The 72,089-nt window shown below is 41.7% G+C and overlaps 1 protein-coding gene and 1 pseudogene across 9 annotated transcripts; one reads left to right on the forward strand and one right to left on the reverse strand.

The window, feature by feature from the left end:
* Positions 1 to 2,203: 2,203 nt before the first annotated feature.
* On the reverse strand, positions 2,204 to 45,385 carry Resf1 (retroelement silencing factor 1). Of its 9 annotated transcripts, none has more exons than XM_038320300.1 (6): positions 45,293 to 45,375; positions 44,454 to 44,487; positions 29,817 to 29,905; positions 7,557 to 12,008; positions 6,038 to 6,121; positions 2,204 to 3,085 (listed from the first exon to the last, which is right to left on the reverse strand). In XM_038320300.1, exons 4-6 carry the CDS (start codon positions 11,950 to 11,952, stop codon positions 2,928 to 2,930), a joined length of 4,638 nt encoding a protein of 1,545 aa, XP_038176228.1. In that variant the 5' UTR covers positions 11,953 to 12,008; positions 29,817 to 29,905; positions 44,454 to 44,487; positions 45,293 to 45,375; the 3' UTR covers positions 2,204 to 2,927. The 9 variants fall into 9 exon arrangements, with proteins under 9 accessions (XP_038176228.1, XP_038176224.1, XP_038176226.1 ...); XM_038320296.1 differs by having other exon boundaries at positions 44,436 to 44,487; positions 45,293 to 45,368; XM_038320298.1 differs by lacking the exon at positions 45,293 to 45,375 and adding an exon at positions 44,903 to 45,010 and having other exon boundaries at positions 44,436 to 44,487.
* A 9,151-nt stretch (positions 45,386 to 54,536) lies between these two features.
* LOC119806468 lies at positions 54,537 to 68,156 on the forward strand (annotated as a pseudogene).
* The last annotated feature ends 3,933 nt before the right edge of the window (positions 68,157 to 72,089 follow it).

Genomic DNA, 72,089 nt, shown 5'->3' on the forward strand with positions numbered 1-72,089 from the left:
ATTTCAGGACAATCTAGCTTAGACAGTGAAGGAAACCATCAAAAACAAAAAGCTGGTAACGATGTAATTGAACAAGGAAACATGTTCCAGCCCCAGCAACAACAGAACTTGGCAGTTTTAGCTACGTGGTTCTGGTTTTAGTCAAGGATAGAAGAAAGGAGTTATGGAATCTCCCTTCCACAACTAAAGAAAGCAGTTAGGTCTAGTTGTGTGTCAGAGGTGTCCCTGAATGGAGGCCTAGAGAGGTCATTGTGTAAAGCTATGAAGGTGAAGCCTGGATTGCCTTGGAGAATCCAAGATATTGGAGATGCCAGAGTCGTGGGATACCTGCTAATGAACTGCTAACAAGGAGTGGAACCAGCCCAAGAGGAAGAAGTATGTTGCAGTCAGCAAAGCTATAAGGACTCGGAGATCTGAGGGGCATTTTGATGTCAGACGTGGAGATGCGGAGTTTGGAATTTGCCCAGCAGTTTTTTGGTCTTACTTTGGTCCAGTATTTCCTCACTGTTCACTTTCCTCTATTTTGGAATGGTACTGTATATCATGTATCATGATATGTTGGAAGTATGTGACCTGTTTTTTTATTTTGATTTTATAGGGGATTACTGTTGTAGGCCACTTATTTGTTCTCAGCTGCTCGGCCCCAAAATAACCACACAGTAACTATATTAAATCACTGCTTGGCCCATTAGCTCTAGCTTCTTACTGGCTAACTCTTACATCTTAATTTAACCCATTTCTATGTCTGTGGCTTACTGGCAAGGTTCCAGCATATCAGTTCCTGGTGGGTGATATGGGATTCCCCTCTGTATGCTGTGAATACCATTGTTTAGTAAAGAAACTGTCTTAAACCTGGTCAGGGAAAAACAGAGGTGGGGGGGGGTGAAACTGAATGCTGGGAGAAAGAAGGTGGAGTTAGGGGAAGCCATGTGGTCACCACCAGGAACCAACATGCTGGAATTTTACCAGTAAGCCACAGCCACAGGGCGATACACAGATGAATAGAAATGGGTTAAAATAAGATGAGTTAGCCAGAAATACATTTAAGTTATTGGCTAAACAGTATTGCAAATAATATGGTGCCTGTGTGATTATTTTGGAGCAGCAGGCCTACTACAGATTATAGTTAAGAGACTGCATGAATCTCCGAAGAAACACTAAGCTTTAGACGTTTAAACGGTGTTGAGATAGTGATGGACTATAGGGCTTTTTGACGTTGGAATAAATACACTTTGCATTATGTTATAGCTACAAGCTTAAAGGGGCCAGGGAATGGAATGTGATGGCTTAAATAGATATGGCTGCCACAAACTTTGAATGCTTGGCCCAGCCCATAAGGAGTGGCACTATTAGGTGTGGCCCCTGTTGGGAGTAGGTGTCACTTTGTCAGAGGACGTTTGTCACTGTGGAGGCAGACAAGCCATGCTCAGTGACAGTTTACTCCTGCTGCCTGTGGAACAAGATGTAGAACTCTCAGCTCCTCCAACACCATGTCTGCTTACACACCACATGACCTGCCATGATAATTGACTGAACCCCTGAACTGTACGCCCCCACCTCAAATGTTTTCCTTACTAAGAGTTGCTATGGTCGTGGTCTCTTCACAGAAATAGATAACCCTAACTAAGCCAAGTATATTGTGAAAATCTGACTTCATATAAATATACCTTTTCTTTTGACAGGGGCAGGATCCTACTCCTTAGTCTATTTTTGAATTAGCAGTAATCTGCCTCAGTCTTCCATTCACGGTGCTTTTCTTCTTATGGAAAAAAAGTACAAAAGCATTTTCAAATAATCGTGTGTTCCTTGATACTGCATGTGTTTCCTACAAGTTTGGTAGCAATATGGAAGCCGAATCTACAAGTTGCTTTCTACATAATTTTCCTAAAACCCTGTCACTCTCCACTCTCATGTTTCAATGTTTATGTACACAACATCAGGGTTTTAAAAATAAACAGAACTAGGGGTATAGTTAAGTGGCAGAGCACTTAACATGCATGAGGTCTAGAATTCCATTTCAACCACTGGGTGAGGGAAAACTTCCTAAAAAAATAACCAATGCTCTCCTAGAAGTAAACATTCTCTGTCCCCTGTAGCAAAAGCCACCTTAGCCTCCCTGAGGTTGTGCCACCATGCCTAACTTATCAAAATGTGTCTACTGAGTGGGGGTAAGGAAATGGAACCATGAAGATTTCAACTGCCATTCTTTAAAAAATAAATGTTTATTTCAAGTATGAAAAGTAATGTCAAGACATCTTCCAAAAACTCCATTCAGTTTAACAAAAGTATAAAACAAAACTTCTAAAAAAACCTTTACAATAAGGTACAAAATACTTAGGAATATACTTTGACATTCACAGTGGGCATTTTCTGAAAAATAAGTTTTGCTAATGTGCTTAAAAACAAAAATGTATTTACAACCCCAGCCAAAGTCTCAGCTAATGAATAGTTACATCAGAATGACAGCATTTCAAAGTAAGACCTGTTGTAAGTCACCTTCATGGTTGTTTTTTGTTTGTTTGTTTTTGAGAGAGGGTCTCTCATGTAGCCTAAACTGGCTTAATGGACTATGCTGCTGAGGGTGACCACTTACTGATCCTTGTGTCTCCATCTGCCAAATAAAACATCGCAGGTGTGCACCACTGTGCCAATAAGACTTAAAACAGTAAACAAGGTTCAATAGCGTAGATCACACAGTTTGCAGTTCCTAGACAAATGCAATCTATTTCTTAGCCTGCTTAACCAGCAGCTAAACCAACATTTTAGTCACACAGTATCAATGAAAAACATACCAAAAGCTGTAACTGAACTCCTTGGCTGAGAAATCCAAATGTGAAAAGTCCTGAGTTATTTCCAGCAAGGGAGCCTGAAAAGAAAAAGTTAGAGATTTCCTGGTGATAGAAAAAAAAAACCACTACATCCTGTGACTACTTCACTGGACTGCTTCCAAGGCTTCTGCTTCTCTTCTCCAGGTACATCTTTTTGTAGGTACGGAACATGACATCTGAGTCTTTTACTGGGTTTTGTAGTGTTTCAAATTCATCGGCACTGAAGCTTCTCTTAGGGAGTCTTGAATCAGCACGATCTAAGAAAACAAAACTGATACTTAATGTTCAATATGACAAATATACAATGAAACATGAGACAGGAAATGTACAGTGTCTGTAGTGGCAGAAAACTGAGCTAGAAATGACAGTCAATACCTAAGATCACAGCATTTTCAAGGTTCAGCTCAAGGCTAGTCTGAGTTCCACAGCAAGAGCTTGCCTCAACAACCAAAGGAAGAGATGGAAGATGGTTCAGTGGTGGCTGCCTTTAGTTCCACCACCTGGGAGGCAGAGGCAGGTGGCTCTCTGAGAAGAGAGTTCCAGGCCAGCCAAACCAACATACGGGGACCTTGTCTCGGGGTGGGGATGGGGCTGTAAGTGGGTGTGGAAGGCAAAGCAAGACGTTTCATTCCCAGCACCTACAGGATGAAGGCTCACAACTGCCTATAACTCAGGAGATCCAATGTCCTCTTCTGGACTCTGAGGGCACTGCACCCATATACACATAACCCACTCCCCAACACATACATACATAATTCAAAATAAAAACAAACGAAATGGAGAAAATACAGGAAGTTATCCAGGTACATGATGTAATCCTACACTAAGGTAGAAACAGGATGATCAGAAATTCAAGGTCAGTATTAACTATAAACAAGGTTCATTTCAAGGTCAGCCTGGGTTACATAAGACACCATCTTTAAAAAAAAAAAAAAGCAATTAAGAGCCTGGCCAGTTCTAAACAGTGAGTGAAAAAGATGTAACAGTCTACCCTGGTCATGGTATATAGTGCGGTGCTCCATAGGTCTTGTTTCTCCTGCTTTCAAGCATTTACAGCTATTCTCTCTCACTTCAGGGGCCTCCCCCTCATCACTACACCTACACTCTTGATCCTGCCTTTAGTCATTCCTCTAACAGGTTGGTAATGACTGTCAAATCTAGAGCTTCAAGAATGCAGAGCAAGCCGGGCGGTGGTGGCGCACGCCTTTAATCCCAGCACTCGGGAGGCAGAGGCAGGCGGATCTCTGTGAGTTCGAGACCAGCCTGGTCTACAAGAGCTAGCTCCAGGACAGGCTCTAAAGCTGCAGAGAAACCCTGTCTCGAAAAACAAAAAACAAAAAACAAAAAACAAAAAACAAAAAAAAAAGAATGCAGAGCAAGCACTCAACTTTTTGAGCTATGACCTCTTTTTTTTGGGGGGGGGGGTTAAGACAGGGTTTCTCTGTAGCTTTAGAGCCCATCCTGGAACTAGCTCTTGTAGACCAGGCTGGCCTCAAACTCTTAAAGATCCACCTGCCTCTGCCTCCACAGTGCTGGGATTAAAGGTGTATGCCACTACCACCTGGCGCTATGCCCATTTTTTGATCTTTTTTTTTGAGATAGTACTTTGTTTTGTGGTCCAGGGTGGTATCCAGTTCTCTATAATCCTCCTGCATCATCCCCTAAAGTTCTGGGATTATGAGCATGAACTAGCTAAGGCTAGCTAAGTTTTTTCTTTTGTGCATTATCTCAATATTTCTGACTCAATTTGTATTTGTTTGCCTATACATTTGAATCTCTACTCTCATCTTGGTCAAATTCCTCTTTTAAAAAATACAATTTAAAAAAAAAGATGACTCAATGATTAAAAGAGCATGCCACTCTTGTAGTGGACCCAAGATCTATTCCTAGCACCCATGTTGGTGGCTCAAAACTGCTTATAACTCCAGTTCCAGAAGATCTCACACTGATGGCACCTATATGCACAGACCCAGAAACCTATACGTATACACTAATTAAAAATAATAAATCTTGCCAGGTGGTGGTGGTGCACACCTTTAATCCCAGCACTCAGAAAGCAGAGGCAGGTGGATCTCTGAGTTCGAGCAAGTCAAGCCTAGTCTACAAAGCAAGTTTCACAAAAGTCAGGGCTACACAGAGAAACCCTGTCTCAAAAATCTAACAATAATAGTAAGTAAAAAAAAAAATTTTTTAAAGATTCTATCATTGTGCTTAGTAAAACTGTTCCCAATTCCAAGACTGAAACTTTCACTGTCTTTTTGTTGTTGTTGTTGTTGTTGTTTAGGGCTTTTCTATGTAAGAACCCTAGCTGTTCTGGAACTCACTTTGTAGAACAGGCTGACCTTGAACTCAAAGTACTGGGATTAAAAGAGTATACCAATACTCAGCTATCTTTGCCTTTTAATCTAAGCAAAATTTAAGACATAACTCTTCAACTTGACTCTACAAAATACAGTCATTCACTATAAATTAAACAGATAGTGAGGATTCAGTAAATACAGTTCTTGCCTAGCATGCACAGAGCCCCGGATTCTGTTCTTAGCAGCACATAAACCTTCAGCATATGAGAGGATAGAAGAAAGAGGATCAGTAGTTCACGGTGAGTACAAGGTGAGCCTACCAGATAGCTGCTGAGCTGAATCGCCAAAGAAAAGTTACCAGGCAACTAGCCTTGTCCTCTAAAATACTCACTCACTATCCTCAATGAACTTTGAAGAGACGAACCAGGTTCAAGTACCTAATATCTAGCAATGACTAAGCCAGGCGACAAATGGGAATAATCTCCCTGCCTACCATGATAGGGAATTGAATGAATGAACCTACAAATCACCAAATGGAAACTGGCAGACATTACTGGAGGCCAATTCAGGGTGTCCCAGATCTTAGTGAAGAGTTGCACAATATTCTTATTTAAAAGTCACAGGATACAATGTCAAAATTGAGGTCAGTCCAGATCTAGAAAATTTAATACTTTGTCTGGCCCTACTCAGGGAAAAGATACAAAACTCCCATACCTAATTCAATGTGATAGTATTATTTTTCTGTTAAAAAAGACCATCCTGACAGAGAAAACAGAACTCTTTCTTACATTCAGAAACAAACACAAGTGAGAAAAAAAAATATAAATAAAATCATGCGTGGTGAAAGTACATGTTAATTATACCCAAGTTATAGACAAAACAAAACAAAGGAAACAGATGGTGTTTTACCTATTTCTTGACTTGATTCAGGTATCTTTGTCCTTGCAGGGATACATTTTAACCAGTCTTCTTTTGTAGATTTTATTCCTGAAACTGTTTAAATACTTGTTTTCAGATATATAATCTTTACTCCTCTATTTTAGCATAATGAAATAAAAAACCCCACCCCAGGTCTCAGATTCCAAAACCCTAAGAAAAATGCCTACGAAATGATCGTTTGGTTTTAGTCTTATTTGTTTTGAGAAAGGATCTTATTATGTAGTTCTGATTGGCTTGGAGCTTACTATGTAAACGAAGCTGGCCACAAATTCAGAAACCCACCTGCCTCTGCTTCCCAAGTCTTGAAATTAAAGGTGTGTGCCACCACGTCTTGTTTTGAAATCAGCCATTTTAGACATTAAACAAAATTATTTTGTATTCTATACCTATCACTTTACACACACAGAGAGAGAGAGAGAGACAGAGAGAGAGAGAGAAATTATGCTGTATAGCTTCATCACCCCAAAGATATAATCAGAAGTCAAAACTAAAATAAAACTTCAACTAAAATCCTACAGTTTTCCAATCTGAGTTTCACTGCATAGTGTATTAGCTGTACTATCTACAACTTCAAAACCTTCTCTTATGACCACAACTATTCATCCATTTTCTCCTTTAATTCTGCACTTCATGGAGATGCTACCTATGACTCATAATTGCTGTTCTGGCTTTTTCACTGTTTAAGGTTTTTGAAATGTCGTCTTATTGCCAGGGTTGGCCTAAAACTCCCTGGACTCTTCTGCCTCCAGCATTCTGCATGTACCGTTCTGTCAGATGTGACAAATTTGAGATTAATTTGTTCCAAGCAATTACAGCTTCTACAAGTCGTCTATTTCATAAGCAGATTAGATGTTGCCATTTTAACTTTGGGGATAACATCTTCATCCTCAATTTCAAAGACTGCAACATACTGACCCCTTACATTAAAACTGTACATTACCACCTGATATTTGGAACAAAGTTTCACATAGAGGCTGCTTTGAAATTCCCAACATAAAAAGAAACTAAAACCCAGACATTGGCTGTGACTGCGGTTCAGTGGGAGAGCGCTGGTGGTTTGACCACCAATACCACAAAATCAAAACTTCTTCAAACAAATGTACACTTGAAACTTTTCAAACTTTTACCACAAGAAATGCTTTTCACAGTGTAGTTTCTTAGGGACTTAATAAAATATCTGTGCTCAGGAAATGTTCGTTTGGACAATTTGCCAGTACTAATTTACTATAATTTAAAATAAAGGGCAACAAACAGGAGACAAATGCTGCCCACTGCCCCCGACCCTAACCCTAGCGACCGCTCCAAGGGCTACACCTCTATGGTGCCTCCCACAAACCACTGCTGGGCTCTTTTACAATTCTACCACTTAGAAGATGGAGACAAGAGGACTGGAGTTAAAGGGTCAACCTTGATGATAAAGTGATTTATCACCAGCCTGAACTGTTTGAAACTGTCTCCCCGCATCCCCCCAAAAACGATTATACTGAACCTTGCACAGGTGCTTGTTCCTTCCCAGGTCCAGGCCTTGGGTCATCTTGCATGTCAGCAGAGCCTGTATTCTTCAACAGCACATCTGGACACAATTTAAACTCCAACATACTAGGCTTGTCTGTGTCATCATTTGCCGTGGATGTAGATACCCTACTCTTCTCCTTATTAAGTTTCTTGGAGGCACTGTCCAATTTGGTGAGACAAATGCTTTCCCGTTCTGTGCATTTAAATGCAACTCGATTCAGATACTGTTTCCTTTGTTCCTTTACCTGGAGAGGTATCTCACTGGACTTATTACTCATACTGGTCAATCTTTCTAATTTGGTTTTATCAATATAGGCTTTGTCCAGCTGTTTCCTGTCAAGTTTTCCACTACTATTTCTTGACACATTGTACATCCTAGACTCCTCAGAATGGTGGAACTTGAGATTTTTGCCATGGCTGGTAGGATTATGTTCTGGTTCTTTTGAGGTCTCTGCACTGACATCCTGCCCCTCAATTAATTTTCCCCAGCTGGGTGATGCAGACTGCTTACTGGACTTCATGTGTTCAGAGTCACACGGCATATTTTCTCTGTTTTTGGAGGCGTTACTCCCCGAATGTTTGTCTTTCTGTCGCTGTAAATATTCTTGTACCGTTATGACTCTAGTACTCTTAGAGGAGCTGGCCTTTGAGTGTGACGACTCAGAATCTGGCACAGTCTTTTCTTTAACACTGGCTCTTTCATTTGGTTCTGTCAGAGTTCTGGCTCCACCATTTTTGTTCTCCTCTTGTTTTTCATATTTCTTCTTTTTTATTTCCATATCTGGGATAAGTACATGGTCTATTTTTCTTTTTTCAAAATACTTCAGTCTGGAGGAACCTGCTTTAAATTTTAATTTTTTCTTTTCTGGTGACACTGACTGCACCAAAAAGTTATTCCTCCTGCATGGATCTTTATTTGGCAGAAGTTCTACATGCGCTTTTACTGGACCAGAGTCTTGGGATAAGTGTTTTTTCTGTATGCTTTCCTGAAAAGCTTGTTTAGAAAATGTTGGCGTATTTTTATCAGAGTTGGAAGTTGTCACTTGATATATTTCTGTGGTTATTTTATTTCTTTTTAAGGGATTTAGTCTGTCACATTTAGATGAAACATTTTTTAATTTTTGCTCCATTTTCAGTGAGCTATCCTGCTTTGTTTTACATTTGTCCTTATCTTTTTTGTAACATTTCACTGAAACATGATCAGTTAATTCCTTTTCCACCTTTGGTAAGCTGCCATCTTTTGTTTGGGGTGTTTTTATCTTTTCACCGTGTATTTCAGAAAAGTTGCCTTTGTCGGCTGCTTGGATCAAAGGACTTTTTGGGTTATTAGAAATAGGATTGATTTCAAAAATAGTGATTCCACTATTGCAGGACTGCTCTCCTTGTTTGCAGCTGTCGTCCTCCAAAGAACATTGGTCTTTCTCTTTCTCATTTATGGATCTGCAATGACACTGTGGCACACCTTCATAAACCATTGAGAGCCAACCCAAAGCACAGCAATGGATTTTGTCTTTCTCCACGTCCAACATTTCAGGGTCATGACTTTCTTCTCTGGGGACCTGTGAGTCACAAGGGCTCTTTACTTCTGCAATGACTTTTCTATTCTCTTCTGCAATGACTTTTCTATTCTCAGGTACTGCCAATGTGTCTAAGTCACAGGGTTGATCTTCTTCAGGAAATAATTCTTTGATTTGGTCTGAGTTTAATACCGTAATTTTTATTTGGTCTGTGCTATCCACAGACATATTACCAGTTTTATGATCAGTTTGATTTTCTGAGACTTCATGTATCTTTCGTTGGCCCACAGAAACTTCATGTCTGCTAACAGTTTCAATGCCATAAGGAAACTCTTTTAGAAGTTCTGACAGTTGGTCATGTAGGTACGAGACAGGTTCATTTTCATCATTAACCTCATTTATTGCAGTTAGATTGTGGCTTGACTTAATGCTGACCGTATCAGTTTCCTGATGAGGATCCTGCTGAATAGCAGCTGGTGAACACACATCCTTAATTGTTCCTTTTACGCCAGTATTCTTATTGCTCTCCTCTAGAATTTCTTTGTTTGCTTCAAAATCCTCACTAGATGCTGGCTCTAAAGGCTGCAGCAGCACTGGCTGCGCAGAGACTTCATGAGGAACATCTGTACACTGCACACACTTATCTTTCTTAAAATCAAAGTTTTTATTTTCAGTGGTGTCATCTACTTGTTCTTCTTGCTGACTATTAATTATCTGCTGATTTGATGAAGGTTTCTGGGGCTCATTTTTTACAGAGTTGAATATCTCTGCTATCTGGGAATTGTAAGATACATCACCTTCTGCAAGAGAACAGATACTTTCGATCTGTAACATGGGCCCACTCACAACGGTGCTGTCCTTAGGGTTAGGCAAAGCTTCAGTGCACAGGGTAGAGTGTTTTCCCAGGCTGCTATCAGCTATGTCTAGATCAGCCTGTGTTGGATTGTGCTGCTTTTCCTTGAGCATAGGCAGGGAAAGCTCGGCTGATATAGTATTTGTTACTCCTCCCGTAGCATCAAAGGGCAAAGCAACAGCTACTGTTGTATTTTCTGCTTGCTGGTCTTGTAAGCTACAAACACTGCCTTCTTTAACAACTGGATACACAGTTTCAGCCACTTCAGGTGCTAACTCTTTCCCAGGTGCCGTTTTGATATTCGAAAGAATTAAGGGTGAAACTACAGCAATCTGAAGCTCTGTTCCTTTTCCAACAGTTACATCTGGAGACTCATAACTTTGTGTGAGAACTGACAAGACTGTTTGTGATGAACTGGACATTTTCTGAGAACTTCTAACATCTGAACAAAAATTCTTAACATGAACTTCATTCGTGGGATTTGAACTGCCAACTGCTGTTGTACTGGTTCTTGATACAATACGCTGTTTTTCTTCTAAAGGCTTTGGAACGCTTTCTTCTGTGGTTTTTGGAGGTTGATTTTTCCAAAGAGAAAGACATGTTGCTAGCAATTCCATTGAGTAGGGACTGCTACGTTTAGCAGACATTTCTTTTGTTGAAAATTCAGAATGCTGAGTTGGTTCAGTGTAATTAGTATTGGCTGTTTTACTACAACCAGCTGCCATCAAAAGATCTTTATTGATTTTAATTTTTCTTGCAAGTTCTGAAAACTTCTTTTTGATTTCTACTAGCGATTTAATATCCCTCACCAGCTTTTCTTTTGTAGCATTTGTGTCTAGAACTTGATTGGTACTTGGATTGCAGGGATACTTTCTTTCCTCTTGATTATTTTGAACAAGAGTCTGAACACCATCCCCAGAAGAGCTAGCAGAGTCATTATAAGATTGTCTTGTATTTATTTTCAACTCACAGAATTTTCCAATAGTGCTAGGATTTTCATTAATGTTCTGCCACTGCTGTTGAAAGCCTTTGTAAGTATCTTTCTTTTTTTCAGATGAGTGCATTTCTGAACTCTGAGGAATTTCCACAGACAAGTGTCTAGAAACAGGCTGAGAATTTTGCATGTTTTGGCCTCCATATCTACAGCTGTAAGGGGGGGGAAGAAGCCTTTTGCTGGTTTCTGCAGCATACTGAATTGACACAGGTACAGGATGCTTTGACTGTAAAGTCTGTGTAGAGGATGCAAGCTGATTGTTTCTAGCTTGCAATGACATAGATGACACAAAGTTTTGTTTCTGAACAGAAGGGTCTTGCACAAAGTTTTGTGGTAAACAAGGATATTGCTTTGGAGGAGGCCTGTAATCTGGGTAAGTAGGTTCACTGGGTGTGCACTGTGTCCAGCCAACAAGCTGATCTGGTATCGAGTGGTTTAGTCCCTGATTTCCTTGATAATTTCCTTGGCAATTTATAGGAACTCTTACAGAATTTGAAGGAGTCATTTGTAGTTGCACAGAGTAGTTATCTGATGTGACAATCTGACTCTGTGGTGCATGCATATAAGGCATATTAGACCCTCCGTCAGGTTTATGGGATATGGCTGCCTCTGTATGAGAAGGTATAAAATTCCTCATTGTTGAGTTCATCCAGACATTTTGTACAACTCCTGAAGACACTGTTTGCAAACTGTGGTTTGGTTGTTGGGCTCCTTTAACATTTGTACTTGTGACTCTTTCTACTGAAGTCTGTGAGGCCACAATTGTCCTATTATGCATATTAGAAATAGAGAGCTGAGGAGTTATGTAACTCCTGACGTTCAGAAGTGGCTGTGAAACTGAATTTGAATTAGTGGGATACATGCATGGTTCTTGGTTTTGTGGGAGGCAGCTGAAAGAACTTTGAGAAGTTGTGGAAGGCAGTAAGAACTGCTGCAAAAGAGACGACTGACTTTTAGAATATGGTGAGTTTTGGGCAGCATTCTCTGGTTTTGCATTCCAATTCATATTTGATCCGGCTTGGTAGTAGTGCTGTATAGTCTGTGGTTTTAAATGTCACAATTCTGCAAGAAAAACAAATAAAGATCTTTTATTAAAAACTTTTCTCCCCATCTCCTGACTTTTTTTGAGACAGACTTTCTGGCCTAAAACTCCCTTTGTAGACCAGATTGCCAGATTGGTTTCAAACTCAGCTTAGACCAAATTTCAAAAAACAATGGAAGCAAATTATGTCTATGGTAACTACAAAAGGACCTCATATTAATAAGTCATACACACATAGAGGAGTAATAATGGAAGCTGCAACAATAATTTAGCCAATTGTCAAGACAATGAAATGTGTAACAATTCACTCTACTCAAAGCAGCTGTCACCTATTAAATTAAAGTGGCATCTTATTGCTTTTACTTATTATTTTTTGAGGTGGGAATGATGGACTTACAGATACTCAAGGATGCTAAACATTCACTCTACTCCTAAACTATAGATAGATAGATTAGATAGACAGATAGATAGATAGATAGATGATAGACAGACAGACAGACAGACAGACAGACAGACAGATAGAGCCATAGCCTGTTCATACTTACCGATACTTACTTTATTCTAAGCTAGCTATGTTGGTTGTATCAAAGCTAACCAGGGAAAAAAGTTCTTACTGTATATTCCCAACACATAATTCTATTGAAGTACACAATAGCATCTTGTCTTTTCACAAAATTTCTAAGCATAAACATTCATTCATAAAGTTTCACACTCTACCCACAACTATTCAAGAGGCTAAATAAGATTGTAAGAATATCTAGACAATGTAGAGAGACCCTATCTGAAAAATAAAACAAAATCTAAAACATCTTTTAAGACAAAAGGAATTGTAACAAACACAATACTGTTACTTCACTAAAAATGTATCTACCTACATAGCATTCAACTTTATGGCTATGTCACTTGTGATGTACCAAGAAATTTACCTGGGCCAGGCCCAGTTGTACATGTCTATAGTTCCAGAACTCAAACAACAAGCAAGAAGACATCAAGTTCAAGTTCTAGCTAGACTAGAGAGCAAGTTCAAAGCCCACCTGGGCAGTTTCAGTGAACACTATCTCAAAACAAAAAGCTAAAACTTTGAGGATCCAGATGGTCTAGAGTTCCTTTCAAGCACAAATCTTAACTGAGGTGTAGCTACATGAGAAAACTACAGGCATGAGATAGTGTCTAAGTCTAAAGAAGAATGTCCTCTAGCACACATAAAATCACAAGAGCAGAGCAGTGTGAAAGAGGAACTCAGAGAATGGGACAAAGGCAACTTGCATTCAATTCTATCTTTAATAAGTAGACACTGCTCTCTATAGAAACAGCTGTGGAAAAACAAAACTTATTCATTCTTGAAGTGAAGCCAGAGTCTTAGTCCTATGTCTCTGTATATCACTACCTTCCTTTCTAGGACCCTGTGTTGCCTATGGCTTTTATGTCATAAAAAAAGAAAGAAAAGTATTATTTGACCTTTGTCCCTGATAGAGAACAACATTACATAATTTGCAGTTCCTTGAGTGACAGGAACATCTTTTACTTTCTTTTATTCACACTGAGTGCACACTACTGAGAACTCTGAGTGCATACTGAGGAAGAACTCAGTGCAGTCTCAGGAAGCACTCAGTACCAGCAGCACAGAACGTTCAACCACACCCACAGCTTTAGAAAGCAGGAAGAACCAGAGTTTAACACTGCAAATGAAGTCTTGAGTGAGACTTGGTACAAAGTAGTGCTCAGAGTATTCTGCCTAGAGATGGAAACTCCACCCATCCCTTAAAAAAAGCTGACCCTATCCATCACATCCTTAGGGTTTTATTGAGTATACCAAGAAGGGATTGCTACAAGCTACCCCTTGAATTTGTAATCGGTCACCAGAAGTACTGGGAGTCTTGTGAAACTGAGTCCTTTAACTAGAATTTGATGATATAGTACTGAATGGGAGAACAAGATATCCAGAAGGCATGTGCACAAAACTAGAGAATAAGTTGGCAGGGAGAAAAGTCCCTGCTGTCACAAGTGTTGTTTGAATATAGAAATACAGTGTTAAAATCAGGTGGGTTATGGGGAAGACACACTAGAGTTGCTGGCACACCGAAATACTTTGCAAGGAACAGATGGCCATGAAGATAAACTTGGAGAGTTTAATTCTAAACCTCCAAGCTGTAGAGATGAAACACTGGCTGAGCATGTCACTATGTCCTTCGGTACAGTAGAAAACGTACCAGTATTTTACTACAGTGCCAATTCTGGACAGAGGTCCCCAAATCCTTATTTAACCTTGAACTTGCAGTGATCCTCCTGCCTCTACACTTCAAGTGCTGTAATTACAAAGCATGTTCAACCATGACCAACTAAAAACATAGCTATACAAGTTGGTAACCTCATATTGGAGGTTGGAGGGTGAAGACCATTGGACCTGGGAATTCTATGGTCAGCTAACCTATCTGAAATGGCCATGCCTGGCTTTTACATGGGTGCTGGGGATTTAAACTCAGATTCTCTTGCTTATATCGCAAGCATCTAACACACTATATATTTAAGATATTCCATGAGAACTGTAACATGAAGGGGCCAGGCCTGCTTGTTTGGGTTTCTGTCCCACCCGGTACCCCACAACTGTTTAGCCCCAGAGAAAATCACACAAAGATCTCTGTAAGTTATAAAGCTGATTGGCCCATTAGCTCTAGTCTCTCACTGGCTAACTCTCACATCTTGATTAACCCATTTTTCTGATCTATGTTAGCCATGTGGCTTAGTACCTTTGTTCAGTGGGGCAGATCACATCCTGCTGCTTTGGTGATCTGGCCAGGAGTGGGAGGAATCAACTTCCTCCTTCCCAGAATTCTCCTGTTCTCATTACATCATTTTTACTTCCTGTCTGGTTTTCCCACCTTTACCTCCTGCCTGGCCAATCAGCATTTATTTAAAACATGATTGACAGATTACAGACAATTCTCCCACAGAGAACAAGTGGTGATTTGGATGAGAATGATCCACACATTCTCAATGGCTCACGTATTTGACTGCTTGGTCCCGACCTGGTAGAACTGTTTGAAAAGGATTATGAAATGTGGCTTGGCCTTGCAGGAGGAAGTTTGCCACTGGGAGTGTTAATGGAGGTGGGCTTTCAGGTTTCAGAAGCCCTCGCTCTTCCCAGTTAGCTCTCTGCCTCGTGTTTGTTGATCAAGATACAAGCAAGCTCTCAGCTACTGCTCCAGCACTAAGCCCACTGTCATGCTCTCTACCATAATGGTCATAGACTCATCCTACGAAATTGTAAGCTGTCAATAAACTGTTTCTTCTTTAAGCTGTCTTCGTCATGGTGTTTACAACAGCAACAGAAAAGTAAGTAAGACAGCACAATTGCAAACACTGGGTTTTCTTAAACTGTATCTACTGTATATTTTACATGTTCAGGGACTTCGTATAATCTGATATTCTCAATGTACAATAGGTAAAGGTCAAGTGAGGCAGTAGGCCCTTCTACCTGTTTAAATATTAATCACTATTTGAGGGAGACTTTGTTTTTGTAATTTTTTAAAATTTTCTTTAAAAATTCTAAAAGATTAAATTTATCAAGTATTATTTTTTTTAATTTTTTATTTATTTATTTTTATTTATTTATTATGTATACAATATTTTGTCTGTGTGTATGCCTGCAGGCCAGAAGAGGGCACCAGACCCCATTACAGATGGTTATGAGCCACCATGTGGTTGCTGTGAATTGAACTCAGGACCTTTGGAAGAGCAGGCAATGCTCTTAACCTCTGAGCCACCTCTCCAGCCCTCAAGTATTATTATACTTAATAATATATTATTATTATATCCACTATGCTCTGCCCAAATCAGAACTAAGCTAGGCACAGTGGAGCTGCCTGAATTCATAGCACCTAGAAGTAAGTCAGTCCACTGTGTGTAGCACCATTTCCTGGGTTTGGGTCCTGGACAATATAAAAGGAAGAAGCTGAATGTAGTAGACAAGCATGTTCCCTCTCTACTCACGACTGCTTCAAGTTCCTGCCTTGACTCCCTGCAAGGGGGACTATAATCTGGAATTGTTAATCAAGTAAACTTTTGCCCTTAAAGTTTCTTTTGTCAAAGTACCACAGCAACATGACAGAAATGAAGGCAGTGGACAGAGTGCTTGTCATGCCAAATGTGAGGACCACCTCCTATGTGAACACTAGAACAGCAGCATGCACCTGTGATCCCACCTCCCCTCCATCATGACAATTAACACAATCGAAACAATCTCCCATTAATATATTCACGGGCCATCCTAATTTAGACAATTCATCATTGAAGCAAGTTGACAAGTATAACGAACTCTAACACTCTCTAAGCCATCTCCCTAGCTCTTCTCTGTTTTTTGAGACAGGGCCTTCAAGCAATTGGGTTTATTTAGTAATGCCCCCACAAAAGCATGACAGTGGCAATGACGGCGATTCAAACCCCCCCCCCCACACACACACAAAAAAAAAAGCTGTGAACCACTTCTGTAATTAGGAAGGTAACTTTACTCTTCTGTATATGTAAGAAAAATCATGAGAGTGGTACTTAGCTCAGGGGCATGAAGGCTGCAGTTTGTAGCTCAACTGCATAAAGCCCTTGTTCTATCTCCAACACCATATAATTTAGGCATAATGGTACAAAGCAGTAATCCCAGCAGAAGGCTCAGAGAATCAAAAGCTCAAAGCTTTCCTTCCCTATTTAATCAAGCTTGAGGCCAGCCTTGGAAACATTAAGATTCTATCTCCAAAACAAAAATAACACACAAAACGCACACTTATAACCTGGTATACTACTTGGGAGTCGAAAGGCTGAAGTAAGAGCTCCACTTAAACCTCAGGGTTGAGACCAGCCTGGGCAATACAGTGTGACGCTACACAGATAAAACCAAACTTACGAGCAAGAAGTGGACAAAATCTACCATTTAGTTTTCCATGGAGACTGGATCTTAAATGGTTTCCTAGGAAGAAAGCTGAGACATGCTTACAACAGGGGGAGGGCACAGGAAGTTGTAACAGCAGAGGAGTTAAGAGAGGGTGGAGAATGAGTGACTAGGTGAAGACTTTTCACTTGAAAATTTTATGATGCTCTTACTAAAGTATTCTGATGGCTAGTTTTAACAATTAACTCGATACAGCCTAGAAGGCATCACCTGAATGAGTGAGATAAGGGATATCTAGTTGACCTATGGAGATGGCCCTGGGGGGACTATATTGATTATGCTGATCAGAGCTGGGTTTGAGTTCCCTACTGCCTAATAAAGCAAACTAAGCAGGGTGGTGGTGCTCACCTTTAATCCCAGCACTCAGGAGGCAGAGGCAGATGGATCTCTGCAACTATGAAGCCAGTCTAGCTACAGAACGAGTTCCAGGAATACACAGAGAAATCCTTTCTTGAAATATAAAAAAAAAATTAAAAATTTAAAAAAGGGAATGAAAGAAAGCAAACTGAGCACAGGCATGCATGTGCTCACTCTCTGCTCCTGGCTGTGCACAGGACCAGCTGCTTCACATTCCTGCTTCTTCCCCACAGTAACCTGGAATTGGGAGCCTTATAAGTTCTCTCCCCCTTAAAGTCCCTTTCAATGAGTTGTTTTATTGTGGAGATGTGACCACCAGCCCTAACCTGATGGTACTGTGTTTTCTGCCTGCCCAGAAATGAACTGCTCTATCCCAGTCATTAGAGTATCAGACTCAAATAATTTACACAGGTCCCCTAGGATGACTAAAGAAACCTAATATGGAGCCAGGCATCCCTAAGGCTGTTGACCTTTTGCTCTGGAATGTCTGGGAGATCCTAGTGGCCTGCAAGTGAGGTAAGAATAGGATAATGGCTCTGAGGTATCGACAGCCGCCTTTGCTTCTATAGAACTTCCTTATTGCTATGGGAAAGGGATAAAATAGCAGGGAAGTAAGAAACAACTCAGAGAAGTAAAACAGTTTTCCCGCCCCGCTGTGGCATTTGGGTAGGCAGCAGCAATAATACCTAATACCGTGTCTGCCTTTAAAAATCTCACTTCACGGCACCCAGAACCCCCTACCCCGCCTCATCCTCCCGTCTTTGGGGCCACAAAATCCCACAGCTCAGCCTGTTTGGGCTCCGGGGTCCTGGAATTGAGTGTACCCAGGCCGGTGGGAGGTCCCCTCCTTCATTAGCCTGCCTCCAGCAAGGCAGGCCCTTTGTTAGCTAGCTGCTTGGCCTGCAAGGAGACCTGACAGTCAGCCAGAGGATCCATCATTCATTGGGGTGAGTGAGGAGTGAGTGCCTGAACCGGGCAGCTGCCCGGAGAGGGACCACCGACATTCCCCAATTCTCCCCCCAACCCGCACACTCCCTGCTCTTCCTGCAGGGGTTATTCTCCCCGGATACTGCCTCTCTCTTCTTGTCCCTTCCCAGCTTGCACCCAGAACACCCTACCCCGCCTCATCCTCCCGTCTTTGGGGCCACAAAATCCCACAGCTCAGCCTGTTTGGGCTCCCGGGACCTGGAATTGAGTGCACCCAGGCCGGTGGGAGGTCCCCTCCTTCATTAGTCTGCCTGTAGCAAGGTAGGCCCTTTGTCAGCGAGCTGCTTGGCCTGCAAGGAGACCTGACAGTCTGCCAGAGGATCCATCATTCATTGGGGTGAGTTAATTGAATTCATTGGGGGGAATTGAACTTCTAAAAGAAGACCCAAAGGGGATTATTCAGAGGAAGAAATGGGCAGGCGCCAATGCAAGAATTCCTCCAACAATTTGAAAAACAACATGAAAGCACCAGAACCCAACAAAGTTATAACAGGAGGACTTGAACACACTAATCAAGAAGAAGTAGAAAAAATTGACTTTATGAGAGTAATAGAGTCCCTTAAACAGGAGGTGAAAAACTCCCTTAAGGAAATGGACGAGAGGAATAACAAAAAGTTTGAAGAATTGAGTAAATCCGTAAATGATATCCTAGGAAACCATGAAAAAACAATCAAACAGATAATGGAAACAGTGCAAGACTTGAAAACTGAAATGGAGGCAAAGAAGAAAACACAACCCGAGGGCCAGCCGGATATGGAAAATCTATATAAACGAACAGAGACCACAGAAACAAGCATAAGCAACAGAATACAAGAGATAGAAGAAAGAATCTCAGATTCTGAAGATACCATAGAGAAAATAAACGCACTGATCAAAGAAAACAGCAAATCCAACAAATTCTCATCACAAAACGTTCAGGAAATCTGGGACACAATAAAAAGACCAAACCTAAGAATAATAGGCATAGAAGAAGGAGAAGAATTACAGCTCAATGGCCCAGAAAATATATTTAATAAAATTATAGAAGAAAACTTCCCAAACCTAAAGAAAGATATTCCTATTAAGGTTCAAGAAGCTTACAGAACACCAAATAGACTGGATCAAAAAAAAACATCCCCCCGCCATATTATAATCAAAACACAAAACATACAGAATAAAGAAAGAATATTAAGAGCTGCAAAGGAAAAAGGTCAAGTAACATATAAAGGAAAACCTATCAGACTAACACCTGACTTCTCTATGGAAACCATGAAAGCCAGAAGGTCCTGGATAGATGTTTTGCAGAAACTAAGAGACCATGGATGCAAGCCCAGATTACTATACCCAGCCAAGCTTTCATTCACTATAAATGGAGAAAACAAAATATTCCAGGATAAAAACAAATATAAACAATACATAGCCACAAATCCAGCCTTACAGAAAGTAATAGAAGGAAATTCACAAACAAAGGAGTCCAGCATTGCCCAAAATAACTCAGACATCTAGTGACCCTTCACCAGCACATCTCAAAGAAAGGAAACACACAATCTCTACTACCAAATAAAAAATGACAACCGGAGTTAACATCCACTGGTCATTAATATCACTTAATATCAATGGACTCAATTCACCTATAAAAAGGCACAGGCTAAGAGATTGGATACAAAAACAAGATCCAACATTCTGCTGTTTACAAGAAAAACACCTCAACCACAAAGACAGACTACTCAGAGTAAAGGGTTGGGAAAAGGTCTATCAAACAAATGGACCTAAGAAACAAGCGGGTGTGGCCATACTAATTTCTAACAAAGTTGATTTCAAACTAAAATCAATCAGAAGAGATGGAAAGGGACACTTTATACTCATTACAGGAAAAATCTATCAGAATGAAGTCTCAATCCTGAATATCTATGCCCCTAATACAAAAGCACCCATTATATAAAGGAAACATTACTAGAACTCAAGGCAGCAATCAAACCAAACACACTGATAGTGGGAGACTTCAACACTCCTCTTTCACCAATGGACAGGTCAATCCGACAGAAACCTAACAGAGAATTAAGAGACTTAATAGAGGTAATGAACCAAATGGACTTAACAGACATCTATAGAACATTCCACCCAAACAGGAAAGAATATACCTTCTTCTCTGCGGCTCATGGAACCTTTTCGAAAATTGACCACATACTTGGTAACAAAGCAAACTTCCACAGTTACAAAAACGTATTAGTAACCACCTGCATCTTATCGGATCACCATGGATTAAAATTAGAATTCAACAACAATGCTACCCCCAGAAAGCCTACAAACTCATGGAAACTGAACAGTCAACTACTGAACCACACCTGGGTCAAGGAAGAAATAAAGAAAGAAATTAAAGTCTTTCTTGAATTTAACGAAAATAAAGACACAACATACTCAAACTTATGGGACACTATGAAAGCAGTGCTAAGAGGAAAATTCATAGCACTAAGTGCCCACTTAAAAAAAAACGGAGAAAGCACACATTGGAGACTTAACAGCACACCTGAAAACTTTAGAAAAGAAAGAAGCAGACTCACCTAGGAGGAGTAGAAGACTGGAAATTATCAAACTGAGGGCAGAAATCAACAAAATAGAAACACAGAAAACAATCCAAAGAATCAATGAAACAAAAAGCTGGTTCTTGGAGAAAATCAACAAGATTGACAAACCCCTAGCCAAACTAATCAAACGGCAGAGAACACACAAATTAATAAGATCAGAAATGAAAAAGGGGACATAACCACAGACACAGAGGAAATTCAGAGAATCATTAGATCTTACTACAAAAGCCTGTATGCCACAAAATTGGAAAATGTAAAAGAAATGGACACTTTTTTAGACAAGTACCATATACCAAAGTTAAACCAGGACCAGGTAAATGCTCTAAATAGTCCTGTTAGTCGCGAAGAATTAGAAACTGTTATCAGAAACCTCCCTACCAAAAAGAGCCCAGGACCTGATGGGTTCAATGCAGAAGTCTACCAGAACTTCCAAGAAGACCTAATACCTATACTCCTTAAGGTATTTCATAATATAGAAACAGAACAGTCATTGCCAAATTCCTTTTATGAAGCTACAATTACCCTGATACCTAAACCACACAAAGACTCAACCAAGAAAGAGAACTACAGGCCAATCTCACTTATGAACATCGATGCAAAAATTCTCAATAAAATACTGGCAAACAGAATCCAAGAACACATTAGAAAAATTATCCACTATGATCAAGTAGGCTTCATCCCAGAGATGCAGGGCTGGTTCAACATACGAAAATCTATCAATGTAATCCATCATATAAATAAACTGAAGGATAAAAACCATATGATCATCTCATTAGATGCAGAAAAAGCATTTGACAAAATTCAGCACCCCTTTATGATAAAGGTCTTGGAGAGATTAGAGATACAGGGGTCATTCCTAAATATAATAAAGGCTATTTACAGCAAGCCGACAGCTAACATCAAATTAAATGGAGAGAAACTCAAGGTCATCCCACTAAATTCAGGAACGCGACAAGGCTGTCCACTCTCTCCTTATCTCTTCAATATAGTACTTGAAGTTCTAGCAATAGCAATAAGACAAAACAAGGGGACCAAGGGGATTCGAATTGGAAAGGAAGAAGTTAAACTTTCATTATTTGCTGATGATATGATAGTGTACATAAGCGACCCGAAAAACTCCACCAAAGAACTCCTACAGCTGATAAACTCCTTTAGTAGCGTGGCAGGATACAAGATCAACTCCAAAAAATCAGTCGCCTTCCTATATACAAAGGATAAGGAAGCAGAGAAAGAAATCAGAGAAGCGTCACCATTCACGATAGCCACAAATAGCATAAAATATCTTGGGGTAACTCTAACCAAGGAAGTGAAAGACCTATTTGACAAGAACTTTAAGTCTTTGAAGAAAGAAATTGAAGAGGACACCAGAAAATGGAAGGATCTCCCTTGCTCTTAGATTGGGAGGATCAACATAGTAAAAATGGCAATACTACCAAAGTCAATCTATAGATTTAATGCAATCCCCTTAAAGATCCCATCAAAATTCTTCACAGATCTTGAGAGGACAATAATCACCTTTATATGGAAGAACAAGAAACCCATGATAGCCAAAACAATCTTAAACAATAAAGGAACTTCTGGAGGCATTACCATCCCTGACTTCAAACTCTATTACAGAGCTACAGTATTGAAAACAGCTTGGTATTGGCATAAAAATAGAGAAGTCAACCAATGGAATCGAATAGAAGACCCAGATCTTAACCCACAAATCTATGAACACCTGATTTTTGATAAAGGAGCTAAAAGCACACAATGGAAGAAAGAAAGCATCTTCAACAAATGGTGCTGGCATAACTGGATGTCAACCTGTAGAAGAATGAAAGTAGATCCGTGTCTATCACCATGCACAAAGCTCAAGTCCAGGTGGATTAAAGACCTCAATATCAATCTGAACACACTGAGCCTGTTAGAGGAGAAAGTGGGAAGTACTCTACAACATTTGGGCACAGGAGACCGCTTCCTACGTATAGCCCCAGCAGCACAGACATTAAGGGCAACATTGAATAAATGGGACCTCCTGAAGCTGAGCAGCTTCTGTAAAGCAAAGGACACTGTCACTAAGACAAAAAGGCAGCCTACTGACTGGGAAAAGATCTTCACCAACCCCGCAACAGACAAAGGCCTGATCTCCAAAATATATAAGGAACTCAAGAGACTAGAGTTTAAAATGCTAATTAACCCAATTAAAAAATGGGGCACTGAACTGAACAGAGAATTCTCAACAGAAGAAGTTCGAATGGCCAAAAGACACTTAAGGGCATGCTCAACCTCCTTAGCAATCAGGGAAATGCAAATCAAAACAACGCTGAGATACCATCTTACACCTGTCAGAATGGCTAAAATCAAAAACACCAATGATAGCCTTTGCTGGAGAGGATGTGGAGTAAGGGGTACACTCATCCATTGCTGGTGGGAATGCAAACTTGTGCAACCGCTTTGGAAAGCAGTGTGGAGGTTTCTCAGGAAATTTGGGATCAACCTACCCCAGGACCCAGCAATCCCACTATTGGGAATTTACCCAAGAGATGCCCAATCATATTTCAAAAGCATCTGTTCAACTATGTTTATAGCAGCATTATTTGTAATAGCCAGACCCTGGAAACAACCTAGATGCCCTTCAGTGGAAGAATGGATGAAGAAAGTGTGGAATATATACATATTAGAGTACTACTCGGCGGTAAAATCAATGACATCTTGAATTTTGCATGCAAATGGATGGAAATAGAAAACACCATCCTGAGCGAGGTAACCCAGGCCCAAAAAGAGGAACATGGGATGTACTCACTCATAATTGGTTTCTAGCCATAAATAAAGGACATCGAGCCTACAATTCGTAAAAATTCCTAGAGAAGCTATATAAGAAGGTGAACCCAAAGAAAAACATATAGTTATCCTCCTGGTTATTGGAAGTAGACAAGATTGCCGAACAAAAAATGGGAACATGGGGGTGGGGTGGGATGGGGGGATGGGGAGAGAAAAGGGTGAAGTGGAGGATGGGAAGAGCTTGGGGGAATAGGATGGTTGGGGTATAGGAAGGGTGGATAGGGGAATAAGGAATTATATATCTTAGTTAAGGGAGCCATTCTAGGGTTGGCAGAGACTTGACTCTAGAGGGGTTCCCAGGTGTCCAGGAAGACGACCCCAGCTAGTTCCTAGGGCAGCTGAGGAGAGGGTGCCAGAAATGTCCAGATCCTATTGTCATACTCATGAATATCTTGCATATCACCATAGAACCTTCACCTGGCATTGGATGGAGAAAATGACAGAGCCCCACATAGGAGCACCAGACTGAGCTCTCAAGGTCCTGATGAGGAGCAAAAGGAGGGAGATCATGAGCAAGGAAGCCAGGACCGCGAGGAGTGCTTTTACCCATTGAGACGGTGGAACAGATCTCAGGACCGCGAGGAGTGCTTTTACCCATTGAGACGGTGGAACAGATCTAACGGGAGACCACCAAGTCCAGTCGGAATGGGACTGATGGAACAGGGGACCAAACCGGACTCTCTGAATGTGGCTGACGGTGGAGGAGGACTGAGAAACCAAGGACAATGGCAATGAACATGAACTCTACAACATGGACGGGCTCACTGTGAGCCTTGTCAGTTTGGTTGCTCACCTTCCTGGACTTAGGGGGAGCTGGGAGGACCTTGGACTTAACATAGTGAAGGGAACCCTGATGGCTCTTTGTCTTTGGAGAGGGGTGGAGTGGGGGTATGGGTGGAAGGGAGGGGAGGGAAAGGGGAGGAGATGGAAATCTTGAATAAAAAAATGAGGAAAAAAAATAAAAAAAAAGACACACACACAAAAAAAAAAATCTCACTTCACTCCACCTCCAAATAGCATGCTTCCTTCTGCCAACAGTAAGAATAAATTCATTTAGCCTAAATTGGATTGCGTCTAGAAAGAATAAATTCCTTTAATCTAAATTTGGATTAAAGTCTAAGTATTTGGTCTTCCCAGTGGATCTGAATGCCACAACATTATCACAGCAACAGGAAGAAAACTAGGGAAAGTACTACTAACAGTCACACAAAAGGCATAAAAGTTCTAACTTTAAGACCCTCGTCCCTTATTCTCAAAGGAACGAGAAGGAATTTCCTAGCAGAGTGTTTTAAAAATCAAAAACCCCAGACTAGCTTCATGTTCCCAGAAATGATAGTGGCCCCCTCTTAAGTGACCTCTCTCTAAAGATAAAACAAGCTGACAAAACAGGTTGAGAAAGAGCAAAGACTCCACACCTGTGCTAAAACCCCCCTGACCGCCTTGAAGGGCTCGTGGGTTTTGCCTTTAAAAAGCTAACCCCACAGAGGGACTGGAGATCCTCCCTGAGGGTTGGAGATGAGTTCCGAGCTAGCTCAAATTACACTAACAATAAACCTTGCTATTACTGAAGTCTAGACTTCTCTGGTTTCTGGTGGTCTCCCTGGGGGTCGCAATCTGGGCACAACATTAACTTGGGGAGCCCAAACTATGTATGAGACACTGTCCAGCAGAGATCAATGTTTGCTGAGTGAATATTATCAGAAATCTCTGATATGATTATTTCTGATAATATTCTCTGACTGGAGATCGTTCAGCAGTTATGAGCACTAGATGCTCTTCCAGAGTCCCCAACTCACAACCATCTGTACCTCAGTCCCAAGAGATCTGATGCGCTCTTCCAGCCTCTGAGAGCACCAGGCACACACATGGTGCACAGACATACATGTGAAAAAAGCACTCAAATACATGAGTAAACTAACTTCATTTTTAAAATGATGAAATTAAAGAGGTAGTATCTAATGGACATATGGAAAAATTCAGCAAAGCCTGTCCAGCTAACTTCTACTTAGCCTCCTGTGGCATTATTTCCTCTTGGGTTTGGGGCAGAAAACCCTGTGTGAAGGCTGACGATCTACTGTCCTAATATATAGGTCAGAGCAACTCCTTATGGCCTGATCTTACAAAGAATGGTATTTCCAAGTTCTGTGGCTGGCTTCATGGAAGAGGGATTTAGAGACAGGAAGAAAGAAGAGTGGAGAGAGACATCTGAGGTCCTTTGTCGCTTTTTATCAATGGAGTCAGGAGGCAAAGAATATTGACAGTATAACACATCACAGGTGTTCAAATTGACAGTGATTTTGTCTTTACTACTTATATGGGTCCGTGTTGAAAGCCACATAATGTGGGTGACTTCTGTAGCAGTCCAACCATGAAGGCTTCGTACATTCCAGGGTAGGGGCATGTGGATTAGAAACATTAGGGAGGAGGAACAGAGATATGAAGGAAATACAGAGAGACAGGATAGCGCACCAGGAGGGCAACTGAGTGTACACTCAAAACTGAGTCCGCCAGTGTTTAATTTTTCATTTTTTTACACCAATACAAAGGGCGGGGGAGACCAAAGACTGCTTTAACATGACACAAAGGACAACCAGGACAGTCACCTGCTTTTATACTTGAGACACAGAGCCATTATTTTCTGAGTAAAGCATTTGATGTTTTGGGCATGATAAGCTGTAAATATACCCTAGACCAAGTTTCCTGTAGGCAGTCACTCCATTTGCCAAACCTTCTATTTTAACATGAAGGAGCAGAAATAGGCTTGAATTCTCTGACGTTTGGTCTGTGGGCCACCTCAATGTCCAAAACACCAACTAACCACACCCTAGGTCAGAGTTTCTTGTTCGTAGCCACACCTGTTGCCAACAATTTTGAAAGAGTAAAAGTAAGCTCAAACTCTCTGACCACCAGTCAAGGTAGGACAGGCTCTGTGGGCCATCACAGGCCCCCAGCACAAATCCTGAATTCCTAACAGTGGCACTCAGTGGCCCTTGCACATGCTCCCTTAACTCCTACCCCAGAACACCAACCTTTTCCTACACATACTACAATTTTTTGACTTGCCAGCCTCTGTTCCCTAACGAGCATACACATTACAAAAAGTAGTACAAAACAGTTCACTGATACGGTTAAAATGAAAGCTAGTATTTCTATTAACACTCTAATTTGCAATAAAAGCACCAGAAAAAAATATAGAATTTCCAATAAAAATCAACGAAATTACAAATGCCAACAATTCAGGGTAATGTTACTTTTCAGGAATTCCTAAAGTATTATGATTTAGTCAATCTATAGTATCTCTGGCCTTCTATGTCCTTAACCACAAAGTCAGTCTAAATATAAGCTTCCTCTTGATAGTTTTGCATAATCAATTTTCCTGAATGTTACATTATAACATAATTCTCATCTATAATAAAAAAGTTAACCTTTCAGAATTGTATATGTACTAACAACTATAGTGGACAGAGGCTGCAAAGGGTAGAAGCTGAGGTCAGCTTTGTCTGTGCATTAAGATCCTGTCAAGAAAAGTAATCGTACAAAGGAACAAGAGAGAATTATGCTGAGCACTTAGCTACATCACCTTATTTAAAATATTAACAGAGTAAGCAGTTTCCACTGGCAGTGGCACATGGTTAATGTGGCTGGATCATGTCTCTGCATTAACTTGGTCATAATCAGACAACAAAATACAATCATATACAAATTGCAAATTAAACCAAAGATTAAAAGCAAGAGAAAGTGTGTTGGTACTGACTCCGTCAGATTTCTAGTCCCTGAACACTACAGCACAACAGTCTACACTGCACTTACTTTGTATTAGGATTTTAAATAATTTAGAAATGACGAGAAGTACACAGGAGGATGTGCAGAACTTAATCACAAAATACAAATACAACCATATTCTGGTTTCAGTACCTCAAGGAGTCTTAGACCTAGAGCTGAGAATGTAGCAGCTCAATGGTAGAACACAAAAGACATGGTTCACAACAGTCCAGGAAAAAGGGGTAAGAACTGACCAGTCAAAACACAGGGTACTGAAAAGCCAACTTGGAAGTGGCCCGTTCTTACACCTGGGATGAAGGGGAGAAGTGTAGCGTCCTGTCAACAGGAAAAGAACAATCTGTGGCTGTCTCTCCAAGTCTTATTGTAGTGGTTCTAAGAGATTTCAGTGCCCTAACAATCCCCACAAGATAGACAAGAATTTGACCTAAGTTGGGATTATCATCAATAAGAGCAAATCATTACATATTATGGCAACTCTGTTACCACACACACACACACACACACACACACACACACAAAAATTTAATGACTCCAACTACAACACAAATTCCATTCAGAAGCATGGGCCACCCAATCACAGACCAGACGACATCACATGTGTACCAGGCTATGCAGTTTTACTTAATGTTGTACCCACTGTGGCTGCATTACTGCCCAGGTTATTGTCTTAGTATTTATCCCAAGGAATTCGATCCCCTAGAGAAGTGAAGATCTTTTTAAAAGACATTTGTATCTATGCAATATATGTCCAGGTACCATCAGTTCAGAGGAAGTTGTGAAATCCCATGCAATTAGAGTTGCAGTAGCTTGCAAAGCTGTCAAATATGGATGCTGGGAACTAAACTCAGATCTTTGGAAGAGCAACAACTCCCTTAATTGCTGAGCCATCTCTCTAGTCCTGGAAACTAGACTTTTTCTTCTGAGAAATGGTCTGAGAGACGGTCTCATCCTGTAGCTGAGTCTGCCTCAAACTCAAATCATGTTCAAGTGCTGGAATCCTCCTTAGAGTGCTGGGACTAAAGACATGCACCACCATGCCTAATAAGCTGGTGGTCTTTTTTTTTAAGACAGGGTTTCTCTGTAGCTTTGGAGCCTGTCCTGGAACTACCTCTTGGAGATCAGGCTAGACTTGAACTCCCAGAGATCCACCTGCCTCTGCCTCCCGAGTGCTGGGATTTGTGGACTGCTAGCTTTGAACGGCATAGAAACTCTGTGCGGAATGACCTGAGGTAGCATTCTCACTGACAGGCTTGGCAAACCAAGTCAGGAGGAGGCAAACCTCTCCCATCAGTAGTGTTGACAATAGTCAGTCACTAAGAACACAGATGTGCACTGTACTTCAAAGGCTCTGATTAGGCTGTTGTTTGTCTTCTGATGAGGTGTTTTTACATATTCTATAACAGCAAAAGTTATTCCCATAACACCAGGCTTTTCTGTTTAGATTAACAAGGTCACGAAGCTCTTAAAATTATTTGCAACAAAGTTATTAGTTTATGTAACTATTTTCAAGTATTATGGGAACCTAGTTTGAATTATGATTTGAGTATTATAAAAGAGCACTGGCTTTGCAATAAAGTATGCAGTTGTATCTCCTACTCTGCATCCCCTGTGTCCTGATTTCTGCGGCACTACCCAGGGTCATCCATAACCAAGGTGGTTGGGGAAGGGTCCCCAACAATTGGCACCCGAACAGGGACCCTGAAAGACCATTAGAAGTGCCGGATAATAATGGAAAGTAATTACAGAGTAATGGGACAAGCTAACTCTTCTCCATTTCTGTCTATGCTTAAGTGTTTATTGAAAACTCATGGCGCTCATGTATCTATGTCAGACTTAAGAGATGTGTCTTGAAATTACCTAAGAATATAATCCTTGGTTTCCCTCAGATGAGAATTTAATGGATATGGAAATTGGGATCGGGTTAGGATGAACGTTGAGAAGGCTGTGAAGCAAGGTGAAAAAAATACCAGCGCGCTTTTTCTCTGTACGGTCTCTTGTTTACGTAGTTTTGAAAGCTGTACAGACTGAGCCAGCAAAAGACTTAGCATCCGAGGTTTGTGCCCTGGTGAAAAAGTCACAGGTTAGTGAAGAGATGGAATCTGAGATTGAAAAAGATAATTCCCAGTTGGCTGAGAAGCCAGTTAAGGTTACTCAGAAGGATAATGAAGTTACTAAGGAGAGGATAAATAAATTAGAAAAACAGCGGGAAGAATTGTTAACTATCACCAAAGAAAAAGTGAAAGTAAAACTGTCAGCTCCTCTGCTGCCAAGGCAATCATTTAAGGCAGCTGCAGTCAGGGGATTCCTGATCTTGACTCTCAGAGAGAGACAGAGACAGAGACAGAGCGAGCATATTGCTCAATTACTGTTTTTACCTTATTTGCCTATTGGTCAGTCTTCTGCTATAAGGACAGAAGGATCCCGGGAGCATCAACAGTGGCGCGGTATAAATATACGAGGTTAGCTGCACAGCATGAAAAACAAGTAAAAAGTAACTCAAGTGCAACTGTAAAATAAGAAGTAACTTGCATAGGAGTGTAAAAAAAAGGTAAATATGGGCCAAGAAAACATAAGACAGCTGTTTGTACATTTACTTATAGATACTGTAAAGGTTGGGGTACTAAGGAGAGACAACAGCAATTGCTTTAGTTTTTGAAATGAATAAAGGATGTGTGCCCCTGATTCCCTGCAGAAGGGAGTATGAATCTAGAGATTTAAAAAGGTGTGTGTGAATGAATGAGCACGCTTGGTCTGTGTTTTAACTGTTACTATGTTGCTGTTTTATGTGTTTATGTCTTTGAAAAGCTTAAGTGGTACCGGTACCTGTCTGTCTGTCATTACTGTCCGTTGTTGTCTATTGATCTTTGTTATCCTGGAAGAGAGGAGGCAGGCAGCCTCTATCTCTAGACTCCTGTGCATTTTTATTGGATCAGTTCCAAGACTTTGGGTGCCCGAATGAGAAACTTCTCTAAGGAGAGGCATGACACTGGCCACCTCCCTTCGTTGTTCTCTGGTCCACAGCCAGCCAGCAGCTCCTGCAGAGGGCAGAGGGTGCAGGCGCATGCTCAGGTGGGCAGAGACACTACAGAGAGACATGCGCTTGTGTACGGGTCATCAGAGAACTGACTGCTTGCAGTTGAAAAACTGCACGGATGTTTAACAGAGAAGCTTTGATGGTTGCCGGAGAAGCTAACAAAAAAATATTTTTTCAGGAATCCTGGCACTCAAGGACACTGCCCAAGAGCGCTGCTCCCCCTCTTTTCTTTCCTAAGTCAAGTTCTTCTTCACTGTGATAACACTCAAGGTCTCTTCTGCTGGCCATCAGTTTCTCATTTTAACCCTTCTCTATCTTGATACTGCTTTTAAAAAAATGTTGAGTTATACCAACCTGTGTACTTTGGAAAGTGTTGATTTAAAGTAATAGTTAAAGATGCATTATGTTTGGGGAAAATAATGCTTCTGTTTTCGCAGGAAAAGAAAAAATAGGAGTTTTAATCACTTAGATCCAATGGGTTACAAATATTTATCATCTTTAAAGGAAATTGGGTACAAATTATTATTCATTAAGAAAAAAACTGCTGCTAGTTTCAAAAGTTTCACATTGGTACAGGTTTTTTATATGCAAATTTAAATATTCTTACTGTGATACATACATGTGTATTATATATTTTGGCTCTTGTTTGAAATGTATCTATGCAATGTTCTGGACTGCTGGATAAACTCACAAGAGGAGACATTCATGGAAATTTACATGTTATCTAAAGGACAAGGGGACAGACAAGACTAAAATTACATATATGTGTATGTATGTGTATATATACATATGCATGTACATATACATACATATACATATATATAACTCATCTATGGACAATGAGTTTTAAGAAAAACTATAAGCCTTCTAAATATTTAATTATGTTGTGCTAATTCTGATTGACTTATCCATTAATAAGGCTGGTGTTCACTGAAGAATAGTTATGTTAATTATGCGATCATGTTCTTTAAAGGTAAAAGGAGGACTGAGGTTCTAAATACAAGTTAATAATTAATCATCATAGTACAAGCAACCCTCTGAGTTACAGGGTTCTATATGATTGGCCTCCTATAAAATAACAAAGCTAAAGGTCTTAGCTATTCAAACTTACATAGAAAAGTCCAAACATGTTCTTAAAAACTTCAATATCACATCTATGGTCGGTAAAGGAAAACTGCAGTCTAACTGCTCCTACGACGGCTAATCATAGGACAAAATGCTTGTTGTAAGTCTATATTAATTCTGAGGGTCAAAAAAATAAAAACTGGGAACATCAATACAGGTTGTAATGATTTGAAGGCATAAAAGCTTGGAGATTATATGGGTCTGAGAAGATAGTCTAAAAATAATAGATAAAATTTATAAGAAATAATGGCTTTAGATGTATATAAAAATTTACAAGATTTCTTTCCCCTTTTATAATATTATTATACTAAGATTTCAAAAGTTTAGATTTAACATTAACAGAGTTCTGACAAGCTAATAGAGCAATCATTGCTTACTATTTGGGTCACAAACTCAAGATTTTAAATTTTTTTTGGTTGTCTTCTGAATATAGGCTTATATGCTGTTTAATCCAAATCATAGTTTTTGTTACGACTCAAGGATATGAGTCTACTTCTGTTGTTTCACAGGTACCTCTTACCTCCTTTTTCTACAATATGGATTTCAGTATAGACTAATAATGCTAATATATCTGAAACTTTTATGTCCTTTTATAAAATGGAGATTCATACAAAAAAATTTAACAAATTATATACCTTAAATCCACTTCTCACAAGTCAAAATGATTACAGTATTTTTCTCTCTCCTGGTCTTGGGACTCTTCCCCTTTCTTAATTATTGAGAATATGAGTAAACAAGTTTCAAATGAGTCCATAAATTTAATTTATGTTTCCAGTTTGTATCTGTTTTACCAGGTTTCCACTTGGCTGACAAACACATCCAAGCATCAATTGCTGGTAGCAACCTCATCCAAATGACTGAGTTCTGAACTTGCTGAAACCTGATGTAGACCAATCCAGCCAATGTGACTGCTATCTTTTCAGCTTGTCAATGAACCAGATCCTCCTAAGTTCCCTCATTGCTTTTGACCAACATTCTAGCCTTCCAGGGCCCTGAGAACATCCTAAGGTCAACAGGAAGTAATGACAGAAATGAATACATCATCCCTGTCTTCCGCCCCCCGCCCAGAATGTTAGATAGAAAGCAAATTTCTCTGTTAGTCATCACAGGGATTTTGGTCATTAATCCCTTCAATAAATAATTCCTATCTGGGTGCCATTAAACTAATGTTACTAAAATCTCAATATCAGCCTCTGGAATAAATTCATCTCAAGGATTTGAGATGAGGTACCAAAGAGGGGCAAGGAATTGTTTAAAGAACAGCATTTTGTCATTAATAACCTTATAGCTGAACAACCCATTTCACAATTCGAACTGTCTTTACTGATGATTCTAGAACTCGTGCCACTTACTGGACTGAATCAAAGTTTTGGTCACAATTATCTCCTTATTCCTCAGCACAACAAAATGAGTTATGGGCAGTCATTCAGGCATTGCAGGATTTTCCTACTGAAGCCCTTAATGTAGCGGCTGATTCCATATATATAGTTGGGGTTGTAAAAACCATTTACACTGCTTCAATTCATTTTAATAATTCTATTATAGGGGGCTGGAGAGATGGCTCAGAGGTTAAGAGCACTGGCTGCTCTTCCAGAAGTCCTGAGTTCAATTCCCAGCCCCCACATGGTGGCTCACAACCATCTGTACTGAGATCTGGCGCCCTCCTCTGGCGTGCGGGAATACATCGAGGCAGAATGTTGTATACATAATAAATAAATCTTTAAAAATAATAATAGTTCTATTATACAAGGTTTATTCTTAACATTACAAAAGCTGTTGCAAAACAAAATTATGTAGTATTTATTGTGCATATAAGAACACATTCCAAATTACCTAGATATCTAACAAAGGGGAATAATCTAGCTGTTCTTGTAAACTGTGCTTCAGCTGAGGATGAGCTTAATCCAATGTTCCTCATTTACATGTTCAATACAAAATTCCTTACAGACAAGCTAACTGTATTATTCTTAATTGTGCTATCTGTCATCCCCTGCATTTAAGACAAAATATCCCTGGTACCAATCCTCGGGTGTTGGATTCCAAACCATATATGACAGATGGATGTAACTCATATTCCATAATTTGGCCGGTTATCTTATGATCATGTGACCACAGATACATCCTTCTCCATGATATGGACTACGCCATTATCTGGGGAGACAACTAATCCTGTCATCACCCATTTATTTGAAGCTTTTGCAGTATTAGGGATGTCAACCATAATAAAGACAATAGGCCTGCATACTCCTCTACAAAATTTCGCAATTTTGTGATCAATACGATATTAAACATGTGACTATCATAGAATATAACCCCCAAGGTCAAGCCATTGTAGAAAGAGCACACACTACCTTAAAGCAACAAATTAAAAAACTTAAAAGGACCGATTAAAACGGCTGTGCAGAGAAAAATGGCACAGGGAGAATGAGGACAATCTTGAGGTGGCAGCAATGGCCCAGTTATCACTGGCCAGAAAACATCCTGTAGGCATGTTAAAGCTCCTGTGCCTACCTGGGGGCAAATTAGGTCTCTCACTGATAATGGTCAGGCTGTTTGGCAGAGGTGTGATAAACCTGCTACAGCTGAGATTACTGCCAGTAACTTCTGCAGAAGCCGTAAGTTATTCATACTGGGCACACATTCCAAACCCCCACTACTGAAGCCTGTGATGTGGAGAGCATTATCTCTCCTAGTGTACACCACCCCAGTTATCTCCTCCTTGGGATAACTTAACAGCTAACAATTTTGCAGGTGGGTCTAAACCTAATTTTACATATTCTGGCTCGGGACACCCTATATGCTTAGGGCCTCCTCCCTGCTTATCTATGGCTTGTCAACATGGGCTTCTGCATGGTATTAATGTCACCAGATCACGAATGCAGTTACAGAAGTTGTCTGTCTCCTCTTTTAACCAGACATGGCAGAATGTTACCTATGAATCATATATTAATTTCCCAGTATGCGCAGATTTCACTTACATTTCTTTGCAATATAAACCCTTTATTTGGAATGATGGTTTAGGTAAATTTGGGAAAATTATTAATAACACTTGGATAAATTGGGGCCCGCATGGGATGTTTATAATACATGTTCTGAATGGAATAGTACTGCCTGTGATCTGTTTAATGTCACTAGAATGGCTCCAGCTACAAGGAACGAGACAGTTAATGGTCCTAGGCTTATGGCCTGGGGAAATGGAGAGATAAGTGGACCTCGGATGGATACGCTACAATTTCCCAATGCCGTTCAGATGCATATTTGGAAGCTGGCTGATGTCTTAAAGACTGTGTACTGCTATCATGGATCATTTTCCGGAACTGTTCCCAGTGCTTCTGTGTATGATTTCACTATGTATAAAAAAATGTTACAGCTTGTGTTCCTTTGCCTTATTTACTGTTAATTGGGAATTTTTTTTTTCTGAAAATATTTCTTGTGTCAAATTGTACCTTAGGGGCTGGAGAGATGGCTCAGAGGTTAAGAGCATTGCCTGCTCTTCCAAAGGTCCTGAGTTCAATTCCCAGAAACCACAAGGTGGCTCACAACCATCTGTAATGAGGTCTGGTGCCCTCTTCTGGCCTTCAGGCATACACGCAGAAAGAATATTGTATACATAATAAATAAATAAATGAATGAATGAATGAATGAATGAATAAATAAATAAATAAATAAAATTGTACCTTATACACTTGCTTAAATAATTCTATTCTTTTAAATGGTCAGTCCATAAGACTGAAATAACAACCCTACATCTGGTTACCTGTAAAGTTAAACAGTAGAATTTTTTTAAGAAATTGCTTGCTCATAGTAAACGATTTATTGGAACAGTTGTTGCTATATTATTAAGTCTAATTTCAGTTGTGACACTAGCCACGGTATCTGGAATAGCCTTGCACAATCCGTTGCAGACTAAACATTATGTTGAGGCTTGAAATAAAGATTCTCATGAACTTTGGTCCCAGCAAGCTGGAATTGATGCCAGATTACAGAATGAAGTTGATGATTTAGCAGACGGTACCCTGGTTGGGAGAAAAGGTGATGATGTTAGAAAATGAACAAAGATTACGTTGTGATTGGAATTCCACTACTTTTTAGCTTTTAATGAATCTGTATTAGCCTAGGAGAAAATGCAAAATTATTTTTTGGGCAACAAATCTGTAAGACAGGAAATTGAAAAACTGCATTTTAAATACAGAATCTACATTTATTTGCACAGAGGTTTCTAGAGATGACAGATGCTGACACTGCTCAATAGATTGCTGAGAAATTAGAGGGGTTAGAGCCTAAGGCTTGGATAGAAAGTTTGTCCCACACCACTGGCAGTATAGGGATAGTAGGGTTTGTTTATGCTGTTTTATTTACTGCTCATTAAGCCTCATCAGTTGAGCATGAAAGAATTGCTGTTAAATATGTGGATTAACAAACTAACTCACTATAAAAAAGAAAAAGGAGGAAGATGTGGAGGGCTGGCTTTGAACGGCATAGAAACTCTGTGCGGAATGACCTGAGGTAGCATTCTCACTGACAGGCTTGGCAAACCAAGTCAGGAGGAGGCAAACCTCTCCCATCAGTAGTGTTGACAATAGTCAGTCACTGAGAACACAGATGTGCACTGTACTTCAAAGGCTCTGATTAGGCTGTGGTTTGTCTTCTGATGAGGTGTTTTTACATATTCTGTAACAGCAAAAGTTATTCCCATAACACCAGGCTTTTCTGTTTAGATTAACAAGGTCACGAAGCTCTTAAAATTATTTGCAACAAAGTTATTAGTTTATGTAACTATTTTCAAGTATTATGGGAACCTAGTTTGAATTGTGATTTGAGTATTATAAAAGAGCACTGGCTTTGCAATAAAGTATGCAGTTGTATCTCCTACTCTGCATCCCCTGTGTCCTGATTTCTGCGGCACTACCCAGGGTCATCCATAACCAAGGTGGTTGGGGAAGGGTCCCCAACAGGGAATAAAGGTATGTACCACCACCGCCCAGCCAAGCTGGTGGTCTTAACTATCTATACAGTCTTAACTACCTCTAAGTATACAGAGTAGGTTACTGTATGGTGAGGAAGTATAAGCCTTCAGAGACAACACTCCTGTCAGACCTATCACATATAATCCTAGCACTTGGGAAACAAGAAGCAAGAGAATTACTTCAAGTCTGTCCTGAATTACCATTTGTCAAAAATAGAGACAAATACAGGCATAGAGACATAGCTGACCGACTCTGTTGGAATACAAACTAAGTTAAAACATACATAAATGTCAAGTATCACTCCTTACAAGGAACAAGCTGATTGTGCCTCTTGGTAGACAGAACTCCTTATGCAGAACTGAATAATTCCTATTCAATAGGCCCAAATGGCTTCAAAGAGACATCTGACGAATTGCTCTTCCTGTTTTTTATAGGTCACTACAGCCCACACTCCAGGGTCTACCCTGGTTATTCAGATCCTGTTCAGTTACAAGAACTTCAGTGTTAAAAAAAAAAAAAAAGAAAATTGTGAGCCTGGAAGCCTAGATCTTACCAAATGAAGGCTGGAGTTAATGATGGAAAGGGATTTAAAGTATCTTTAGTGGTTCCATCAGCCAGAGTCCACCTTGTGAGCACAGTAACAGGGTACGACAGGCTCAGTCATCTGTCCGAGTCACGGCTGTAACTCAGAAGTCATATGACAGGGTACTTCTGCTTTCTTGGCATGAGGAGACCATGGGAACCCATGACTAATAAAGCAAGGTCGATTATTTCTATTCACTCATTACTAGGTTACCAAGGGTTTGGCAATCATCAAGAACTTGGATCAGCTAATGAATGACAGGATTTCCATTTTTCACTCCTTAAGATTTGTAGAACTGAGCCAGCAAAATGTCTCAGGAGGCAAAGGAGCTTGCTGTCCACCAAGCAGGATGACACCGAGTTCAATTCCAAGGACTCACATGGTAGGAGATTCAAAAAAAAAAAAAAAAATAACAAGTTGTACTCAGGTGTACACCTCACCCCTACATAAACAATATAAATACAGATTAAAGAAGATGCTTTAAGATGATTTGCGGAACTATGCGAGGGACAGCAGTACTGCCCATCTGTAATCCCAGTACTTGAAAGACTGAGGCAGGAGCTTCACAAGTTCGAGATCAGCCTCAGCTGTGTAGTAACTTCCAGGCCAGTTAAGACTACACAGTGAGAAAGAGACAGAGGAGCATAGGAAGGTAGGTGGCTGGCATTGGAGAATAGGGAAAGAAAAGATAAATAAAAACCTAAGTTACCCCATGACTAGGTAATAAGCATCAGATGGGTACCCACACCTGTATGTGAAGATACCCAGTGAGGGAGCACCCACTACCTCATACAAACTGCCCTAAACCAGCTTCTCAGCAAGACAAATTTTATGACTGTCTTACTATGACCACAGAAATTTACAAAAGAACGTGTTTGAGGCTTGATTAGTTTCATAAGATCTGTATATATCGTCATGGCAGGGAATATGGTGGCAAGCATGGCGCTAAGACAGAAACTGAGAGCTACACCCTGATTCTCAAGAAGGGGAAGTGGGGAGGAAAGGGGAAAAACAGAGCACAGGACACTGGCTGAGCCTGGCCTGGGCTTTTGAAACCTCAAAGCCCCTCCCCTCCAGAGACACACCTCCTTCCAACAGTACCACTCCCTGGTGACTAAGCATTCAAACATGAGCCTGCGGGTGCCATTCTTATTTAAAACACTGCTGAGACAGAGTTGTCCACCTCACTGGACAGGCTTTCTGAGTAGTCATATTTTGCCAAAATACCTTACCTCTTAATTTACCTGGCCTGTCCTGGGATAGAGAAACAACAGAAAAAAATACCAGTTACTCAAGGGCATCTTCTCACAGCTGGCACCCAGTGGGAGTTCTGGGAGTCCTGCTGGCCTAGAAGGGATGGAAACCACTCAACTGCCAACTAATTCTAAAATATAAGTCACCCTCGTCACATTATTTGTCCACTGTTAGAGGCACATGTTATGGGTTTTCCCAGAAGCCCTGCTGAAAGGACAAAGGGAACTAGTTCTGTGTCCTTGCCCAGGGGTAGACTTGACAGAGGGCCAAGGGCCTCAAAGGACTTTAGGTTTCAGTTCCTAAGAACTTAGCTTGTCCCCCTGAAGAAGACTGGAATTATCAGTCTCAAGGATGCTGAGTGTCCAGTCCATGATGCATTTGAGATATCCTGTGTCTCTGTACATCACTGCTTGATTTTTGTCCAGTTGACTTTGTCCTATTATATGATAGCTTTCTCCTGATTCTCTCCCATTTCTCCCTGCAAATCATATATAAGATGCTGTTCTTAATAAACGTGCTTGGTGCAGCCAGATAATTTCATGAGGAATGTGGTGGTAGCAAAAGAAGAAAGATGGCACCACCTAAACCTTCACATTAAAGAAACTATTGGAGAGATCTCCCAGCACCAAAAGTACATACAAGGGATGGCTGCTGATCCAAAACACACAGAGGATGATTAACAACATAGAGAAGATGCCTCCCTTACAGAGAGATTACATAAGAAGTCAATCACCGTTCAAGGTATTCTTCATACACTTTTCTCAATAAACAAAAGGCAAAACTCACAATATCTAAGACTTCAAATTGCAGTGTACTGTACTAAGAATAATTGTTTTGTATTAGTATTTATTTATTTACAAATTTATTACTGACAGTATAAAGGTTTTTAAGATTGATATTTTATTTAAAAAATTTTAGGTCTAGAAAAAAAATAAATAAATGTGCTTGGCATAAAACATAACTTGTGCAAGACCCCCAGACCTCAGCTTTCCCGCCTTCTTTATTTTTCTTCCCCTCATCCTCCTTCTCAGGAACCTGTTACTGAAGAATGACCTATTGGACCAGGTCAAATAGAATTTAAATACACAGACTTGTCAAGATTTATAGCAGTTAGTCTTTAGTGCCACAGCGAACAATAAATTTCAGTCATGATGCCTAGCCCAAGCTGCCAATAACTCATTACATAGCAGAGGCTAGTCTCGTATTTGTGATCCATAGGCCTCAGTCTGAGAGTCCTGGTATACTAGCCTATGCCAAAATGGTAAGAAAAGAAAGGAAAGGAAAAAAAAGAACAAACTAGTGGTGTGTGTGTGTGTGTGTGTGTGTGTGTGTGTGTGTGTGTGTGTGTTTTGAGACAGGGTCTTATTACATAGCTCTGGATAGCTTAGAACTGACATTATATCCCCAGCTAGACTCAAACTCAGAGCTCTACCTGACTCTGCCTCCCAGGTGTTGAAATTAGATGCAGCATCATGCCTTGTTCAACTATTTTGTAATAATAAGCCAACTATTAGCAGGATTTACAAAAAAAAAATTAGAAAAGCTACTATCTTATTGGGGAGGGTTGAAAAATATTAATGCTAATATGTAAGGCCATACTGTCATTTCTACATGAGCTGTTATTAACATATATAAAAATATTCTCTCAAACCTTTAATTTTTAAGGGTTTATTTTTATTATGTGTATGAGTTTTTTTACCTTCATGTAAGTGTGTGGACTGCTCACAGAGTTGAGAAGGTCATTAGATACCCTGTAACTGAAGATACCCTATCACAGCCAGCCAGTTGTTAGCCATTGTCTGGATGCTAGGAAACTAGCACAGGCCTCTCCAACATTAGCAGGTACTATTCACCTCTGAGCCATCATCACTCTGGCCCTGACTTAAGCTATTTTTTAAAGGTCACAAATGGTTTTTGAGACTATGTGTCTCTGTTGTCTTCAGAAAGCACAACCATCCTGCTTTTCTTTTTCTTCTTCTTCTTCTTCTTCTTCTTCTTCTTCTTCTTCTTCTTCTTCTTCTTCTTCCTCTTCCTCTTCCTCTTCCTCCTCTTCCTCTTCCAGACAGGGTTTCTAGGTGGCTTTGGAGCCTGTTCTGGAAGTAGCTCTTGTAGACCAGGCTAGCCTTGAATTCACAGAGATCCACCTGCCTCTGCCACCCAAGTGATGGATTAAAGGCAGGCACCACCACACCAGGTCCTATTTTATTACCTTCTGCTATCCAAGTCTCTAAGTAAGAATACAGAAATAGAAAAGGCAACAGAACCATAAGCTAGTTCTTAGAGAAGTTCAAGACCAATGCCTTTACTGGACTGACCATGAAAATATTTGAATGGTGAAATCAAGAACAAAATAGAAACATCATCAACCTTACAACCAAGGGTTGTATGGGAATATAAACAAGTGACTACCAACAGTGAAGAGACAGTATAACCAAAATTGATTCAACCATAAAGACATTAATTAATCCAGCACTGAGGAAGCTGAAGCAAGTAGAATTCTGAGTTGAAGGTCAACCTGTTCTACATACCAAGTTCAAAGTCAGAAAAGGCTATACAAAAAAAATGTTCATCATGGCTCATGGTTTCGAAGAGTTGCAGCTCATGGCTGGCAGGCTCTGCTTATTTGGGCTCATAGTGAAGTCTATCACAATAGCTCAAACTCATAAAGTACAAAATCATAGGAAGCAGAAAGGAAAGGGGTCAAGACAAGACAGTTCCTAAAGACACACCCCCAATGACTTACTGTCTCTAGTATGTCCCACCTCCTAAAGATTCCAGCATCTCAGACTGGTAGTTGGTTTCTGCCTTTAATCCCAGCATCAAGGAGGTAGAGGCAAGTGGAGCTCTCGGAGTTCAAGGTCAATATGGTCTACAGAGTAAGTTCCAGGACAATACAGAGAAACAGTGTCGAAAAAAGAAAGAAGGAAGGAAGGAAGGAAGGAAGGAAGGAAGGAAGGAGGGAGGGAGGGAGGGAGGGAGGGAGGGAGGGAGGACGGGCAGGCAGAAAGGCAGGCAGGCAGGCAGGCAAAAGAGATTCCAGCACATCCCAATATAACAGCTCCAGTGCTATTTTAAACAAAGGTTTAAAGTCAGTTTTACACAGTAGACAGGAAAATCCACCTAGCTGAATTATGTGAAGCCAATATTACCCTGAAACAAATGAAGACAGCCTTACACAAATACAGTCATAAAACCCCTCAAGAAAAAATAATGCAATCAAGTAAATAAGTGTATTAAATTATATTAATAAGTATATTAAATATGTAATGACTCTGGAATGTACCCCAGTAATCCTAAATTGGCTACACAACACAAATTAATGCAGAATCAATGAAAGAGTCAAAAAGGATGAAATTAAGATGATCTCAAAAAGTATAGAGAAAGCTTAAAAATATCCCCAACTTAAAAAAATATTAGTAATAATAATAATAATAAGGTCGGGCAGTGGTGGTGCACACCTTTAATCCCAGCACTCGGGAGGCAGAGGCAGGCGGATCTCTGTGAGTTCGAAACCAGCCTGGTCTACAAGAGCTAGTTTCAAGACAGCCTCCAAAGCTACAGAGAGAAACTCTGTCTTGAAAAATGAATAAATTAAAAAAAAACTAAGTTTGGAAAAAAAGCATGACAGTTCATGTCTGTAATTCTACCACTTGGAAGGTAGAGATAAGAAGGAGAATCATCCTTAACTATATAGTGAGTTTAAGACAAGCCCTGGGTACATGACACCTTGTCTCAAAAATGAACTTCTAGCTTGACTAGGTCACATATACAAGATCAATCATAAAACCAGCCAATATACTATTACTAAAGTAGTGTTCCTACCACTCTAGGAGAGAATCAGGAAGTTCATGAACTTGAGGGCAATCTGGGCTACACAAGGAATTGTGTCAATAAAAAGAAATGCATTTCCACATATTTAAGCCAGAAATTAAGAAAGTTATTCTATTTACAGTAACATTAAAGACAACTTTAAGGAACCGGGAATGGTGGTACACACCTTTAATCCCAGTACTCAGTAAATGAGATCCAGGACAGCCAGAGACTATTTTAAATAACCAAAATCGGAAAGAAAAACAAGAAGGAAATTAGAAAACAACCACCAGCCAACAAAATCTTACAGAAGACCCAACTTCCTAGCACCTATTTCAAGCAGTTCCATAATCATTTTTAACTCCATCTCCTGGAGGTCTTAACTCCATCTCCTGGAGGTCTGACACCCTCTTCTGGACTCCAAGTGCACATACCCCCTTACACACTTACACACTTTCAGTAATCCAGGCATTCAGTAATCCAGGCATTCCTGGATTACTGAAAGTTGAAACAACCAGTCACACTGACCTAAGTAGTATGAACAGACTGCCTGCATCAATTTAAATTCATTCTAAATAACTAGCAAGACCAATCAAAATTGCTCAAAACTAGGTATTTCACCTCATTTTTCCTCTTTAAAAAAATACTTCTTTGAAGCAACATTTGTTTGACTTCTAATTGATCCTGTTTCTCTCAATTTATACATTTTACTTTATATGAAAATAAACTGATTTTGTGATTTCTTAGTCTAAGACTGGAGGTAGAGAATAGCAGGGCTCAAAGAGAGTAATCAAGATAGTTCTAATCTCACTTGAGACTGTATCTCACTAGGTCCACTCTACCTACCTCTTTCATTTACAACTTCCAACTTCATTTAGCAAACAGCTGCCTCAGGAAAAAAAATCAGAATTCTTCAAGGTCTTAAGGTTTCTTAGTTTGCATTTAATTTGCATTTCTATAGCCAGGGTTGGTAAAAATTCTTGCTTTACCTCAAACTGAAAGCTTCCCACTTGTTTTACAGGTATTTGTTTCCAAAGAAAAGGGAAGAGAAGCCTGCTAAAAACAATGATGCTTGAAGTTTACCCTTACTAAACTTTCACAAGATTACAACTCTCTAAACAGCTGACTGAGTTCCTAAAATCATGGCACTGATAATGTAAGAGAAGGAACTAATCAAATAGGTAAAAGGAAAAAACAAAACTAGGGCCAAGATTACTGTAGCCAAGGAATTCACTGAGCAATTCTGACTTCAAAAAAATGTGATTAGGGAATGCAAATCGAAGACCGGAAGGATCCAGAGGCATCACCCCCAGCAAGACAACAAGTTCAAGGCCAGCCTAGGCTACAAGAGATGGGTTTAATATCCAAAGTTCATCAATTATTATTAATTTAAATAAAAAAGTTTAACTGCCTATAAGACAGAATAGCTTTAAAATGTCTAACGCCATTAAAATATATACTTCCTCTAGCAGAATAAAAGCTAAACTCTATTAAGCAAGTTACTAAATAACAGGAGCTATTTTAAGACCGTTCTAGCACTGCCTTTAATCCCAGCACTTGGGAGGCAGAGGTACTACTACTGTTATCCCATTTTAAATATGAGGAAATTAAAGCAGGGAAGTAAAATTCTTCTGAGATTTTAGTGAGGGGTGGATCCAAGTGGAGGCACCAACACCAGAACACAAGTAACATGTACTCTTACATGTGGGCAGAACACACTCATAAAACAAATGTGAAAAAACATTTAAATAAGAAAAACCTCTGGTACTACATTCCCACCAAAATTAAGAGCTAGCCTCTGCCTAGGTAGCTTTAACTCACCACCTAAGACAACCTCTCCCAGAGTAGCAATCATTCCCAGAGAAGCACCATGCCAACAATATTATTTCTTAAGTTTTCTCACCAAGTCCACTGTGTCTCACTGGTTCTGGGAGGGTTTTGTTGGGGGAATTTTGTTTTCTTGATTTTCAGAGACAGGGGTTCTCTATGTACTTCTGGCTGTCCTGCCTCGATCTGCAGACCAGGCAGGCCTCGAACTCAGAGATCTGCATGCTTTGGCCTCCCAAATGCTGGAATTAAAGGCATGCAAACCACGACAGGCCAAGTTTTGTAGGTTTAACTAGTATTGATTCAACATTTTATTTCAAAACAAATTACTCCATGGTAAAATGTGACTAGTTATCAGACAGAACCAGGCAGATTTTTTAAAACGCAGACTTACCTGTAAATACAATTTTACCTTTTAGTCTCTTTCACAAGGAGTGTTTTTGACCCTAGGAAAAACAAGAAACATCTTTAAGAACAAAGGCCAAATCTACCTTCCTCTAAACGGTATTGAGAGCATACTAGTTTACTGAATTGGTACTAGTTACGCTTAAAAAAAAAAAAAAAAACCCACTAAACAAGGGTAGTCTCAAAATATTTCCTGCCACCAGAATTCAAGTGCACTTCTCCAACTCCACGATTGTCCTATAATTCCAAAGCAAAAATACTTGGTTTGCATTTTTTTATTGGGTTGGTAAAAGAGAATCCGACTGGGGCTAGGGAAGCAGTTACTAAGACCTTAGCATGTACAAGAAACAAACTTAAGGTTCCCCTTAAATGTAACGTATTTAGCAGACTGTTTAAATGCCCACGCAAGTTCTGCTGCTGGCCTATTGGAATGCACGCCAAGCTCACACACTTCACCTGCTTTTTCATTTTTCTAGGAAAGCACTCAAAGTAGCACAAATGCAAACTGCTTCCGAGATGCTGCGGGCCGCGGAGCTCGCCCAGGCCTGGGCGGAGCGCAAGGTAACGCCGCTGGGTCGCAGGGGCGGAGGCGCTGTGGGGGCGCGGAAGACGAACCAGAAAGAAACCGAAAAGCAAAACAAAGCTCTGCTTCTCCTTCCGAGACAGGAAGGAACGTGAAGCTGCAACGAGCCCGCCCGCTACGTCAGGCCGACAACCGCAGACCGCACACCCGCACCGCGACCCCAAAGGGCTGCTGGAATGCTGGCGGCGCCCCCGGCAGAGACGGAGGTGACCGAGACCCAACCCCGAGCCCCGAGCAAAGAACAAAAGCCCCTCGCAGCAGACCTGCCGCTTCTGCGGGTGCTCACTCGCCTGTAGCGCGGACCGAGGCCTCCGCGAGCGCGGAACGCGCCGAGCTCCGGTGGCGGCCTCCGTCTGGGCGGGTTCAGCAGGCTCTGCGCTCCGCCCCGGCGTCTGCGCCCGGGCCACGGTCCTAGTGCCAGACAGATACGGCTTCTGCAGTCTGCAGTCTGAGGGGAAGAGTGCAGAAGCCTCGCCCTGCACCTGAAATTTGTACCAGAATCAACTGGAGGAATTCTGAAGGAAAAAAAAACAATAGCGGGAGGAAATATAACCGATTCAATCAGTTGGGATGGGGCTGAGACTTGCAGCTCAGACAAGTTGTAATTCTGTGAAGATAAGCTGATGATCATCTCATAAGCAATGATCTTGAGATGGGATGGCAACATCTTCTATGAAGTAAGCGAAAGAAATGCACCCTCTCTGGGACTTAGCGGAGCATTCCTTCTGAAAGACCCTCAGGACCCCCTCAGAACCTGCAGCTGTCCTGTTCCCATGAGAACATCCCGTTTGCTTAGGAGAACAGGATATCTGTGGCAGGCACATGTGCCAAACTTAGAATGTCAGCAGCTCACAAAAGGAACAGTCTTTCCCCTTGAGTAATCTAACAAAAGCCAGATGGGGAAGGTCAGGGCTAGAATGGAACATCTGGGAAATGGAATGAACAAACAACTTTGTTCTTACCATGAACCTTGTCACTGTCTGATCTGTTTAAAATAACCAATGATCCTTATGCTCTGAAAACTGCCGATTACGTAATCAACTTTGCCTATAAAAACTTGTTGGAATTTTGCTCAGGGTTCTAAGTCTCCCTGGAGTCTTGAGTCACCCAATGGTGCTATCGAAATAAACCTCTTGCTGTTGCATCTGCTGGCCTGGAATATTGAGTCTGGGAACTTCCCTCGTGGCCTTAGAAATCCTAAGATCTTTCACTTTAAACCCAGCGTTTGGGAGGGAGAAGAAGGAAGATCTCTGTGAGTGAATGAATCCAGCCTGGCCTACCTAGTTTCAGGACAGCCAGAGATACCCCCCCCCCCCCCCCCGCGCTCTCTCTCTCTCTCCCTCCCTCCCTCCCTCCCTCCCTCCCTCCCTCCCTCCCTCCCTCCTCTCTCTCTCTCTCTCTCTCTCTCTCTCTCTCTCTTCCTCTCTCTCCCTCCCTCCCTCCCTCTCGCTCTCGCTCTCACTCTTGCTTTCTCTCACTCTCTTTAAAAATAGGGTTTCTCTGTAGCTTTGGAGACTGTAAACCAGTCTCTGGAAATTGCTCTGTAAACCAGGCTGGCCTCGAACTCACAAAGAACCACCTGTCTCTGCTTCCCAAGTGCTGGGATTAAAGGTGTGTACCATCAACGCCAAGAAAAGAAAAGATTTATCTCAACAAGAGATTTATCTCAACCCCAAGAAAAGAAAAATATGTAGATGATGATGAAGATAGATAGACAGACAGACAGATGATAGATGATAGATAGATAGTAGATAGATGATAGATAGATAGATAGATGATAAATAGATAGATGATTGATAGATAGATAGATAGATTGATTGATAGATGATAGATAGATAGATGGTAGATAGATGATAGATAGATAGATAGATAGATAGATAGATAGATAGATAGATAGATAGATAGATAGATAGATGCTGAAGGGCTCTAACAGACACACATGTGGCAAACATGGCAAGGGTCTTGATCTGTCGTTCCCCTTTTGCTAAACCACTAGCCTCCACACTAGACTCATTTGGCCACTTCCTCATGCCTGACTCATTCCTGAAGCTGACCACCCAGGTCCAGCTATCGAAAATTTTATTTGGCTAAACATAACCAATCAGGACTTATCAACTCATCATATCATGGACTTTCCCATTTTTCTCCTTAAAAACCAATCCTACTGAGCTACCTGCTGCTGTTTTGGCCCAATTAAGATTCAATTTAAAGAATGAAAGGGGCAGAGGTCATAGTTCTTGTTGATGGAGGAGGGTCTTCTATCAATCTGTTGATTTCATTGGTTAATTAATAAGAAACTGCTTGGCCTGATAGGTTACATAGGTGGGTGGAGTAGACAGAACAGAATGCTGGGAAGAAGGGAAGTGAGTCAGATGCAATGAAGCTCCGACCCAAGATGGATGTAAGCCACCCCTCGTGGTGCTACACACATTACTAAATATGGGTTAATCAAAATGTGAGAGTTAGCCAGTAAGAGGCTGAAGCTAATGGGCCAAGCGGTGTTTAAATGAATACTATTTGTGTTGTTATTTGGGGGCATAAGCTAGCCAGGCGGCCGGGAGCCGGGTGGGACGAAAAGCAGGCCTGCCACAGCGCATCACTGCATCTTGTCATCTGCAGTTCCTGCGCCTTTGAACCTTGGGTCTCGATGCTGCTGCTCATTAGTCATACAACCTGGGGGAAATCACTGTACAAGATTGTGAGTTAAATGCATGTACCTCTTTTGTACCAACTGCTGCAATGCAGTGTAGCCCTCTAACTGGAGACATAACTGTAGTGAAAAAGAGAAACCCTGTCTCGAAAAAAAAAAAAACCAAAAAAAAAAAAAGAGCCAGGAAAAAAACACCTTGACTCTGACTTGATCTCAAGACCAAGGCAAAGGCCAAAGGAAAAACACGCTGTCCTGGGTTTGACCTAGAGCTCAGAGATTTGGAAATCTCCATCCCACCACCCACCACCATGACTCAGCATAGAAGGCCAACCAATGTTCCTTTCTTTCTTTTTTTTCCTTTTTTTTTTTTTTTTTTTTTTTTTTTTTTTTTTTTTTTGGTTTTTGGTTTCCCTGTGTAACAGGAAGCTGTCCTGGAACTAACTCTTGTAGACCAGGCTGGCCTTGAACTCACAGGGATTCACCAAATGCTGGGATTAAAGGTGTGCACCACCACCGCCTGGCCCAACCAATGTTTCTATCTTTTACTTCCCCACTAAATTCACAGCACGTGCTCCAAGAGCCATAGAAAAGCGTTCCCCTCCCTCCAGCCCTCTGCCATCTCTCTTTCTGTTCAGAGGCAGAAACCATTCTGTTCTCCCCAATAAATCTGTTGTGTGAGATTACATGGCTTGATTACATGATATTCCTTGGCTCCTAACTGCCAAGATGCCCTTGTGCTGGAAACCCCTTACATTGCTGTGATGATGCCGGTCGGCTCTCCTGGTGCCTGTGTTCCTTCTTGGGATCTGAGCCACCCTGGGACGCTCTCTCTCGTTTCCAGTATGCCCACAACAGACTCACCTTCCAACTCAACATCTCATGGCACCTCATCCACCAAGGGTAATTCACTAAATTTCCCCTTTGGTCAGTGTGAACTCTTGCCTGAGTCAGAAGTGTCCAGTGAGCATGTGGCACCCCTCTGGTACTCGTGGAGATGGATGTACCCCCAGCCACAGTCTTTGCAGCTATGACCCCATTTCTCCTACTCTCAGAGGTATAATCCTGAGGTTTCCTTAGACCAGACTGGGCTTTTGTGACCCTTTACTATCCTGTTCCCCTTTCTGCCTCCCCCTCAGAGCTTCCTGTAATCCCACAGCTTCTCTATGCCCTTATGGCTTTTATGATAGTCGTATCCTTAGAGTCAGGGTTCCCTAGAGTCACAGAGCTTAACAGAATGAACTTCTCTCTTTCTCCACACACATATGGAAATTTATTGGTTGACTTACAGGCTGTAGTCAACAATGGCAAGTTGTGAGTGGAAAGTCCAAGAATCTAGTAGCTGCTCTACTACAAGGTTGGGTGTCTCAGCTGGTCTGCTGGGATGGAGGTGAGGACAAGCAGGGAAGGAAGGGACCTCCTTCCTCCTTTCATGGTCCTTATGTTACACCCAAAGTCCAGATCCCCAAACATCACCATGAGACCATCTCCTGATGCAAAAGCAAAGAATCCTTATTGCAAGTTAACTCGGGTCCTTTTGTCCAGCTGGCAGCAGGGACAACAGGAACAGCTCAGGAGAAACCCCTTCCCCAGCAGTGAAAAGTGGGAGTTTATATAGGGGAAGAGACTTGGGGAATTCCAAGCCTCTGGGCTTGTGATTGGCTGTCCCTGAGTGGGGTGAGGGGAATTCCAGACTTCCAGGCTTGGGATTGGCTTCTCCCTGTGATGGAAGGGGATTTCCAGGCCTGAGGGGAATTCTCAACTGCCAGTAACTGTCGGAGGGGAATTCAAAGCCTCCAGGGACTCAGTGATTGGTCTGTTTTCCCTGCTCAGGGATTGGCTGGTTTTGTGTCAGGGGCAGAGATGGATCCAGTTCTGGAGCCAAACTGTGTTTCTTTCTTTGGTTCTTTTTTATCTTTTTGACTCTTAATTTTGGGACCAAGGTGAAAAACTTTGGTATGCTGGGGGCTTAGTGCGTTCTTTTGATGCGGTTTCAGGGTCTGGGGACTTTTCTCCAGCTCTAGGTTGGGGAGTGGGGTAGAGTGTCTCTTCCCCTGGCTCTGGTCCCGTTTTCAGGGTGTGCTTCTTTCCCCGGCTCTGAACCCAGAAAGCTACTGGGGGCTGTGCTAGGGCTACGGACTCACTGAATCTGTGGGGCCTGTACCTCTCACTTACATTGTTACACCCAAAGTCTGGATCCCCAACATATGACCATGAACCCAAATCTGATGCAAAAGCAGAGTCTTTATTGCAAGTTAACTTGTGTCTCCCTGTCCATCCAGAGCAGCAGAAGAGACCCCAAGCGGTGCGGGGAGGGGGTTTTTATAGAGGGGAAGGCTTGGAATTGGCTGCCCCCTATGGGGTGAATGTCGGGGGTCAGGGAAAGGCCACGCCTCTACACTAGAGGTTACTACTTCCCTGGGCTAAGATCTGTGAGGAGTGCCATCTGTAGACTAGAGGATCCTACTTTCCTACTCAGGGATTGGTCGGTTTTTCCTGCTCAGAGATTGGTTGGTTTCGTGTCAGGGGCAGAGATGTGATGTGGGGGACACACACCCCTATGCTGTGAATATGGGTTTTTTTTTTTGTTTTTTTTTTTATCATTGGTTAATAAAGACGCTGTTTTGAGCTTGGTTTACAGACATGACTCTGATTTCAGGGCCAAAATTCTTTCTCTGACCCTTTTTATCCTTTAAGCTCTCATTTTAAGACCAGGGCAAATTTCAACAGGCTCCTTTGACTCTGATTTCAGGGTCAGGGTGTTTTTCTCTGGCTCAGGACCAGGCCCCAGATCTAGGGTGTGTTTCTTTCACTGGCTCTAGATTCAGTGCCAGGTGCCCCAGGATTGTGCTAGGACTCTGGATCTGCTGGGACCTGGGTCTATCAAGGTCTGCTTCCAACAGAAGGTGTGGCCCAGATTAAAGTAATGAAATTTGGCCTCAATATCCCTTAGATAACCAAGCAAAATGACCACTTAACCACAGCCTAGATCCAAATAGTACTCAGATCATTCAGAGAGTGGAAATGGAGAGTCCCCATTCCCTACATTCTAGTTTTCTCTTACCTCTGCTCCAAGCCCTCTCTCTGTTCTTACTGTTTCCCCACCTAACTCCTCCTAGCTATGAAGCACAAACCAGTTTTGATCCACCTGTCAAGCCTCCCACTTATTGGCCTCAACCCTCAGCTCCTTTTCTTCTTCCAGCCCCCCAGTCTCCCCGTCTCCCTCTCCAGCAGCAGGCCACCCTAATAATTCCTCTCTGGTACCCACTTTTAGCCCACTGGTAGCCTTCAGTACTCCTGCTACCATGGGAACCCCCCCAGTCCCAGTTCTCCCTGTTGGACCCTAAAGTCCAATCACCGAGGAGGAGTTACCCCAAGAGACCATCCTCACACTGCAGTTGATGCAAAAGCAAGAGGAATTTTTATTTCTGCCACGACAGAGGTTCCCCAGCCTTGGAAGGAGAAGAACATCAAAAAGCTGTTACAGGCTTCTTTTTTTATATATTATTTATTTATTATATCCAATATTCTGTTTGCATGTATGCCTGCAGGCCAGAAGAGGGCACCAGACCTCATTACAGATAACCATCTGTGAGCTACCATGTGGTTGCTGGGATTTGAATTCAGGACCTTTGGAAAAGCAAGCAATGCTCTTAACCACTGAGCCGTCTCTCCAGCCCCTACAGGCTTCTTTTAAAGAGAAAAACCACAGAACCAAAAGGGGGAGTCCAGGAGTCGTTTGTCAACCTTTGTGACTAGCTCTTTTATTGTCAGCTAACTATGATGGGTCGTTGCTATGGCAATTGCTGGGTTGGTTGAACAAGGAGAAACATTTGCAGGTCATCTGCAGGTCATTTTCCCCAGTTTCAGGGCCTGGGTCTATTGAAGAAAAACTACAAAGGGAATGGAGAGTTCCAGGGGGAAATACCCGAAGCTCCAGTGGAGGCATGGGTGATTATCAGGTTCCTGGTTCTCAGAGAAGGGGGGCAGTTTAGCTGAGGTGATCTTTTCATCCCTGTACGGGTGGTTGCTGCATAGAAACTCTCTCTCTCTCCCTCTCTCCCTCTCTCTCTCATATAGAAAAGACGTTAGGAGCTTATACAGCTAATCCCTCCATCATCATTACCATCATTAAACAGTTACAATATATCACCCAACCTTACAACCTCACCTTCAATGACATTTACAGGATTCTCACCAACAACCTTCTCCCAGAGGAGGGCAGGTAAGTCTGGAACCAGGCTAGGGCACATGCAGATGAAATTCACCAAACGAATACTGCCCACTCTGTCAGGAATGAGGTAGTCTCCAGCCAGAACCCCAGATGGAACTACAACACCCTGGGGAACATTCTTGCTAGAGATCGATGTATAAATTGTCTCCTGACTGGTCTCTGTAAAGTTGTCCTTAAAGAAACCCTAACTAATACAATGGGCATGAGTCAAATCATGTACTCATCCTGGGAAAGAGGAATAAATTGTCCTCTTAGGACTAGTAGTTTTATCAAATTGATTCTTTTTCTAAAACTGCTAGCCATACTATTAAGGATACAAAAGCAAACTGTTGGGGCTAAGAGGAGGAGGATTAAGAGACCAAGGTGGTCAGCCAGGGTGACCAGGAAAATATGGATTGATACCAATTATTAGAATCAATGTTATTCTGGAATAATCTTTTTGTACACTGTGAAGATGTGTCATCCTGACTGGTTTAATAGAAAGCTGAACAGTCAATAACTAGGTAGGATTTCCAGGCACAGAGGATTCTGGGAAGAAGGGTGGGGAGACACTAGGAGATGTGGAGGAAGCCGAAAAGTTGAATGGATCGTATGTAAATGAGGTAAACAAGCCTCAGGACAGCATATAGATTAATAGAAATTGGTTAATGTAAGTAATAAGAGCTAGCTAAAAACAAGTCTAAGCTATCAGCCAAGCTTTCGTAATCAATAATAAGTCTCCATGTCTTGATTTGGGAGCTTCTAGTGGACAGAGAAAGACTCACTATACAATTCTTTTCTTTTCCCTCTCCTTTAGATTATCTCTAACTACTGCTATGCTTTTCCTTGGTGTTTCCAGACTGATTAACAGAGAAACAAGTTTCTCTAGGGCCATTCAAAGACCTCTTCATTTCATAAAAAGGTCTAGCTCCCTTTTGTTTTTAAAGACTACCTCTGTGTGGCCAGGCGTGGTGGCACATGCCTTTAATCCCTGCACATGGGAGGCAGAGGCAGGAGGATCTCTGTGAGTTTGAAGCCAGCCTGGTCTACAAAGTGAGTTCCAGAGCTGCTACACAGAGAAACCCTCTCTTGAAAAACAAAAACAAAACAAAACAAAAAATCAAACAAACAAACAAAAAGACTACCTCTGTGAAGGAGTCAACTTGACTCTCTAACCTAGAAATACAACTCTCCAAATGGCTTAGGGTTAAGTCTACCTGGGAAATTAGTTCACTAAGGTTTTGGTTCAAACAATCAATACTGAGGTTCCTATGGCCGTTGTGCTAACTATTCCTGCCCATTCTTGGATCAGGACAAGAATTGGGGCTTATTTAACCCTTGTTAACATTGAGTGAGGGTCAATGTGAGCTCTTCCCTCTTCACTATAGATATATAATGTCTTTAATGTAGGATGGCATATCTTGGGAATAATATAGACCAGTATACATAGAATGGAGGTATGACTTTCCAGTGAGTTGGAAAAGGCACATTTAATCAAACCATTAGTGTAAGCAGGCCAGGTAGATTCAGGGGCATTAAAGAATATGCAGTCCCCTAAGAAGCATTTGTTTGCTCATATATGAGAAAACCTTTTTATAAGGTGAGAAAGCAAGATTATAATCTGAAGACATGATATAGGTAACTTCTTTCAGGCATTCTAATGAAATTTTAGCCTGTTTCCATTCAAAACTGGTAGAGTGCTCAGTTGGAGAGAGTTTGGTTTGGATCCTACTCCTATATAGAAAGGCGGCCGTGGATCCAGACATAGTCAGAAGTCTTGCCCTAATTCTGGATCAGAAGTGTTTAAAAAGCAATAGACCTTTCATAACATGACTAGCATGGAAGGAAAGACTTTGACTGAAACGGATGCGAGTCTAGGCTCTCTGGTAGTCAAGACAAGCATGGGAAATGGGGTAGGATCTCTAGAGCTTTGGTTCTCGTTTAGGATTGGGATTAGGAGGAACATACCAGAATTGGGCCCTGTGGGAGTCACCCTCTTGGGTGTGTATTTTTTTTCTGGGTAAATGAATCCCCTGGGTACTTTCCAGTGGCATAAAGCCAAATTGCCCATTTTATCCCTGTGACCCAATAGTGGGTACCTATACAAATACAGGCCTTTACCTTAATGATCATGGGGATACATATTTCAATATTAAAGGTTGAAGGGGCTTCTCCCTTTCTATCTGTCCCCAGGAGTATTCTATTTTACAACCCTAGTCAACACAGTGATAATTACCATTTCTTTGACAGGAGAATGGACCATTTGTAGGACCATACAAGAACTGGAGGTTTTGAATTTCCCTCTCCAGAGCAATAGAGCTATAGTCCATCCTTAGACCCACCTTTTCATCCTAGCTCCCTAATAGGCAGGGTCATGAGGGTATAAAGATCTACCTGGAGAGAGGGTTAGCCATCCAAAGTCAAGTTAAAGAGAATCTTTCCATTTTCTGTTTATCTCAGTTCAAATACCCAATTTTCTAGACTATAGGGTTATAGGTCCTTCTCGCAGGGAGGAGGAAGAAAAATATGACACTCACACTTACAGGACCCAGGTCGACCTTATCTTTAGAGGTCAGAGGTTCTGGTGGTGGTCAATCAGCCATTGTTCTCCATGGCCTCCTTCAACTGAGAGTAATGTATCCAAGGGATGGCCAGCTACTTTGACAGTGGTTGGGATGGTGACAATGACTGGGTAGAATCCCTTCCAGATAGGTTCTGAGGTCTGGGAAGGGATTCTCTTTATCCAAACCAAGTCTCCTGGTTGGAATTGTATCCCAGGGTTTGGAAAATCTCTAATAGCCCTTTTGTTGTCTGAGTGGTGGAAGCTATGAGGAGGTCATCTACATATTGTACCAGGATTCTTTTTGGATACTGTCTAAATCCCAATAGATTTGCCCTCTGAGCTTCCTCAAACAATGCTGCTGATTTTTTAAACACTTGTAGCAACTAAGTTCATGTTAATTGTTAATAGTAACAGTAATTCCATTGGTGTGGACTTAAGTCATCTTGGGGACAGCCCTGTTTGTCTGTTCCCAGGTTCCCGCAAGGCATGCTTCATCAATTTGACAGTTGTACCCTAGGGGGCTCAGTCCGGTCAGCTAGCCTCTTGACCAGATGTAACCCATAAAATATCCTGCTGTGGCGCCAGTTGTCCATAACAGAGACAGTATTTGACCCAAAGGTCACCTATCTCTGTCTCCTAAAGGTTAGCTCAGTTCACATCTGTCGTTTGTCAGGAATGGCCAGGACACCTTTCTCAATCTGTAGGGGGAAGCTCTGGTCTTGTAAATAAATCAGCCAGTTGTAAAATGGCCTAAGCTTCCCAAACATCTGAGGAAACAGTTCCCTGTGAATAAATGATCCTTGATCTGCTGGGAAAGCTGCTGATGGTCTGTTCTCATTCTCCTAGACTTGTAAATATATATATTTTCATTTTTGGAATCTACATATTTATTTTCTGTTTACTCTTGGAGGTGGAGGTACCCCCCCAACCACAGTCTTTAAGGCTACAGCTGACCCTCTTCACCTGACCCCATCCCCCACCGTTGTAGCTGCAATCTTGTAGTTTCCTTAGGCAAAACCAGGCTATTGCTCCCCTTCCTGCCCTCTTCTCCCACCTCCCTATGGAACTTCCCATAATCCCATAGCTCCTTTAGACCCGTATGACTTTTGTGACCTCATTTCTGTGTATGAGACCCTCTCCCTAGAGTGTGGGTTTTTTCTTACCTTCTCACCTCTACAGAAGCACTAGTACCAGGCAACTGAGTCTCTGCTGGCTCAGCCAGGCTAAGTCCCTGACCCCTGATGAGTGTGGTGATGACCCACTGAACAGCTTGGTCCTCACTTGGTCTTCCCTAAGTCCTGGGGATGTCCAGGACTACAAGCTGCAGTAACACTTTCCTTTTCTCTCATCCATGGAAATGTGTTTTCCATACTCTGTCATTCCCCTTGGGATGCTTCTTAGAAAAGCTCTGGCCTCTCCACCTGATACCCGACCTGAAGGGCACTATATTTATTCACTTTTACAACCAAATATGGCTTCAATACCCCTTAGATAATCAATACAAAGGGCCACTTAATGGCACCTTAGATCCTACTATTATTTGGGACCTTTACAAATACCGTGAGCAAGTGGGGAAATGGAAGATTTCCCCATTCCCTATTTCTCTGCTCCAAGCCCTGTTTTTGTCTAGTCTCTTCTCCCCACACACCCTGTGTAAATGTCCTGTCTTTTAAGTTGCCATAGATGGGTCTGTAAATTTGTTGCAACGTGGGAGCCAGGCCTAGAGAGAGCAAAGTAACAGGTCACCAGCAATATGCATATTCTGTGCACACATTCTTCATCAGTTGGTGCTTCTCTTGGCTCCCTCCCTCAGCATCCTTTGTTTATAGCCAGGACTCAAAATTTTCATACCTCTAAGCCTTCTTTGTTTTCAGCTTACTAGATTCAGCTTTATAGGGATTCAGGTGTCTTTTAGGTATGAGTGGCATTAGACTGTTATTTTTTGCTGTACCAGTTGAATTAAAAATCTGACTCTAGGGCTGGAGAGATGGCTCAGAGGTTAAGAGAACTGACTACTGTTCCGGAGGTCCTGAGTTCAATTCCCAGCAAACACATGATGGCTCACACCTATCTATGACGATATATATTTATAATAAATAAAAATAAAAAATAAAAAAAATCTGGCTCTAGAGTTAGGATTTGGCCCACTCCTCCCACTCCTCTAGAACCAAGCATGCTTATTTAAAGGCTTCTTCCAAAATTTCTGACCCATATCAGGTGAGCCACCTGCTCGGTGGCAGAGAAAGAGGAGCAAAACAAAAGGGGACTATTGCCACTCATCTCACACTCTTGGTTTTTGGCTTAACTCTCTAAAACTTTTGTTAAGTCTTATCTCAAGATCTGTAAAACTATTGTGTAAACTTTCTGTACCTCAAGATTTGTAAGCATACTGGACCTGTAAAATCTGCAACAGAATGGTTAATTTAAAACTCATAACAGCAGAGTTGGTAGTTTAAAATCTATACACGGGTAATCTAAAGGAAACATGTGGCTTGCCGCCACCTTAGCTGCTTTCTCCCACACCGGGATGGACGTAGCCACATGACTGAAGGCCATCTTTTGCTAGGGTTGGAAGGGATGGACTTTGCCATGTGACCTCACTCCCGTCTTGATAAAAGGGACCATATAAGCCATTCAAGGAAAAACAACTCCTCCTAGTTGTGAGGCCCAAATCAGATGATGTTTGCACTATTTTATATGTCACACTAACAAGCCTCAGACCATGGTCCCTTCTCTTCCTCTCCAGCTTCTCTGGTTTCTCTTTCTCCTTTCTCAGTGATAGGCTGCCCCCACCCCAGTCAGGACTGAGGCTGCCTCTGACCAGGACTCTGAATAAAATTATAATACCCTACAGGGCATCCTTGCTAGGGATCAATTTGTAATTTGCCTTCTGGCTGGCTACCCTTGTTTTGTTTGCTTGTTTCGTTTTGTTTTGTTTTTTCGAGACAGGATTTCTCTGTAGCTTTGGAGTCTGTCCTGAACTACTAGCTCTTGTAGACCAGGCTGGCAAACTCACAAAGATCTGCCTGGGATTAAAGGCATGTGCCACCACCGCCAGGCCTGGCTGGCTACCCTTAAAGAGGTAAATTATGGAAAAAAAAATCCAAGAGGTGATCCAGGACAAACATGATACCCAACTCGGCTCCTAGACTGCCCCACAAAGGCCCTCTTACAATCAATACACCAATCTGGATCCTGAGACCCTAGATGGGAAACAACTTTGTATGACTTACTTCTCCCAAAGTTTCCCTGATATTAGAGCCAAGTTTAAACGTCTAGAGAAAGAACCACTGACTCCACAGGCAAAAGTCTTAGCAACGGCCTTTAAGGTATTAATTTTTGACCTTTTAAGAATCTTCTACACCCTTTGGGCTGCCCACCACATGATACTCCCTGCAACACCCTTCAGGGTCCCACAACATATGTAATTCTACTTACTAAGACACTTGTGCTTCTCCAACTATTTTCTTCTCTATCTGTTCTAACCACTTGTTTCTGGGTATGTGTCACTCAGAGCTCTTTGTTTTGTTTACTTTTGCTATACTACATAGGTGTACCAAGATAGTCTGGCTTCTGACACTCAGGATACCTTTCCCTACACAGCTATAGCTATCTAGGATACCTTCCCTTCACAGCTATAAGAATAGACTGGCTTCTGATGTCCAAGATACCTTTCCCTTCAGAGCTTAACACCCACAGGTATAGCCTGACTTCCAACATACGGAATTAGATAATACCTTTCTTAACCCCCCTTTCCCTGCTTTTAGATTTTTTTTCAACAACACATAAAAGAGATTTCTTTTTTTTTTTTTTTTTTTTTTTTTTTTGGTTTTTCGAGACAGGGTTTCTCTGTGGCTTTGGAGCCTGTCCTGGAACTAGTTCTTGTAGACCAGGCTGGTCTCGAACTCACAGAGATCCGCCTGCCTCTGCCTCCCGAGTGCTGGGATTAAAGGCGTGCGCCACCACCGCCCGGCATAAAAGAAATTTCTAACCAGACTTTTAACCAGTTACTATTACAGGATTACCAGCCCCTAGCTACAGAGCCAGAGACCTGCAGTATCTGGTTACATTCTGATGATAAAGATCAAGATTGCCCAAAGAACCTCAATACCCTGATTCAACAGGAAGTAACCTAATGATAACATCTCCCTCTTTCCTGTGACCTGATTGTTTATCAATAATAAACAAAAAGGGGGGAGAATGTAAGTCCCTCAAGTAACATGAGTACCCAGGTCCCTCTTCCAAGGACCTCTAACTGCCAGCTTCTATCCACAGTATACTCTAACTGTCCTAACTGCTGGACCCTGTCCCCATCCTACAAAGCAGAAAGCCTAATCTCCGGAAATGAAATTCCATAAATCTCTACCCTGGTAAAGCTCTACCCTGCTGTGGAATAATCCTCTTGTACACTGTAAAGATGTGTCACTTGAATTGGTTCAATAAAATGCCACTTGGCCAGTAACCAGGCAGGAAGTATATATATGCAGGGTGACCCAACTAAGAATGATGGAAAGGAGAAGGGCAGAGTGAGGAATCGCCAGCAAATGCCGAGAAGCAAGATGAGATTGTGTACTGAAAAGAAGTACCAAGCCATGTGGTTAAACATAGATAAGAATTATGGGTTAATTTAAGGGTAAGAGTTAGCTAGTAATAAGCCTAAGCTATTGGCCAAGCATTTATAATTAATATATGTCTCTGTGTGGTAATTTGGGAAGGAGTTGCCAAGTATTTGGAAACAGGTGGTAGGAATAAAAAACTCTGTTTACATATGGTGTTCCAATTGTGGCTGAAATTTCTACATAAAACCTGGCAAAGCTTAAAAAAGGATTCTTTGTGGGGAGGGGCATTCAAGATAGGGTTTCACTGTTTAACAGCCCTGACCTTCCTGGAACTCTCTTTGTAGAACAGGCTGACCTCAAACTCACAGAGATCCACCTGCCTCTTTCTCCTGAGTGCTGAGATTAAAGGCATGTGCCACCACTACTACAAAAAAAGCAGGGGTGATTCTAAACACACAAAAGAGCAGAGTCAAGCACACCTTCTTGGTAGCAGCATTTTCTCAGGTGGGCTCTCTTTGCTGGCAGCAAGGAGAGGCACAGCTCCTTTAAGAGACAGCTTCCTAAGTGAGCCCCAAAATGGAATGCTGCTGGTAATATCCAGGATCTGACTGGGTAAACAGAAAGATTATTGTTGGGTAAACAGAAAACTAAACTCAACATTCTCCAGAGATCTTGTAAAGTGTGTTCATGTTTACCAGGAAAGTTGGTACCACCCTGATCCTGATCCACTCCCAAAGGGGCATCTAGTTCCTGATTAACTCAAAAAGTGTACAGTAGAGGATTAACTCAAAATCCTCATGCTAACCCCAGGCTACTCTGGCTCATGGGCCTCCTACTATTCCTATGTTCCCAACAAACCTGACAAGGCTTTTCCCTATGACTGCTGTCCTCTATTCTTAGAAACAACCTTCATGTTTGTTCCCTGAATAAACTTCTCATTTTACCCATAAAGTGGTCTAGTTTGGTGGTTTTACTGAGCCTACACTTACAACAACTTTCTCATGGCTTGGTTAGGGTTATTATTACTGTGATGAAACACCATGACCAAAAGCAAGTTAGGGAATAAAAGGTTTATTTTATTCACAGTTTCATATAATAGTTCATCATCAAAAGCAGTGACGGCAGGAACTCATGCAGAACAGGAACCTGGAGACAGGAGCTGATGAAGAGATTTATGGAGGGGTGCTGCTTACTGACTTTTTCCATCATGGCTTACTCAGCCTTCTTTCTTATAGAACCCAGAACTACCAGCCCAGGGACAGCACCACCTGTAATGGACAGGGCCCTCTCCCATCAACCAGTAATTAAGCAAATGCCCTACAGATTTGCCTACAGACAGATGTTGTAGAGGCATTTTCTTAATTGAATTAACGACTTTAGCTTGTGTCACGTTGTTATGAAACTATCTAGCACACCCCATCAGATTATTAATACACTGTTACTTCCCTCTATTGCTCCCTTATTCCCACACAACAGCAACAGTCTCTTTCTAATTTGCTGGTTTTGGCAGTTACTCCAGCATGTGTACTCACATCTAAAGATTTAGAGCTAGGAGCTTCAGAAGAGAGAGAACATGAGATGTTTGTCTTTCTGAATCTGAGCTATGTCACTCAATATGATCTTTTTCTAGTTCCATCTATTTACCAGTTTAGACCCCGGAGAAGGATATGCAGGATCCAGCTGGATCATCTATGGTTTTCTTAAGTACAAATAAAAGAACGTGTGAGAATAAAACTGAATTTACAACCAGATGACCTGAAAATAGATGTATTTTTTGACTGGGTGTGGGGGCACTGAAGATCCAAGAAATACGGAAAATTGTAAGCCTATTCATATATGTTATACATACGTTCTATAACCTATATGAGTATCAGAGATAACTGTCAGGGACCATTTTCCTAAGGATAGATTTGTCAGGGACCATCGTCCTTACAGGAATAGCAGAGGTCATTGCCCTAAGGATGTTTACGGAGATCTCACCCCTCATCCCAAACTATCTTGAGAGCTATCCCTTAACGGAACCCACCCCTTACTCCAATGCTAATGGATCACATCTGCTAACGGAACCCACCCCTTACTCCAATGCTGATGGATCACATGCTTAGGCTTACACCAGGTGCTGGCTGATGACCTTCAGTTACCCCAGCAGAGTTCCTGCCTACCCCTACCTCCACCCCATTCAAGGGTATATAAGCTGTAACGTTCACCCCAATAAACGGAGACCTTGACAATAGAATCTTGCTTGGTCTCCATTCCTCTTCTTCAGCCCATGTCTTGCAGGTTAGCGCCCCTTCAGAGGACCCTGAATAGCTGACCCTGCCGGCGGGGTTACAGATAACAACTGCCTTAAACAAGTTAACGTTCAGCAGTCACTCCTACATGACCCTTCGCCCTATATTCCTTGTAGTTTACAGGAAAAGCAGCTAGTTAGGAATTAAGACAGACTCATAACTAGGTCAAGATAGCCATAGGCTTTCACAACAATCTTGAACTAACTCCCTGTAATCAAAAGTTGTAAATCTTGGAAATGCAGTCTCCTCAAAGTCTAACCTCAAGACTGTAAAAATTCCTGTCGACTCTCCTCAAGGCCTAACCTCATTATTGTAAAAATTCCTTTAACTATCCACCCTGTATTTGATTTTCTGCTATAAAAAGAAGATTCCGGCCTCTCCTCATGGTTACAGTGCTAAAAACCGACTTGCCTAGCTAGTCTTACCTAGCTAGAAGTGTTGGTGCCCTGCAGTGATGGAATAAAGTTGGCTTCTGGTGAATAGACTTCAATCATTGCTCCCTGTTAATTTGCGAAACTCCGGGTCCCAGTAGACACATACCTTTAATCTCAATGCTTTGAAAGCAGAGGCAGGAAGATCTCTGTGAATTTCAGGCCAGCCTAATCCACATAGTGAGTTTTAGGACAGCTAGTACTACATAATATGTGGGTGGGGGAAGAAAACTTGAAAGGTTTTTGTTTTGCTTTATTTCTGTATGGCTGTTTTTGCCCTATCTGGTTGGAATTCAGGAATAAGTGTTGTCCTTAGTGCTGGTGATTCTGGGACAAGGTGAACTAGCTGATCCAGAGGACAGCAACTCTGGATCCTGAAAAAAACAGAGGACGATGGCTCCTGTATCTACAGGTCAAAGACTTATAGCTTTGGGAGCTATGGTTAGAGGCTTATTGCTGTAGGTGTTGTCACTGGCTCTGAGCTCAGCAACCAGTGTCCAGTGACTCATAGTAGAACATACAGTTAGCAGTAGTTAACAGTGGCCTGTGTTATTGCTCCCAAACCTTGGGTATCAAGATCCTTGGATTTGGAACAAAGTGAGAGAGGCCTGGGGCTGCTATGTGTTTCTGGGAGGAAAATAAATAAGTTCTGGCCCAGAATAAGGGAGATAAGATGTAGGTACAGGCAGCACATCATGGATGACTCACACTGGCGAACTACGGGCTGGAGTTCCAGGCACATACTTTAAAACCCATTCTGTTTTTGGTTGGGATGCAATAACATAATCAAATCCACACTGCACGGGGTTGGGGGAGGACAGCCCTAGGGGCTGAAAGGTTCTAGAAAGGAGGCAAGGACTAGGTGAGGGAAGGATTGAGCCAGGCCATGGTGGTGGTCGGGAGAATCTCTCAGCCTGACTGATTAGCAGTCAAAGTGCCTCTGTATTTATACATAATTCAATAATCAGGGATAGATTTATTACATTCCAAAGCATAGATCATATCATTTTTGGTTTAAGACATGTGTTTCACTTCCTCATGTGTATCTTTTACTCATCAGTGATAAACCATGACAAAACAGAGTTATCTTTCACAATCATTTTTACTCATCAACCTCATAACCCAACTTTTAAGACTTTAGAAGCATATGACAGCCTATTCTTGGGCTGACAGCTCTTAAGGCTTCAAGGACACTAGACAGAAAGAAAATCTCCAAGCCAGCCTGAGCAGATTTCCATGTCCTGAGCAACGTATTCTTCTTTTTTTTTTTTTTTTTAAGATATAAACTGATTGGCCCATTAGCTCAGGCTTCTTATTAACTCTTGTAACTTATGTTAGCCTGTAGTGGGGAGCTGTGGGCCATGTTCCTGCAGCCCTGCTCCAGGCCACCTGCTAGCTTATGCCCTGAAATAACAATACACAAATTGTATTCTTTTAAACACTACTTGGCCCATTATATCTAACCTCTTCTTGGCTAATTCTTACATCTCTTGCTTTAACCCATATCTAATAATCTGTGAAGCACCACAAAGTGGTGCCTTACCTGGAAAGATTCAGCATGTCTGACCTGGTGGCTGCTTCATGGCGACTGTCTCCCTGAGGAGAGGCACGGCAGTCTGGCTCAGAGAGCAGAGGCATGGCGATTTATTAACTTCCCTTCCCAGCATTCTGTTCTGTCTACTCCGCCTACCTAAGGGTTGGCCAATCAAATGGGCCAGGCAGTTTCTGTATTAACCAATGAAATCAACTCAAACAGAAGACCCTCCCATATTAGCCCATTATTCTTATATATGTTAGCCACATGGAGTAGGTCACATCTTCCTTCTTCAGTGTTTGGGTAGGACTGCAGAAAGAGCTTCCTTCTTCCCAGGAAACTCCTGTTCTCATTGCCCCACCTCTACTTCCTGTCTGGTTATCCCTCCTATACTTCCTGCCTTGCTATGGGACAATTTTAAATAATCATTGTTTATTTAAAACATAATTGACAGAATACAGAATTGTCCCATACCACTGTGCCCTATTTATTTTTTTAACAAAGGAAAGTATCCATAGTCCACTTTTAGGAATGTTGGCGTAGTTTTTCCAGGCTGCTTCCTGCTGGTTGGGGACACTGATAATCTTATGGGAACCTAAAGAAAATTTTGAATTGTGATCAAGTCCAGACTGGAGTATCCTGTGAGTCTTGATCATCTCAGGCGGCAGTCTTGAACCTGTCCTAGATGTAGAACTCAGACATCTGGGCCATCTATTCCTATCAGAGATTTCTCAGGTGGTCTTCCTTGATCAAATCTGATTTTTATTAACTCAGAATGAATCCACAACCTCTTATTTCCTGTGGAAACAAAAGCAAAATCTCTTCTCCAAAGTTACATACCTTTTGACTTCAATTTTGAAGTCAAGGTATTTTCAAAATACCTATCTTGGATTAATTCATCAGCATTTATAAACAAATATCTTTTAGCAGTTGTTGCTCCTTCCTCAGCATTCAAACAATTTAAAGAAAGCATAATAACATACAGTATCAAGATTTTCTGTGTATTTTTCATCTTTATGTGGCTTTATTTTAACCTCTATTTCTTTTATTTTTACTTTTACTTTTTGAGACAGGTTCTCTGTATATCTTTGGCTGTCCTGGAACTCTCTCTGTAGACCAGGCTGTCTTTAAACTCACAGAGACCCACCTGCCTCTGCCTTCCAAGCTTTGGGATTAAAGGGGTGTGCCACCATGCCTTGAACACACAGAGGTCTGCCTGCCTCTGTCTACCAAGTGTTGGGATTAAAGGTGTGTACCACCACACCCAACTACTCTTTATTTATTTTAATGACTTTAATCTTTATCCTGCATATATTTTTGACACACTATAAAACATTTCGAGGTTTTGATTCTCTTTTTAATGTATATCTCTCTTTTTCTGACCATGTGAGTCTTTAATTTGCTAAACAATATGGAGAGGATTAAAGCCATGGCTTTGACAACCAGATCCAGCCCATTCCTTAGCTTTCTGAGATTCCAGCCTCATGGCTGAAGTACCAGCTGAAGCCATGTTTATTGCCACAACTCTATGGCGTTTCAAGGTCCCTGCCAGCAAGCAAGCTGCAGCAGTGTGCTCACACACCACACTCAAATGCTCCATAGTTGGACCACCTGCCTGAAAGAGTCAGAATTTGCCCTGGCAGGACAGCCCAGAAAGCCAGCATTTTTAAACAGTGTATCTTTTTTCCTGCTACAGCTGAAAACCGAAAAGCATGTGGTCAGCTTTTCATCAACACCATTTAAGTGTTTTATGGCAGGACCTTTTAAAAGAACTGGAAGGTTTTGCACCTAATACTGTCAGGAAGCCTCTCTTAGATGAGAGCACTTGCCTCTAGCAAGCAGAGTCCACCTGATAAATTGCTGATACCAAGAAGCCATGCTTTACTCTATTGTTTTCTATCTCTTTCAGGCTTTATGTGGATGCAGTTGTCCATGTGGGCACCATTTGTAGCATGGGGGCCTGCTTGTTGGGGTTTCTGTCCTGCCCAGTTCCCACAGCCAGTAAGTCCTAAATAAAATCACACAGAAGTCTACATTAGTTATCAACTGATTGACCCATTAGCTCAGGCTTTGTATTAGCTCTTACAACTTATATTAACCCATTATTCTTATCTATGTTAGCCACATGGCTCAGTACCTTTTTCAGCGGGGGTAGGTCACATCCTGCTTCTTTGGTGTCTGGACACGACTGTATTATTAACTCTTAATGGTCAGAGTGTCAATAGACCCAAGAAAAATCCTCAGACCAAAGCTGCTGCAGCTTTTTAGCAATGTTTACATTTTATATCTTTATAGAATTTGGTTATATGTCTAATCCTGGTATTCTTTTGTTCCTTGGTCATATAACACCACAGTGGCTCTGCAGGATTTAACAAGTTAACTTTTCCAAGAAAGGGAGGTTCTGACACCTCATTCTTTAATCATTTTTCCACACCATTCTCTGCCCATTAAAATAAGTAAGTCCCTGTCTAGGGCACAGATAACTTCATCTAATCTAACTTTGTTGCTATATATGCCACATAATCACCTGAATGTACAGTAGGAAGAGGCTTGTGATCTGATCTGCAGCCAACTCCTTTAGCCCATGGAATCTTGTTGACCTTTTTTAGTTTACTTTGTTTTAATTATCTTGTTCCTGCATAAATGCAGTGGCAGATGTTCTAAGAATATCTCAGAACCTCATAAAGAGATCTCTGGCTTCTTTATTCTTTTTTCGAGACAGCTTTTCTCTGTGTATCTCTCGCTGTCCTGGAACTCTCTCTGTAAACCAGGCCTGCCTCAAACTCAGAGATCTGCCTGTCTCTGCCTCCCAAGAGGTGGGATTAAAGGCGTGCGCCACCACTTCCAGGCTGATCTCTGGCTTCTTTATGTACATCACATCATGCAAAGCATAAGGAAAACCTTCAAGTAGATAAAGATATCTCCCTAAAGGTGGTAGTGGTGGTATGCTCAGACATTCCTGGGGAAACTTAGAAGGAGTACACCTTGAATAAGGCACAGATGACTCAAAAAAATTTTCCATCAGGGGTGGAGACATGGCTCAACAATTAAGAACACTGACTGCTCTTCCAGAGGTCTTGAGTTCAATCTCCAGCAACCAAATGGTGGCTGACAACAATCCATAATGAGATCTGGTGTCCCCTTCTGTCACACAGGCAGAACACTGTGTCTTTAAAAAATGGGCAAATCTTTTAAAAAAATCCAATTAATCCAATATCCCTAAGTTATACAAATATTAAACATTTCTCAAACATGAAATATGCAAAGATCAAAACCAAAAGTGAAAGACAGTCACAGCAGTGATCATGTGGCTCAGCTTTGTTGTATCTTTGTCACTCGGCTGCACTGGCTTTATGATTTTATTGTACCCATCAGATATGGCTGCACCACATCATAGATTTAGATAATAAAATAGCAAATAAAAATGTTCTTCTCTGCCCGGCCATGGTGGCACACACCTTTAATCCCAGCACCCGGGAGGCACAGGCAGGTGAATCCCTGTGAGGCCAGCCTGGTCTATAAGAGCTTGTTCCAGAACAGCTAGGACTGTTACACAGGGAAACCCTGTTTTGGGGGGAAAATGTTCTCCTGTAGAAGGAGCAGCAGGCTGCATTCCTGCCACCCAGATCCCAGCTGCCTGGCTAGGTTATGCCCCGAAATAATTACACGGAAGCTGTATTCTTTTAAACACTGCCTGGCCCATCAGTTTCAGCCTCCCATGGGCTAATTCTCACATCTTGCTTTAACCCATATTTAGTAATCTGTGTAGCACCACGAGGTGGTGGCTTACTGGGAAGGGTCTTAACCTGTGTCCATCTCGGAGAGGAGAGCTATGGCATCTGTCTGAGGTGTCTGCCTAACTCTGCTCTCTTTCTCCCAGAATTCTGTTCTGTCTACTCTGCCTACCTAATTTTCTGTCCTATTAAAGGGCCAAGGCAGTTTCTTTATTAACCAATGAAAGTAACACATAGACAGATGACCCTCCTCCATCATTCTCCTCCATCAAGTAGGTGAAAAACGGTATTAGTGACAGCCCAGCAGATAAAGGTATGCTGGCCACCTGAAACAACCAAACATCAGATAGTGGAGTCCAAGCATGTGCAACCATGTGAAGGATGGCATTGGAACCAAGCAGCCAGGGAGTCCCCCCTAACAACATTGCCCCATGAACCTGCAAGCACTTTGCAGACCTAGAAACTGTCCTGTCACATCGACAACACTGGCCCACTGCAATGTGGCCTGCTTCATGAGGCAGCTAATGGTTAATGAGAAGAAAGTCAGTTCCCTGGCTGACAGCCACATTCTTCTAAAGGACTTCCAAGCAAGTTCAAGCTGGGCAGTGCTGACTAACTTAGCGGCATTAGAAGGAAGGGAACAGCTGAAGTTCATCCACTGCAGTCATCAGGGGCCCATATGATTACTGTTCCAAGTGACCACAGCAGGTAACACTACCCTGAGAGGCTGGGACACGTGGAATATGAGCCAAATATACTGCTTAGAGGACATCTATGGGCAGCTGGTGTGACGACCTTGCCTTCAGTGCCAACAGGCAGTATTATCTCACCAGCTGCAGAAATCAGTACAAAGTGACGTTCTGGGACACACGGAATGTCACCTAGCCCATGAAAACCCTAAAGAATCATTCTCACTGGGTGTGGAGCATCTGCTACAGTCACTTTCATGACCAGCAGCTGGTCCTCACTGGCAGCAGTGACAGCAGTGTCTTCCTGTTCGACAAGGTGTCCATCTCCTCAGAGCCCTTCAGCCAGTTGGTGAATAATAATTGTGTCACTAGATACACCCCACCCAGAGCACTATGCTGAACCCTTGCAGATGATATTATTGCCACTTTTGAGGAACATGAAGACAGTGTGTACCCTTTGGATTAGGAATTCAGATGACCGATGGCTATTTGCTTTCCTGATTCTGTCAGGAGGCTAATTATCAACAGAGTCCCTGGGGCACTGAAGTACCATATATAGGTCTAGTGACCCATGGTACTGTTTTTGGTACTTGGCGGATTCTCAGAAATCTGCAGCTGTGGCGTAATTCCCTTTGTAGACAGATCCTTTCATGGGAGAACCGACATTGCTTCCAACGGGAGTTCTAAGGGAAACAGCTGAGCTTCTACTAGAAGCTCATCTGAAGCTGTCAGCACAGTGTGAGGAACCTGTCTAACCCCATTATGAAGACAGGAGGCATTATGCTGTATGGTTAAAAATAAGTTTTTATTAGAGTTAAATTGCTGTTTTCTGGAATCTGACCTTCTCTAACCCATGACCTTGATTTGCTTGTAAAAATATCCTTACCCTTCTGGCCCTCTCTGAATCCTCCCTGGCCCTCACGTGGTGACCACATGACTTTTAGTTTCATTTCCTTATTTATTGCCCCATTGTCCTTCTTCTGTAAAACTACTCATGATTTTACTCCTTAAAGGGGGCACAAAAGATAGATTCTGAGATACCCTCTTTAACACAATTTAGGAGGCACTAGCTAGCCAGCTCTTGAGTGCACCCACAAAAAAATTAAGCTTGTGTCAGGCAGTGTTGGTGCACGCCTTTATTCCCAGCACTCAGGAGGCAGAGGCAGGTGGATCTCTGTGAGTTTGAGGCCAGCCTGGTCTACAAAAGCTAGTTCTGGGACAAGCTCGAAAGCTATAGAGAAACCCTGTCTCGAAAAAACAATTAAAAAAAATCAGGTTTGCTTCAAATTTGACTCAAAATATGGCAGTGGTCTTATTCTTGCCTTTCGGTTTAAGATTTTCTGGAGAACCCCAGTGAGATTCAGACCATCATGGAAATTCTAAATCTGGACCTTCTCTCCAGAACTCCAGGGGGCTTGGCTGCCTCCAAAGGCATGAGCCTTGGGATGTTCCAAGGCTGTGAGACTGCCTTCAGTTTGTGACTATGGGGAGAACTCTTGTGCTGAGACAAGCAGCAGGGATCTGTGGAGGCCTCCTGGTGAATTATAGTCTGGGTCTGTTTTATAAGATCCCTATCTTGGACATGGAGGGTGCTCAAGGGGACCCTTGCATTCTCCTGTCCAGGGCAGAAAGTAAGACGTCGCACCACCCATCTGAGGTTCTTTTGAAAGACCTGAATAAATCCGGGTCTCCCCAAAGAAAGCCCTGGATAAATCCAGGTTCCACCCCCCCCCCAAGCAGGAAGAAAATAGCCAAAAATCTAACAGGAAGAGAAGAATCAGAAATCTAGGATTAGCCAGTTCAGTGACTGTGTTTCAGGAACTAACTGAAGATAAAGTTAGATTGTAATCTTGAGAATAATCTTGAGAAACAGGGAGTTTTCCCCTTGTCATTATCATTGGTATTTTGGAATACTGTGTTTCAGGAACTAGCTGATTATGACCCTGAGAGTGATCTTGAGAGGCAGGGAGTTGCCCCCTGGTGATCATCACTGGTATTTTCGGAATTTTCTGTGACACCCTCCCTACCCCCTCGGATCACTGGGCTGTGGTTTCTTCCCTTAAAAACCCTTTCCCTCGGTCACTCAGGGTTGAACTCTTCCCCTGTGTGGGTTATGAATCTCGGCCCCAGTGCACTGGTTCCTGTCTCATCTCATCATTAAACCTCGTGTGATTGCAGCAAGGACGGTCTCTCGTGGGTTACTGGGGGGGTCGTGTTATCCAGAGACTTGAGTGAGAGTCTCCCCACACTGGGGGTCTTTCACTTTGTCTGTTTGTATGTCCTGTTTGTCTTGTCTTTGGCTTCGTGTTTACTATACTCTTTCTGTGTTAACTGATTTATTTTGGACTTGGGAAAACTGAACTGATGGCCAGTATGGGTAAGACTAGCAAGCTTAACAGTCCTCTAATCTGTATTCTAAAGGAATTTGATAAACTTTATCCCCCTACAGTTAAGGAGGATTATGATTATTATTACTATTAGCATTGTCTCTGAACATTCTGTGAAACAGAATGACCCACATTTGGGGTTGACTGACCCTCCCAGGTACTTATGATTCTCAGACAGTGTGGGCAATGAGTAATGTCACCTTTGGTAAACCCAGCTACCCAGATCAGATTGAACACATCTTGCCTTGAGTTGAAGCAACTTCCAACCTGCCCCCCTGGATAAAGGTCTGTATGATCCACATCAGGCAAGGTGGTTAAGTCCTAGTTGTTGGCAGACAGACCCTTCGAGGGCCTGTAGCAGAAACCAGAGCACCCCCTCTGTAAACCATTCTGCAAGACACACAAGAGGAATAATCCCTCTTTCCTCTCTATAAACATCTGAACCCTCTTCTCCCCTCTTCACCTCAACTTCCACCCCTGTCACCGCAGTCCCCACCATGAAGGACTCACTTTATCCCCAGGTCTGTACCTACTATCTAGTTCTTTCCTAGTTCCATCTATCTTCCCCATCCCCAGCTCTTCCCTACATCACCCTGTCTTTTCTTTCCACACCTGCCAGAGTGTCCCATATGGCCCTCCCAACTACTCCTCCAATTCCGGTTCAGTGGTGGCACATCCTTCAGTCCTTGCTCCCCTATGGCCATTTCCTGATGATCACTATCTGTATGTCCATCACAGATCTCTACAACTGGAGAAACCAGAACTCCCCTTTCAGCCCCACCCCAATTCCTTAATTTCTTTAATTGATTCTATCTTTTTTAATCATCTACCCACAAGGGATGACTGTCTGCAGATTCTCTGTACCCTCTTTATTACCAAAGAAAGATAATCAATTCTCATGAAAGCAACTGTCCTACTCCTCAGAATAGCTTCAATGCTGATGATCAGGGAACAGAGGCAATTGATCATGCTCTGCAAAGAAGGCAACCTCAATGGGACCACAGCACAGAGAGAGGTCATTCAGTGAATATCACCAGGTTCTGTTAGAAGAGATGAAAGGGGCAGTCTGAAAGTCCATTAACCTATCTAAGGTAACAGATGTGAAAACAGGCCCAGGTGCATCACATTCAGCTGTCCTGGACACCTCCTGGACACCTCCTATCAGTTATGCACTCCTGTAGACCCAGAGGATCTAGCAAACCTCAAGGCAGTCAACCTGGCCTATGTTACTCAGTAGGCCCCTGACATGCTATGTAATAATCCTTCTGTACACTGTGAATATGTATTACTCTCATTGGTTTAATAAATAACCAACTGGCCAATGGCTAAGCAGAAAGAGGTTAGGCAGGAAAGCCAAACTGAAAAGATGTTGGGAAGAAGAAAGGCAGAGTGAGTCACCAGCCAGACACAGAGGAAGCAGGAGATGAACATTCAGTGTGGAAAAAAGGTACCACCATGTAGTAAAGCATAGATAAGAAATAAAGGTTAATTTAAGTTGTAAAAGCTAATTAGTAATAAGCCTAAGCTATTGGTCAAGCAAATATAATTATTAATAAGCCTCTATGTAGTTATCTGGGGAGCTGGAAATGCCAAAGAGAAACTATGCCAACACTGATATATGTAGAAAGACACAAAAGATGGATGAGTTTGCAGGGAAGAACAGTGAAGAACTATTAAAAATATCCCAGAAAGTGTTTGATAGCAGAAATAGCAAAGAAAATCTCTGATAAAGAAGATTGGGTGTGCCACCATGACTGCACTACAAGTTCCATCCATTTTCAATTCTTCCCAGGCACACCATGATTAGAGAGGGGGGGGGACCTTTACAAAAGGATGAATGCACGTACTGCAAAGAAATGAGTCATTAAAAAATGAATGTTCACACTGGAACCAGGTAGCTATCCCCCTCACACCCAAGTTAGGGAAGGTTATCAAGGCTGAGGCGCCTTTGAACTAGGCCCTCATGAGCCTATGATAACCTGCACCATAGGGTACCAACCTATAAAATTTCT

The sequence above is a fragment of the Arvicola amphibius genome, chromosome 2 (assembly GCF_903992535.2).
Source record: "Arvicola amphibius chromosome 2, mArvAmp1.2, whole genome shotgun sequence".
Classification (NCBI taxonomy): Eukaryota; Metazoa; Chordata; class Mammalia; order Rodentia; family Cricetidae; genus Arvicola; species Arvicola amphibius.

Coding starts and splice junctions, on each gene's coding strand:
- Resf1 (XM_038320297.1), bottom strand. CDS start 11,952: ATGAATTGGAATGCAAAACCAGAGAATGCTGCCCAAAACTCACCATAT. Junction 6,122..7,556: donor GGAACAAGCACCTGTGCAAG/GTTCAGTATAAT, acceptor GTATTTAAACAG/TTTCAGGAATAAAATCTACA. Junction 3,086..6,037: donor TGAATCAAGTCAAGAAATAG/GTAAAACACCAT, acceptor TTGTTTTCTTAG/ATCGTGCTGATTCAAGACTC.